The sequence below is a fragment of the Lates calcarifer genome, unplaced genomic scaffold (assembly GCF_001640805.2).
Source record: "Lates calcarifer isolate ASB-BC8 unplaced genomic scaffold, TLL_Latcal_v3 _unitig_5776_quiver_344, whole genome shotgun sequence".
NCBI classification, from domain to species: Eukaryota; Metazoa; Chordata; class Actinopteri; family Centropomidae; genus Lates; species Lates calcarifer.
In genome coordinates, this window is record NW_026117718.1 from 131,277 (window position 1) to 203,365 (window position 72,089).

Sequence of the window (72,089 nt, forward strand, 5' to 3'; positions counted from 1 at the left end):
CAATGCGTCTAAGAGGTGCTAATTACTGTAAGCAGTGTAAGCAGTGCAATTCGTCTTTACAATTCGTATGTCACTTTTTGAGTATCACATTGTGTTACTCAAAAAGTGAAGTTCCTATGATGACTAAGAAAGTGAGGCTTGGTGCTGATGCCCATCATTGGTTCTTCCAGTTTTGTTGCATTCCTGAAGAAGCATGAGGAAAGCCCTAACACGAGGTCTTCTTCATTTAAACTGAATGAACATGTCCTTTCTCTCTTCAACCATACCCTGATCAGCCATAAGATTATGACCACTGACAGGTGAAGAGAATAACATTGATTATTTGGTTACAACACAATATTCTCCTGAGAAACCTTGGGTTCTAGCATTTATCTCAATGTTACTTTGACACGTATCCACCAACTAAATATTGTTGGGGGCACACACCCCCCATGACAAAAGCACTCCCCAATGGCAGGGACCTCCTACAGCAGTACAGTGCTCCAACCACACCACAAAAACTTCTCAGAAATGGCCCTAGAAACACGACAAAGCCCAAAGCCCAAGGTGTTTGAAAACTCACCATATTTCATCATATTTCGTATATTCACCATATTGCTAGGCCCGCACATGTGTTATGGCTGGTCAGTGTTTACCTTCAGTGATCATATGATTACTGCATACTGTATGCAAGTCAGCATTTGCCCTAAGTCTGCAGGAAGACTTAAGTGCTAACATACTGTACATCACTGTGTGTGTACAAAAGTTTGGAAAAGGTTAAGCAGATAAGAAGCAACACCCCGAAAGCTTAAAGACAGAGAGAGCATACATCCGTCATGAGGAAGTCCATATATGTGAACATTTATATACATACATCATTAGTGTTAGATTTATAAAGCTGTGCATACACAGGGTTACATAGGCATGTAGGCACACCCTGCTGTCTGTAGACAAAAATTTGATTGTGCCACATCAGCAGTAGCTGAGTAGCTGTCATTGGACTGTGATCCATATATCCATCATATGTACCTGTAAACCATCATCAGTCAGGGTTAAAGGTCAGACCAATAGTCAGAGAAGTAGTTTACAGTGCTAATGTCTAAACAAACATATTTTACAAAGTACTTCACAGTGAAGGATAAAATGAAAAAGTCAGGAACATGAGAAAAGCCAAATTTCCTGAAGAAAATGTTGCTGTTGAGACATTTGAAAACAGCAGAGATACTGAAACACTTGAATCATCAGAGTACAAACGCTAAAAGCAGCTGAAATAAAACTTAAAATGGAAGAGCTAAAATGAGTCTGAGTTAGAGTGAAAGCACTGGATGAACTGCTCTCAGGTGTCAGTTTGTGGAAGCAGTGAGTGCAGTCCTGAGGTATGTGGATGCCATTTGAACAGTAAAGGTGCAGCTCCTGGCTCTCTCCAGTCCTCCCAGCCTGTATACAGACTGCTGCTGTCTGCCTAAATACAGCAGGATGTAGCTTCATCTATGACATGATTAATACAGCACGTTTTGCTATCAGGTATCATTGGTGTTGTTTATTGTCCCAGAGCAGATAATCAATCTGAAATACTGAAAACACCTGAGGAGATGACAGCATCATCATCAGGTGTCACACTGCACTTCAAAAAAACTAATCTCAGTCAGATGAAATATCTTGAATCAAAGTAATAGATACTTTTTCTTCACAAGCAGTTTTTATATTAGAGCATGGCACACTTTAAGTTTTTTGTTGCTGTTTTATCTTAATGCAATATTGTAACTTGTTACAGAGATTTTATTTCTGCTGCTGACTAACTTACACTGTAATTACCAGAATTATACAGCTGCTACAAAAAGCCAGTGCAAACAATAGATAATAAGAGCCATAAAATTAGGAAATGCGATTTAAAACCAGCAAAGTTATTCATTTAGTTTTTAAAATTCTGTAAAGTAAAATTTTCCTGTTCTGTGAGCAGATCAGTTTGCTTATTTAAAGAAATATTTCCCCCATTTTATTGCTATTTCTTGTTTTGGAGAGCTGAGTTTTTGCAGTGTGCTATGTAATAATTGAGAGGAGTTGAACTCTCAGTGAAAGTGTAAGTGATGATCTCTCACCTTGTTTTTCATCTTCACTTCATCGTAACACTGTCAGCCTCCACTCTGTGTGTTCATATGATTTCTACAGCTGACCCCACGATCCTTATTCATGTTCAATTCAGTCCAGCAGCAAATCACAAGAGAAGTTATCTCAAGGCACTTTTCATTAAAGAACAGGTCTAGACTGTACTCTTAAGATTATTAGCTTTACAGACCCAACCATTCCCACCATGAGTGTTATCACTTTAGTCTACTTTAGGCAGCAGTACACCATTCACAGTGTTATATACAATAATAATAATAATAATAATAATAATAATAATAATAATAATAATAATAATGGAAGACAATGTTGAAGTAATCCAAAGTATTTCAAGTACATTACTCACTTTGAGTAATACAAAATACGCTACATTTAAGGGAATTCATTCATTCATTCATTCATTATCTATACAGCTATACAGCTTATCTGTTGGGGGGCTGGAGCCTATCCCAGCTGACATTGGGTGAGAGGCAGGGTACACCCTGGTACGGATCGCCAGTCCATCACAGGGCTGACACATAGAGACAACCAACCATTCACACTCACATTCACACCTACATGTAATTTAGAGTCACCAGTTAACCTGCATGTCTTTGGACTGTTGGAGGAAGCTGGAGAACAGGAGAGAACCCACACAGGCCCAGGGAGAACATAGAAACTCCACACAGAGAAGCCGACTGGAGGCTTGAACCTGGACAGTGCTAACCACTGCAGCACCATGCCACCCACATTTAAGGGTATGTATTCTGTAGTAACCCTCCCTCAGCCTTCTCAAAATGGAGAATGAGACCACAAGGCTCCTTTTTTTCCATAGACAAAGGAGGGCTATTGAACTCTCCCAGGGTCATTCACCTTTTCATTCCCTCCAGCTCCAGCTACCATTGGTTACTGCAGACTTTGGTATGCTAACAAGTTTGATTAACCGTGAGGGATTAGTGACATCGGCTGCAGTAAATCCTCATCTATTTTATAATAAAACCCAGGAGTACTGTTTCACAGAGATGATTGACAGAAACCCTGAATGACAGACTGCATTCTGCAGACTCAGAAACAGAGTGCAGTGGAACAGAGGGTAGCCTGATATGATTTCATGACTTCATTTTCCTCTGCTCTGGAGAACCACTGTAGTGTTCTACTGTTGACTACAGGAAAGTGAAGTGTCAGACACTTCTGTGCTCCTCACTCACATCCATCACATCTCTTATCAGTGAGATAATGCATAAACCAAAAGGATGCTGAATTAATTCTCTTTATTTTACAGAACTTAAACCGCACCCAGACCCCATGCACCCCATCATATACATGTACAGTTTACAGAAACATTTATTGCACATGAAACAGTTTCAAATGGAGTTAAGTTCCTGTGAGTATCATGCTAGCCAACAGAGGAGGACATCATGGACAGAAACAGGAAAATGTGCCTCACAATCAGTTTTTACAATTTATTACTTTACTTTAATTAAGTCATTAATCCTGCAACAAACTGTCATAACTGTAATTCAGTGCACCACACACGTCCTTCATCACACACGTATCAACCACACACACACACACACACACACACACACACACACACACACACACACACGGTATGGTATATCTAGTATGGTATGGCAGGTCATTGAAATTACACATGTAAATACACTTCTCCTCCTCTCTGTATGATTCTCTACTGAGTCTGATGTAGAACCACAAACAGCTTTGTGATGATGTGAATGATGAAGTGTGTGCTGAGATATGAAGGTGAACACACAAAAGATTTACTGTGTTGTTTAGAGGGATGTGTCCATGGCTGTTGTTTGGGATAACCAACATTTCTGTTACTTTTCAACACAGAATGTTTAAGTTGCTGCCATTACTTTTAATATTGAATATTTAATATCATAACTGGAATACATCACTGAGTGTCCTGGAAAAGCTTCACACTCTAAGACCTGAGACAATCATGCTGACATCTGATTCTGACCAAGGTTTTTTTTTTTTTTTACATTTTTTTTTTTTTTTAAATAATAACTCAATGTTAGGACTTTGACAGGCAGACGTTTTCTTCTGGCTGCTACTGAAGAACTATATTTACACCTTTTAGAACAAACAGATCCATTTTTGTTGATGTCTGTAATGAGGATGTTTAAAGTATGTGTTGTAGAAAAGTAAGGCAAATGCCTGTTGTCCCAACTAAACAGACCAGTGATGGAATGACACATCCAAATGAATACAATATCTGTGCTGTCCACATCCATCACTAGATGGATGTTTCAGGTGAGTTTAACTGTGATCTCCATTGTTCCCAAGCTATGTTCACCGAAACAGTCTGGTCCTTGGACACTCTGATTAAGTGGTGAGTTTTTTGTTAATCCATAAATGTGGGTTTGTGATGATCCCAACAGTCCATGATTCCTGGTGCCTGGTGGCCCTGCAGCAGCATCCTTCCGTGATTGTGTTGGATTGAGTTTTCAGCTGGAGAGGACAGCAACATAAGGCAGCAGGCTGACACAGCAGGGAATGGACAAAAAATTAAATGAATGAAACAAGATGTCCAGGGTAGGCTCAGCTGCACACACAGGACATGCCATTCACATGTCCCATCTTTTTTCTCCTCTCCTTGTACTTTTTTGTCTTTGACTCACTGCTGGTGCCTAAAGTCGGGAAAATAAGCATGCCAAGCCTGCGGAGTCAAATCTTCATGCCAAGCTTGGCTTTCTGTGGAAAGAACACATCACAGAGGTAAAGTACATTTCACATGTCCAAATGGATGTGGCAAATTAGCATATGCTAGAAACACTGACAAGGGACAGCTGTTTTCAGTTTGTCTGCATATATTGTATCTGTCCCAAAAATCGAATCAACTAAACAATTAAATGAATATCTGAAACAGAAGAGAAGTAAAGTGAACATTTAGACTAATTACTTGTTTGGTCAGGAAATGTTTTTAGTAGATTCATACCTTATGACTACTTCAATGACAAGATTGAAGTGGTCAGAATGTCAAAACTGGTTTCATTCTCTGTCTCATTTTTATCACTTAGCCATGATCACTGTCTTTCCCTCGCATGATCCAAGTGGTATTAGTCACCTACACTGCAGACCAGTATTCAGGTCCTTTAGGAAAGGTAGTAATATACAACAATATAAAATTACTCCATCGCAAGAAAAAGTCCTGCATTATATTATATTATTGAATCATTATAATTTAGACACATTTCAAACAAGACAAGTGTGTATTGGCCACACATGGATAGCAATATCCAAAAATGTTCACAGTGAATTATTCTCAGATATGTTTAATACAAATATTCAGCTGATACTGTGTTGTGGAGAAAACTGAATTTAACCATGTGATGCATCACAACAAAACACATTTTTACTAACAAGAGATAGTTGCATATACAGTACGTAATGAGACAAGTTTGGTTAAAATAGCCAAGACTTTCAGATTATGAGCAGATACATTCACTGAGCACTTTATTAGGAACCCTACACTAACACTAGGTAGTTCCTCTCTTTGCTGTGGATTCCTCCAGATGTTGGAAACTTTCCTCTGAGATTCTGCTCCATGTTGACATGATGCATCACATCATTTCTGCTGATCTGTCAGCTGCACATTCATGCTGCTAATCTCTTCCTTAAGTATTTCAGACATTTTGTCAGGAAGCCATGAAAATTTTTAAAGCTTCTCTTCTGATCCTCAGGTCGCTGAAATCATAAAAATGCAGACCAAAGGTCAACTTACGATGCCGGAGGCATGTTTGGGTTTGACACTGTAGGAAGCCTTCTCCTTGGCCTGACGGAAGCACTCTTCTGCTGCTTTTAACCTGCACAACACACAATGTTACAAATACACACACTCAATTTTCTATATCACAAAGTTTACAGTGATCGGCCCCTTGGAAGTTTTGATGTAGGAGAAAGACAGAGATGTAAATACGACTAATATAGCACTGTTCTGGTCATATCAACCCTTTAAGGCACTTTAAATTGCAGGTCACATTCATTCATTCACACACACATTCATAAAGCTCAGCTCTGTTTCTACTAGATCCTCAACAGCATGTGACAGAATAGCATGTTATAATGTACCTCTCCTTGAGGATGATTTTGTTCTCCTTCTTCCACTGGTCCTTGAAGTCAGAGGAGAACTCGTGCCAGATGCAGAAGAAAGTGTTGGGTGAAACCTCCTTTTCTCCTGCCTTGGCCTTCACTGAGAAGAACACTGTGAGCTCCAGGAACCTGACAGGACACAAAGTAAACTTTACAATTCCCATTTTCTCCATGTGTACACAGAATATATGCCCCCAGAAATGAGCCAACTCTGTAGACTATGAGTAAATATGAGGACCAGAAGATCTCGAGCCATCGTTTATCATTAAATGACTGTGGTGGCGGCACGTTGCTGTAGGTGCCTGTGAGATAATGAAATATAATCCACTAAATCCAGTTTGAGTGACACATTAATGCATTTAAATGTGTTTAAATGAAATCATGTGCCAAAACTCACACACACACTACAGTTTATAATGCGCACAGACTCTCTGGAAAGCTATCACTGCAGAGATGGTTCGAGCTTTTCTTAGTGTTCACCAGGTAAACGGTAGAAATGCACTGTTCACGCTACCAGGAATGTACAGTGGTGGAAAAAAGTTTTCAGACACGTTTAAAATTAAATATTTGTGGAAAAATCTTTTTTGTGTTTCAAAAGGTGTGGCTGCATTAGACAGACACAAACAAGTACAACTGATATTTTTTGGTTTATTGTTTACAAGACTAACAGTGACAACTAACAGAGAATGAAATAACAGAGAATGTGTTCAAAACTGAACAAAAAATAAATAAACCACCACATCATCAAATTAATATTTAGTAGTCCTGCCATTAGCATGCAGTGGAGCTCTAATCCTGGCTGGCATGTTCCCCACGAGCCTTTCACACTGTTGAGGGGTAATCTTGTCCCATTCTTCTTGAATTACTGCTTTTAATTCTCCTAAATTCTTTGGTTTACGCAACACGAAACAGACCTTTTGATAATCCACCACAGATTTTCAATGGGGCTCATGTTCAGGGATTGAGCTGGCCACTCTAAGACCTGGATACAGTGCTCCTGCAGCCAAGTTCTCCTGACCCTGGTTGTGTGGCAAGGGGCATTATCTTGTTGAAACATCCAGTTTTGACCTCGACGGAACAGTGCACGTGCAGAAGGGAGCATGTGGGTTTCGAGAATGGCACAATACAGAGTTCAATGTGCCATCACAGACAGTGAGATAACTAACACCAGCAGCACTCATGCATCCCCAAACCATGATACTGCCTCCACCATGCTTGACAGTAGGTACTGTACATGCTGGAGATAAAGCTTCTAAAGCTGGAAGCTGGACTCATCTGACCACAGAATCTTCTTCCAATTCCTGGCTGTCCAGTTCTTGTGTGCTTGGGCCCAACGACGCCGGGCTAACCTCTGTCTCTCATTGATCAGGGGCTTCTTGACAGTCTTGTAGGACCTTAAGCCACGATCTAAAAGTCAGCCACGTACAGTGCGGGTGGAACACTGGACACCAGTTTGGTTTGACCACTGCTGCTGAAGCTCCTGTGATGTCATTCGGCGGTTTTCCCTGCACATGTGGATCAGGATGCGGTCATTTCTTGCTGAAGAAAACCCTTGGACGCCCAGATCTTGGTTTGTCTTCCAAGCTGTTGGTTCGTCTGTATTTCTGCAGAGTGTATCCAACTGCTAAAGGACTGCATCTGCACTTCCTGGCTATCTGGCGGCAGCTGTACCCTTCCTCACTGAGAATCTGTATCTTCAGGTGTGTTTCCTGCGTTAGGTTCCTTGTTTTAGCCATGTTTGTCTCTGAAGAACTTTCAAATGTGCTGGCTTTATATAGACACGAAGCACGGCAACAAAAATTGTGTCTTTTAATAAAAAGCACGACCTTCATTAGTGGCTCACTGATACCAAAATGACCCAATACTCAAAATTACATATGTATTTTTATGGAACCAGTCAATTTTTAATGGCTTTTTTAGGATTTGTTTAGTATTTTGGCTGTGACTGTACTAAAAGAAATTGCACTTGAAGACCTAAGTGTCTGAAAACTTTTCTCCACCACTGTATATTTACATCAGATAAAGTCACACTGTGTTGCAGAAAATGTTTTTTTGCCCAAGCCCTCTGTGTTGGCACCCCCACCACACTGGTGTCTTTCAAATGCTCAGGTCAGTCTGAACACAGCCTTTGTGTGTCAGCTTCAGTAAACCATCAGTCTAAATAAACATGGCCTCAAATATGAGTCTTTCTGATTCTATATGTACATCTGCTGATCAGATGTAGATATCCAGTGACTTCAGGAAGTATTGAGACTCTTAACACTCTTTATTGTGTTATAGATTTAAGTGTAAATGGTGAAAACATATTTTTAGAATTTTTTGTAAATTTATTTCTACCATACTAATCCTATTAACAAAAAAAATATTCTGAGCCTTTGTTGTGGAATTTGTCTGGTGATCAGGTGCTTGGTCTCGTTTGGTTTAATTATGCCTGAGATGTGTTTAGACCTTGATTGGAGTCCAGTTGGCAAATTGCATTGATTGGAGAAGCACACACCAACGTATAAGGTCCCACATCTCACACTGCATATCAGGACAAAAACCAAACCGTGAAGTCAGAGGAACACTCTGTAGACCTCAGTGATAAAACTGTGGTGAGGCAAAGCTCAGAGAAAGGTTAGAAAAGCATTTCTAAAGCTCTGAGTGTTCCCAGGAGCACAGTGGACAAATCCTTGTGAAATAGAAAAAAATTTGGAACCAGGACTATTCCTAGAGTTGGCTTTCCCACCAGACTGAGTAACCAGGTGAGAGGGGATTTGGTCAGGGAGGTGACTCTCTTGGATTTTGCCTTACAGTATTTAAAGGACTCTGAGAGCATAAGGAAAAAGATTGCAGAACTTCAAACACCATGTCTAGTGAACACCAGGCACTGCTCATCACCTGTATAATACCATCCCTATGGTGAAGCATGGTGGTGGCAGCATCAGCGGCAGGGACAGGGAGACTGGTCAGAACTGAGGGAGGAATTAATGCAGCCGAATACAGAGAGGTCTTCAGAGAAAACCTGCTCCAAAGTGACAATGCTGGAGGAGCTTAATTCCATTCCATGGATATTTGCCAGCAAAGTTATCAGCATAGTTTTCTCAATGCAATGCAAGGAAGGTAGGGAAAGGTCATGTAAGGCTCTGATACAAACATGTCCAAACTGTGCTGTTAATGGCAGGTAATGCACACCTTTTAGCTGATAAGAATATTTTCTGTGGGCACAGTGTAAGATTTCCTAAAACAACAGCACTGGTTAGGCACTGTCCAGAATACATTCCAGGTCAAAGTACATAGACGCAACCACATTCAGTTCTTGATAATCAGAATCAAGTGCCATATGACAACACACATTTTATTGCAGATGTTGACCTAGTCCTGAGGTCAGAGCCGCCCGAGCAGCAGCCATGTTGGCTTAGTCATCACTTCTGTTGTAATGTTGTTGTAAAACCAAAGGAATACAGACTGGTGGATTTAAGAAGTGCACTGACCACAGTGATATGTGTGGCACTCCTGCATACATCGTTGTACAGAAACACAGTTCTTGGTGAAATTTAGAAATACAACAAATAGAGGTTGTTCTTACAGTTTGTGAGTGCTGCTGAGTTGAGATTCCAGGGTCTCCAGCTCACTTTTAGCTAAGAAAGGAAGAAGAAAAAGATCAAAGGTCAAAACAAAAAGTCCTTAGGTTTTTTTCTTCCTGGTCTACTTCTGAGATATGTGACCCACTGGAACTGTGGATAAGCACCCATTTCCCTGAGCCTGCCATAGATATTGATATGATGTCACACATACAGTATATTAATTGCTTTTCCAGACTGTGGGAAAATTTTACAAATATTAAACCTTCTGAGAGTAATAATGGGTCTCAGGTATCCTCAGGTATTCCTTTCTTTTAGAATGGGAGTCTATGAGGACCAAACATTTATCACAAAGGATTTTTTTTTTTTGTTGCATTACTGAAACTGGCACTGGGATCAGCAGAGAGACTGACTCACTACACCTGCCTTATCTACATTCATGGTTTTTGTCACTTACCCTGTGTGAGAAAGTCCTCCATCTTGTTTTTGAATGGCTGCAAATTATCCTCATCTGAAACTTTACACACCTTCTCCACCTCTGATGTACAAGCTGACAGAATAATGAAGAAAACAGTGCAGTCAGATCACTTAAACACTTAAACTTAAAACTTAAACGGCATGAAAAATACAAGTAGGCAAAATACAATATAGCTCATGTTAGTTATCAGTGTAGTTGGATGCCCTGCGTTAATGCTGTGTATGTTTGTGGTGACAAACAGAAAAGATTTGGTAATAGTCATGTTTGTCTCCTGTCCCAGAGGTGTTTGAGAAGTTGTCCAACCCTATAGGCTGCCTGTTCCTACACTCAGATACGTCCCATAGGAGCGTACCAGTGGCAGAAAAGCTTTGTCGTCACGGTAATAGTAATAAACATGTGCTTAACGTTGTGAAATTATCTCAGTTTGGCTAGGTTTAGCAAAAGATGGCGGTTTGAGTTACTTTGTTGCTCTTTATACTGCGTCATCTTCTTTGTTCCTGTACTATGGCTACTAAAATATTATTATGGATCATGAAAAACTGCTGTGCTGACCTATGGGCTCGTTTTTTAAAGGATAGTCTCGGATTTATTGTTTAGAGATGGCACACATAAGTACAACTGGACATGTTGTAGCATGTCTTGTGATTGTTGTGATTGCAAGAAATGAAATGGATGAAGGACTGGGGATCATTACTTTAACCCTCAAATACTGTCATTTACAATCAGCAGCCATTTGATGAAACAAGCAGACTAACAATGGGTCTTCTTAAAGTTCCAGGTATCCATCTTTAGAATGGGGTCTGTAAAACTGAAACCACAGAGACTATTTATGATGTAAAATCTCTTTCTCTTTGTGTGTGTGTGTGTGTATGTGTGTGTGTGTGTGTGTGTGTGTGTGTGTTACCCCTGAGATCCTTCCTGAGTCGAGTCAGATCTTTCTGAAAGTCCTCAAACTTCATCTGTGAAGCCTGGAACAAATCGTGAGGCTCAGGAAGAGGATACACACATGTCTCCCTGCCAGCATCCTGGTGACAGAGACAAACACACACAGTAAACATGATCACATGAATAATTGGGATGATCACAAATGTTTTAGGATCACCACGTGTGTTGTTTTTTTTTCAGTCTGCTGGCTGCCAGTCTAATAATTATTATTACCAAAAGCTTTGCAGCAATGTGGTGCCAGAGTGATGTGAAAATGTAGAACAAAAGTTTTCATACATAATGTCAGTTGTAGCACAGTGGTCACAGAAGATGGATTCCTCATGGCTGTGGCTCAGGAGGTAGAGCAGTCGCCTACCAATCAGAAAGTCTGTGGTTCGATTCCCGGCCCCTGCCAGTCTGCATGCTGAAGTATCCTTGGGCAAGATACTGAACCCCAAATTGCCTCTGATGTGTATCATTGGTGTGTGAATGTGTATGTCTGTGCTAGAAAGCACTGTTTGTATAGAACAAGTGCTGTGTGAATGGGTGAATGTGATCTGTAGTGTGAAGCGCTTTGAGTGGTCAAAAAGACTAGAAAAGCGCTATATAAGTACAGTCCATTTACCATCAGACAAACTGTGTTTCTTAGATTTACTGTTTATTGTTGTAGATATGCACTTCTCTCTGCTCTGAATATGAGCTATGTTTGAGAGGAAGACTGATGAGAGAATCCATAGGGAGGGAGAAAAGTAAAGAAAAAAGGTAAAAGCTCACCTCATCAAAGTGCCTGAGGTAGTATGCCACCAGGTAAGACAGAAGACTTTTCACGCTGTCCTGCATGTGTAGAGAAAAGAAAGAAACAGGGAAATTCACAGGAGCGGAGAAGTTAGTTTCAAGAACATGAGCTCCTTAAAGCTATTTCTGTGTGGCCTTCCAGAATACACCACACACATCACAGTATGAAAACACTGACTGACTCAGGATGGACACTTTGAAAAAATCGATGCAGCAGGAACTGAGACACTGTCTTTTTTTATTCCACTCAAAACCTGGTGCCCACATGATGCAAACTGATCACTGACAATTCAGTCAGGGATTAAGGTGTGTAATGCTAGTAGGTTCTAATGTATCCTGAAGTCTGTAGGGGTGAGGAGGGGCTACAGAGGTCTGGTCAGCTCACTTCTTTCTAACTCCACACCCCCAGATGGTTTTACAGATGGTAGTCTTCAGACCCAGCCCACACTGACTCAAGTAAAATCACCTGAGGACATTTATCAGACTTCTCACAGCTCCTCTGAAGACACTAAAGACTTCATATAATCTGCTTTCACACATGCAGTGCCACTCCCAAATACCTGGAGACAGATGTGTAACATCAGAGGAGTTCTCTTCAATAACTCTGAGGAGCTTTGATTAACAAAGTTATTAACTGCCCTATGTAAGCAAAACCAACACCACAGTTTATAATGACACCTATCCCTTGGTGCTGTCCCTACAGTTTTTAGGAGTGAAATAATTCAAGATATACACAGCAATAGATACAGTATATTGCTGAATTAAGCAATATAAACCGAGAGGGTGTGCTTTAACGTCATTTGAGCATGACAGTGATGCAGTCAGGAAGTCTGCAAGCATCACTGAAGTGCTCAAATGACGTTAAAGCACACCCTTGAGTGTAACATTGCGATTATACAACTATTACCAACAAAGTAAAATGTATATGGTGGAGTAATATTTTTAGTGATGAGTAAGGCGTGCTGTCATGCTGATTTTGAGCACATTCTAAATGTCTTGTTGACCAATCAGATTGCTTGGTTGGAAATACTTGTTGTATAATTAGTCGTTAATGTCCAGAAGAAGACAACCAAAGCTTTGGCTGTACCTGACCTGATCTGAATTAGATTTTAATTTGATTTGTTTTCTTTTATTTACCCACTGCTTCTTCCATTTGCTTATTGTTTTCAGTTTGTTGTCTTTGAAAGCTGTTCTACATATAAAGGTAATTAGCATTTTTACTTCACTTTGTCTGTCACTGCACTGAGATTTGGCCCACAGGGTGCACCGGATTTACAGGATTTGTTTCTTTCTGGGACCACCTTAAAAAAAATAGCATTGTTCAAACATAACAGTTGGCTAACAGCTGACATGGTGAGATGTCACAGCTAATTTCTGCTATAGACTTATTCAAGTGCAGAGTGTGCATGTTTTGTGAGCACAGCTCAGCTCAGATAACTTGTGTCATAACAGCTCAGATAACTCATATGAAATGGTAGGTTTTTCCTGGATTGTTCCCTCAGACAGACTTTAGGTATAGCCAGTTTCCACAGGAACAGAGTTAGGATAGGAGTGACAGAGCACAATGACAGGAAAGATTACTGCGTCCACATCAGAGCTGCTGTACAGACTGACTGAGACATCTCTTAATCTGACAGTCAGTATTCATCTGAAGGCTTGACAAAAGCTGTGTGGAGCTGAGCTGATATAAAGCACACGGTGAGAGGGATTGGTTCCTAACTCTGTGAACAGCCTGGGCTCTTGATATACTCACACTGGGTATGTCCATGAATATAGGGTCAAGCTGTTTTACAAACTACCAATAACATAAATGCTATGTAGATATAAGCTATATTCTATAAACTGTATTGTCATGGTAACACACATTATTTAAATGGTACAAATACTGTATATTCACAACACAAGACTGCAAGGAGCAAGGTCTAGAATGGAAGAGCAGCTTCATATGTTTCACAGGTTTCACTGAATTGTGTTTCAGCTCTTTACTCACACTGCTCTTGACATCTTTGAGTTTGGGCAGGATGTCGAGGGTGAAGCCGTCAGCTTGGCCTCTGGTTCGATTCCCACCATTCATGAAGTTACCAAAGGCAAGAACCAGACCTAGAACCTGCTTCACGGACTCACTGTCCTGTAAGGCCTGCAGAGAACATTAAGAACAGACAGAGTGAGATAAAGGAAACACACAGACAAACAACAGAACAGACATACAACAGACATAAAAATGACTGAGACATTTTCTCTATCATGCTCACAGAGTCAGTGATGACAGGTCATCACATGATTCATCTGAATTTACGTTGAATTTACGCTGAAGGAAAACCAGCATACCCTTGCTTTTAAATCAGCTAAATTTTGATTGGACATGCTTCATGTGGTCAGTGACTCACCTTGCATACCCTCTGCAGTATGTCCAATTTCCTCGTTATAGAAGACATGCACTCAGTGAAGCTGGACTGGAAAAGGATGCAGAAAACTCTGCCAGAGAAGTTTGGGATCACAGAGAGCTGGTAGAGAAACCTGCAACAAATGACAAACACAAACTCTCACCCTCTCCTGTATGTTTTACTCTCTGTGATACACACCATTTGTCAGGAAATCTGCTCATTAATGTTGAAATGTCAGAGGAAGAACTCACTGCTCAGGTTTGTCGAGAGGTTTAGCATTCTCTTTGTCTTTAGACGACTTGATATGCTTTTCAATCTTGTCTAGCTCCTCCTGCTGTGCCCTCTGAGGGAGACACACAAGAGAGCAACTCCAGCTTTGTCCTGGTGCATTAAAACACTCTAATACACTATAACAAATTTACTGTTGCTGTGGCTCAGGAAGTAGAGCAGTCGCCCCCAGTGGTTCGATTCCCGGCTCCTCCAGTCCGCATGCCGAAGTATCCCTGGGCAAGATACTGAACCCCAATTTGCCCCCGATGTGTGAATGTGTGTGTATATGTTAGAGAGCACTTAACATGTATAGAACAAGTGCTGTATGAATGTGTGTGTGAATGGGGTGAATGTGATCTGTAGTGTGAAGCGCTTTGAGTGGTCGAAAAGACTAGAAAAGTGCTATATAAGTACAGTCCATTTATACTAACAGGAAGTAAAATTGGCACAGATTTCGTATTGACAATTGACAATGTTTTAGAACACATGTTCTATTTCAGTTTATTGCGATAGCTGGTGAACTTGCTATATGTGTTGCTCTTATTCTTAGTGATGTGTGCTTGAACGGAGTTATTGAGACGTCTTACCTTAAAGATCTCATAGTTCCCTACAATCCCACTAGGACTCTGCGCTCCCAGAATGCTGGTTTACTGGTGGTTCCCAGAGTTTCCAGGAGCAGAATGGGAGGCAGAGCCTTCAGTTATCAGGCTCCTCTACTGTGGAACCTTCTCCCAGTTTCGGTCCAGGAGGCAGAAACACCCGCTGTACCTTTAAGAGTCGGCTTAAAACTTTCCTCTTTGATAAAGCTTATAGTTAGGGTTGGCTCAGGCTTGAACCATCCCTTAGTTATGCTGCTATTGGCCTAGACTGTTGGGAGATCTCCCATGATGCACTGAGCTTCTCTCTTTCTCTCTCTCTCTCTCTCTCTCTCTCTCTCTCTCTCTCTCTCTCTCTCTCTCCTCTTCTGTCTCTTTCTGCAGGTATTTCTGCCTCTGGAGCTGTAGAGTCTGATCTGTGATGACAAGTCTCCTGCTGCTCCTACAGCTCCATTAATTGCATCCTGATTGAGTCAAAGAACCCACTTTTCTTTGCATAAGTAACGATTGCACGATCGTTTTTGTGTGTGAGCGGGCCAACATTAGCCTACCTGCTGGAACACTGCACCTAGTTGTCCACTTGGCTCTTACTGTTCCACCCTACAGCTGCAGGCATTATGTGGACCAGCAAGTTTTATACCTGGTCTGCACTCACCTGGATCTTCCTGTGGTTCCTGGGCATTTTCGGTATACAGCCGTCACCTGCCTGAACCTCCACCACTCCATTTCCTCCTTTCATTCAATGTCGCACTCTGCCTCACAGCAATCAAACCACCACGTCTCATTTCATTTCGGACATTAACATAGATATTCTTTGCTCCAATATCGACAATATTCCGATTCCGGACTATCCCTCCACCCCTGACGACCTCATAACTCACTACAATAATGGTTTAAACAGCATCCTCAACTCTCTTGCCCCAGTGAAAACAAGGTCTGTTTCCTTCACATCAACTGCTCCCTGGTATACACCTAAACTCCAGTCAATGAAAGCGAAAGGTCGACAACTTGAGCGGCTCCATAAAAAAACTGCTCTTACTGTTCACAAAGAAATGCACAAAACCCATATGTTACAATACAAGGACACAGTTGCTAAAACCAAATCAAACTTTTACTCTGGTCTTATCAGCTCTAATGAAGGAAACACCAAGTCACTGTTTGCACTGCTCAACAAAATTCTCCATCATCCTGACTCTCTACCCCCCATCTGTACTCAACTGACACCTGCAACTCTGTAATGATGTTCTTTAAGGAAAAAATCCGCAATATTCGCCAGCACCTACACTCAGACTCACTGCCATCTTCCCCACCTGGATTTCTCCCACACTCCCAGCCCTTCTCTTGTTTTCAACTCCCCGATGCCTCTGTAATCTCGGACCTCACCAGCAAATCCAATCCCTCCTCATGCCAGCTTGATCCCCTCCCCACAACCTCGGTCAAATCCTGCCTTTCCTCCCTTCTTCCCCTCATATCTACTATCATTCACTCTTCACTCACCACTGGAATTGTTCCTTCACTACTCAAAACTACAGTCATCACCCCAATACTCAAAAAACCTGGCTCAGATCCCAACAACTATAATAACTTTCACCCCATCTTGAACTTACCTTTCATCTTCAAAATTCTTGAAAAAATAGTCGCCTCCCAACTTCACCTGCGTTTAACTTCAAATAGCCTCTATGAACCTTTTTCTGCTCTCAACATAGAACAGAAACCGCCCTCATTAAAATCACCAATGACCTCCTCATTGCAACTGACACCGGTTTACTCTACCCCTCCTCAGTCACTACAGGTGTGTCCCAGGGCTCTGTCCTAGGGCTCCTTCTCTTTGTCACTTACCTTATCTTCCGTAAATTTAACATCCATTTCCACTGCTTCCCAGCTCTACTTCTCTAGCAAGCCAAACTCCTTTTCCACCTTCCTCCTCACCTCCTGTTTATTGGAAATAAAATCCTGGTTCACCTCAAACTTTCTGAAATTAAGCACACTGTTATTCCAATCTCATATTAATAACATCACCCGGTCTGCATACTTCCATCTACGCAATATAAATCGACTCCGCCCCTCCCTCACCCCCTATGCTGCTTCCATCCTTATCCACAGCCTCGTCACCTCCTGCATCGACTACTGCAACTCTCTCCTCTTTGGCCTCCCTCACAAGTCCCTCCATAAGCTTCAGCTGGTCCAGAACTCTGCCGCTCACATTATCACCACAACCCCCTCTTACCATCACATCACCCCCATCCTTCAGCAACTCCACTGGCTCCCAGTTAAACAGCGTATTGAATTCAAACTCCTCCTGCTTACATTCAAAGCCATCCACAACCTTGACCCCCCATATTTGTCTAACCTCCTACACATCACCACCCTGTCCCGTTCCCTCAGATGTTCCGTCTCCATTCATCTCTGTGTACCCTCTGCCTGTCTCAGCACCATGGGGAGCAGAGCGGCTAAAAACTCTGGAACTCCCTGCCACCAGCCCTCCGAAATGTTGACTCCTTTCCTGTTTTCAAATCCAGACTCAAAACCCATCTGTTTTGAGATCGCCTATTCACTTTAACCATCCTACTGAAACTTCACTGCCCTACATTTCTTTTAGATTGATTCTATCCATTGTTGTTTTATTGATTATTGTATACTATACAGCTTTATTGATTATTGTATATTGTAGAGTTTTATTGATTATTGTTTGTTGCACAGTTCTTTTGATTATTGTATGTTGTACAGTGTCCTTGAGTGTTCAGAAAGGCCCTTATAAATAAAATGTATTATTGTTACTATTATTATTATTATTATTATTGTTATTATTGTTATTATCTAGTCTACCGCCTGGTGACAGCTTCTTCTGATGTGAAATAGTTTTAATACAGTTCAACTGTAACTTACAGGTTTACAATTAAATTCACTATTCTCAGCATATCTGAAAGTAACAAACAGTGTTACTAGACAGACAATATAAATTGAGTGTAAGACTGTAGAGAGTTTGTGCTACTCACATTTTCATACAGGGCCTGTAGGGTCTCCAGGTCCACTACTGTGTTATCCAAATTCAGAATGGCTGAGAGGGACAGAGAGAGAGAGAGAATTGAAAGAAATGATGTGACCAGATATGATTGAAGACTGGAGTTAGCCCTCACAGTTGTATCCTCCACCCAGTCAATCAGCCATAACATTAAAACAAGTGACAGCTGAAGTGAATAACATTCATCATCTTGTTACAGCACAATGTTCTGCTGAGGAACCATGGGTCCTTAATTCATCTGGATGTTACTTTGACACATACCACCCACCTAAACATTGTTTTAGACCAAGCACACACCCCCACTGGCAACAACAATCCCAGTGTCCCACCATTCCCACCACACACAAAAACTGCTCAGAGATGTCTTGAGGAACACGACAAAGAGCCAAAGCTGTTGACCTGGCCTTCCAGACTCCCCAGATCCCAATCTGACCCAGCATCTGTGGGATGATCCAGAACAAGTCAGATCTATGGAGACCCCATCCTGCAGCCCATAGGAACCAAAGGATCTGCTGCCAATGTCCCGGTGCCAGACACTACAGGAGATCTTCAGAGATCCCCTATCCAAGCCCCAACAGGTCAGAGCTGTTTTGCCACTATGAGGGGGACCTCTTGTTTGTCATTATTATTCCTTTAGCTGTAATAATAATAATAATAATAATAATAATAATAATAATTATTATTATTATTATTATTATTATTATTATTATTACTACTACTATTACATTTTGACCTAGTCTGTGTATCTGCAATGTTGTCTTTCTCCTACCCCATTCCCCAACCCCCTCTCTTTCTGTCTAAACCCAACCGGTCGAGGCAGATGGCCGCTCACCTTGAGTCCGGTTCTGCTCGAGGTTTCTGCCTCTTAAAAGGAAGTTTTTCCTGCCACAGTCGCCTAGTGCTTGCTCATGGTGGGATCTGTTGGGTTTTTCTCTGTAAATCTTATAAGATAAAGAGTACGGTCTAGACCTGCTCTATATGTACAGTGCCTCAAGATAACTTCTGTTGTGAATTGGCGCTATATAAATAAAATTTGACTTGACTTGACTCGACTTGACCTATGCAACATTAGACAGGTCCCACAGGTACTAAATCAGATTGGGGAGTCTGGAGGCCAGGTCAACAGCTTTGGCTCTTTGTTGTGTTCCTCCAGACATTTCTGAGCAGTTTTTGTGGTGTGGTGGGAGCTTTATCCTGCTGGGGGAGGCCCCTGACATTAGGGAGTGCTGTTGCCATTGGAGGGGTGTGTGCTTGGTTTGTGACAATATTTAGGTGGGTGGTAAGTGACAAAGTAACGTCCAAATGAATGTCAGGAACAAGGTTCCTCAGCAGAACATTGTGTTTTAACGAGATGATAGATGTTATTCACTTCATCCACCAGTGGTCATTGTGTTATAGCTGATTGGTGTATGTCTGTCATATAAATATGCAGTGAAGACTTTAAAATGGTATACAATCAGTGTGAAGCTGAGCACCAAGATTAATGTCACCAATATCTGACCAAATCTGGTCAGAACTTCCCCTATGCTCTTGAGTTATGAGGTTGAATAAAAGCTAGAAAAGTGTAATTGCAGAACATTGTGATTTCATTTGAAGGTGACCTTTGACTTTTTGGATATAAACTGCCATCACTTCATAATTTTATCCTATTAGACATTTGTATCTGATTTTGTTGTGATTAGCCAATGAAGTCTTGTTTTTTTCTACCTCAGTCTTTGGGTCATGAATCAGTTTCATTCTTACTTCAAAAAGAAAATAAAAAACTTACACAGCAAAAGTGTATTTGACTTTCTTTACTGAAATAATCAGATGCAGATTTGACATGCATCAGATCTATGACAATTTACAGTAATCACGCTTGTTATTATTGTACTACAACTGTTTTGGACAAAATACCAAGTGGCAGAAACATTATGACCAGATGAACATCCACCCACTACATATCCATTCAGGTTAACAGTTATGTAGGTAAATATAAGGTTCCTTTCTATGATCTTAGCAGAATCAGTTTCCTTTTTTAGCAAAAGTAGGTTCTATCTGCAGAATAACTAAACTACTTGTTGAAATGGATCTTTTCCTCAGTGTTCCCAGTATAAATTATGATATCTCATGAAGAATAAGTATTTTGTATTACTGTGTGTAAATATCAAGCTATCACACTGACTGCAGCTGACAAAATGATGAACTCACCATGCTGAATGTCTTTCATATCAAGGTGCAGGGAGGACATGAGGATTCCTACTGCCTGAGAACGCTTGTTGTTTAGGAGCTTCACAACCTAAAAAGAAACCGATACAAGGTTAAATTCAAAACTGAGATGTAGTTTTACCATTGCAGCACATGCAATGTGTACAATGCTGTGCTGGTTTGCATTTGTGTCCAAGACTATTGAAGACCTGCGCTGCAGAACTGGGGAAACCACTACAACGGATCTTCAACCTTAGCCTGCAGCTAAGGAGAGTGCCCAAGAAGAACCAGCCCAGTGAGCTGAATGACTTTCGACCGGTGTCACTCACTTCACACCTAATGGAGACGTTGGAGCGGCTCTTCCTCAGCCTCCTCAGACCCCCGGTGCAACATGCCCAGGACTGCCTGCAGTTCATGTATCAGCAAGGTGTTGGTGTGGAGGATGCCATCCTCTACCTGCTACACCGAGCCCACTCCCATCTGGATAAGGGAAGCGGCACAGTGAGGTGGCACAGTGAGTAGTCTTGGACTGGAGCCCCCCAGGGCACAGTGCTGGCCCCTCTTCTCTTCACCCTGTACACCTCGGGCTTCTGTTACAACTCAGAGCTGTGTCACATACAGAAGTACGCCGATGACACAGCCATCGTTGGGTGCATCAGGGATGACAGAGAGGAGGAGTATCGGAGACTGGTGGGGGACTTTGCTGCATGGTGCCACACTAACCACCTACAGCTCTAAGAGAGCCTCAACACCTCTAAGATGAAGGAGCTGGTCATTGACTTTGGGAGGTCCAGACCAAGACCACGACCAGTCCTGTTAGAGGGAGCGGAGGTGAAGGCTGTGGACTCTTACAAATACCTCGGGCTGTGGTTGGACAATACACTGGACTGGACAACACACACCAGCCACCTGTATGGGAAGACACAAAGCAGGCTATACTTCCTAAGGAGACTGCGGTCTTTCAATGTCTGCAGCAAACTGCTGTGGATGTTCTACCAGTCTGTGGTTGCCAGCGTCCTCTTTTACACTGTGGTGTGCTGGGGGGGCAGCATATCCAAGAAGAACACATCCAGACTGGATAAACTGATCAGACGGGCCGGCTCTGTGGTCGGCATGAAGCTGGACTCTCTGGTAACGGTGGCAGAGATGAGGACACTGGACAAACTTCTGGATATTATGGACAATGCCAGCCACCCTCTGCACACCGTCATCAGCAACCAGAGGAGCCTGTTCAGCGAAAGACTGCTCCTGCCCAAGTGTAGGACCAACAGGCTTAAGAACTCCTTTGTCCACCATGCCACCACGCTCTACAACTCCTCACTTGGGGGGAGGAGGAGATAGAGTACAGAGGACAGAAGGGAAGGAGTGGTAGCCACTTACTGTGCAACAACTCATTCACTCACACACAGACCTGGACTCTTCTTTTGTGTGCAATAACCACATCCACCACCACAGTGCAATAATGTAATTTAACCACAGGCCATACAGTTCTCCATATTTATCTTATTTCATCCTTATTTTATTCTGTCTATACTTTGTATATTTAGCTAAGAGTTTACTGTTTATTATTTATCCTGTAAGAGTTTACTGTGCACTGTTTATTGTTTATTCTTTCATCCTATTTTGTATCTATAAGCTGCTGGAAAGTCAATTTCCCTGAGGGAGTCATCCCAAAGGGACCAATAAAGTCAAGTCTAAGTCTCTAAGTCTATTTGATTTTGCACGCAGCATTTCCACAAATATGGCACCAAAGATGATGCTGCTATGATCAGTCTGATAAAAGTTGGTACTGGAAGTAAAAGATGAGTAACATATACAATTGATGATAGCATGGTAACAATTTTAAAACTAGGACCTGAAGTCTGGGATGGAACAAAAATACTGAGTATCTGGTAGATGAAAGGTCAGGGGTCACCAAAATGGTTAGAAATCATTACATTTTGTATTTTGTCGCACATTATTTTACAAATCTTTACTCATTAATCATACAGTTTTAGTATGTCCAATATATGTTATATCATAGAAGTACTGAATATTGATGATATGCTTCACCTATTTTTCTTTTATGATATGTCTCATATGTCATTGACAAAACAACATATTTACTTAAGATATCCAGGAAATGGGGAGAGAGAGCAGGGGACTGACATGCAGCAAGGGTCTGGCTGGATCGGGAGTTGAGCCTAGGACTCACTGCTCACGGTGCTAAGGCCTATGTGATACACACCCGCACCATTCAGCTATCAGGTTGCCCTACATTTACATAATTCTATGGTAATCAACCTCTTATTGGTGTCTGATTAGCTAAGACACTCATAGGACTAGGGTTGTGGTTTGCTGTCTGCCAGCGAAGTGATAATTGTCACTTGTCATTGTTTAACATGTATGCTTCTCCTTGTGTAGTGGAGTTTATCAGGCTTTGTATTTACACAATAGAATTCAGTGACTGAGACAGATGAGAGAAAATTAAGACTGATCAGCAGTGCCCTGCACCTTAATACCACAGCTAGTAGGGATTGTGGGAGTGTCTGTCAAGCATTGTGGCAAAAGCAGCAGACACACAGACTGGATCTGTTTCCTGGTGGACTTTATCATTAGTCTGTTTGGAATTTGGACTGTGTATGAGTGTATCTGGGATCTATTCTTTGTCATTACTGCCTGCTTACTGGACTATGTTGAGCTGCGTTCTTTTAGATGTAGTCAAATACTGTAGGTTTTCCCCTTTGCCTATTACAAGCTGTTATTTGGAATGTAAATGTTGTAAAAAGTGCTGTTTATACTTGTGTAACTTTCCTTCATCAGACTACTGATGCTCATCATCTCCTTATTCTCTGTCACGTCATAATTGCTGCTGTTATTTGCTATATTCCTTCTATATTACATGTTTCATTCAGTTTGTTACTTTGTAGCCATTATTAATGGACCAGTTACACTAACTGCAATGACCGATAGGATGTTCTAATGTATGAAGTCATCAGAGAGCATCCTTTCCTCTCTTAGATTGAATAAATGCAACAGAGCCAATTTCTGAGTTTCTGTTCATATACATTGAAAATTAATATGTTTTAATAATCTGGACTTAATTATAACATTTAATCAGACTTTTTGAAGGTGTATGAATATTTATTTTGTTTTGCATTTGCATTTTTATTTACTTTATAAGATCTGTTATTTTGTGCTTTATCTATAGAACCACTTCCATACACATCAACAGGTTTGTAGCTGTCACCATCTGCTCATAGCTGTAAGTGACTTTGCCTTCAAATTAAAAATTGAGACTACATCCTGGATATCATCATATGTGTCCTGACAAACACACTGAGGAAAATGTCACTCTGAAAGATTAGCCATTAGAGCCTTCCATTTTACCTGGCTTCAACTAGGAGAGGATTAAAAGTCTTCTACCTCTGCCCCCTCTCTATCAAAGCCATATCAAACTTTTAATCTTTAAGAAGGAATAACAAGTTCAAAACCTGTAGTTAGTTGTTGCTGACTTTATAATTGTGCCAGTAGTCCTTATGCATATAGATAATAGACACAGACCTGTTTGGTCTTGGACTTGGTGATGGTGTCAGACAGTGGCTGCTTCTTCACTTTCACAGCTGTTTTGGAGAACAACTCTACAAACTCCTCAAAGTCCACGTCTGGCTCATCTATTGTGTCCCACACCAATGAAGAAGAAACGTCCCTGAGAAACACAAAACAGCACTTACATCTCAAAACCTAAAAATAGTGTAAACATTTTCAGCAGTGAATCATGATTATCCTCTTTGGTCTTACTGGTCTCAAACAGTGCTGCGAGTGTGCACAGATTTGTACAAAGGATGGATGTGATCCATTCAATACTCTGATAATAAACCCTGCAGTAAACTGACAGCGCCTGATCAACTCTGAACTTCTTTGTAAAATTAACTCTAGCTGTAGGATTCAGTTCAGTTCTGTGTATGACATCCTATTCTGCCTGTTCTTCTTCTACAGTAGGAAAATGATAATTGGTAAATGATAAATGGTTTTTTTTCCAGTGGTATTGAAGGTGGATGTGTTTCAGTCCTGACAGCTCCACATCACACATCTATGATGTTGATGGTTGGGTTGGATGAGCTTCTGTTCACCACTCTGACCTTGTGAGATACAACAAACTGTACGACTTACAAAAGTTGCTGATGGTGGTTGATAGAGGCTGTACAGCTTTTCATCACTCATCCATCCTAGATCATAGCCTCAGTCACACAGTCATGTTTTACCTACTGGTGAAGTTTCCAAATGTTCTTTCTGAATTTGCTCAGTATAATTACTGTCAGGTACCTTATGAGAAAACACAGTTTACTCTGGACAATCTGCATTTTTCGTCCCTCAGATCACACATGCTGTCAGCTGCCACAAACACAGTTTGTGGCAGCTGACAGAACATAGGCAGCTGACAGGAACGCAGTACCTGAGAACATGGCAAGAGGAGCTTGTTCATTGGTTGCTACATTGCTCCATGAATCGATTTTGATTGATTTGAGTTAAGGGTGAATCCATACAGAAAAGACATCGCATGAAATGATATGTGAAAAGCAAAAAGGTAGAGTGTGTAGGTAGTTAAGAGGCTCTGGATCACACTCACAGCTTTAAAACTAAGATTTCCAAGTTGAGGCTACTGAACAGCAGCACTAATATGAAGAACACATCAGTTTTAGACTCAAGATGAAGTAAATGCTAAAAATGCAGCATCATGTTGAGGCTGTCCTACAGTTGTTACTTTACTTTTTGGTGTGCAGTTGGATCCTGGTCCAGTAGAGTGGCTTCATGGGTCTGGGTGGCTCCACCAAAGCCTTCCTGGGTGGCTTCTCCTGAGTCAGACCCAGAGTGTACAGCCCCAATGGCAGAGGAGGAGGCAGGGAACCCAAAGCCCCTGGAAGAGCTGGAGGAATACAGATGGCTCCTGGTGGAGGAGGGGCAGGAGGAGGCCCACAGCCTGGAGGTGGTGGTGGAGGAGGTGGGCCTCCGAGTCCTGGTAATGGAGGAGGAGGAGGGGGAGGGGCTATGCCACCAGGGAGAGGGAGGGGTGGGGGTGGGGGTGGGAGAGGGCCACCAGAAAGGGGCGGAGGAGGAGGAGGGGGTGGAGCAAGGCCACCAGGGAGAGGAGGAGGTGGGGGTGGGACACAGCCACCAGGAAGGGGAGGAGGTGGTGGTGATGGTGGAGGGGCTGGCACTGATCCCACTGGTAAGGGTGGAGGAGGAGGTGGTGGGGGAGGGGCTGGCACTGATCCCACTGGTAAGGGTGGAGGAGGAGGTGGTGGTGGGGGGGTACCACAGTCTGTCCTGAATGAGGAGGTGCTGCCCCTCCTGGAAGGGGAGGCGGAGGCGGAGGAGGAGGTGGCTGCTGCTGACATGAACACTGGAAGCCGTCTCGCCCGGGTGGGGGCTCTAAGCTGTTTGCTCCGTCACTACAAGGCACTTTGAACTTAAAGCTGTCATCCATGGGTGACGTCTGCACCGACTTGGCCTCCAGGCAGCTCAGAGATGGAGCTGCCTCTGTCTGCAGGTGAGCGTCACACACAGCCCTCAGCAGGCCCTCCTCTCCTCCACACTCCTGATCTGTGGTGGAGGTGGTGGGTTTCATACTGCCCCTGTCCAGCAGAGGGGGCTGTCGCTCCAGCTCAGCGATCTTAGTCCTGAGGTCCTCTATGGTTTGTTCCAGCTGTTGAATGACATTAACGTGTTTCTCCTTCAGTTTTGCTGAGGAAAGGACCCGCTCCTCCTGCATGAGAGGAGAGACAACCAGGAGATGGACAAAAATGAAAGTAAAAATAAATGAGGAAAAGTAGAAGTGCCTCCTCAGAAAGACTCTAAGGTTAACTCTCACTGGGAGATGATATTCTGTAGGTCTGCCACTGACCACATGGGATCAATCAAAGCCACTGAGGATACATACACAGGCTGTGTGTGTGTGTGTCCTCTGAAGCCAGCTCTCACAGACCACATTATAATGTAAATGAGGAATATGTCCAGCATTAATATATTCCAGTGGTCCACCATAACTAAGAGGGAGTGTGACATACACACTGCAACAGAAAGAGACTACCATATGACTGTAGTGTTTGACTCAATGAGACTACTTCAGCGAGCTTGCACTCTTCACTTCATTTGCTGCTGTTTTCCCATCAAGCAGACTTTGGTTGAGAGAAATCAGAGAAAAATCCAAACTTCCAGGGTCTGTTCCAGAAGTAAGAAAATCTAATTCAAAACCCAACTGATATTTGTGCTACACTACACTCACCACTAAACAGAGCCTTTGTCATCAGCAGGTCATGTGACTCAGTTCTTATGTTTAGATAAATGGTAGTGTTGGTATGACAAACTGTGGTTAGTTCACATGTCTGAAACAAGAGCAGGACAAAAGCAACTGAACATTGTACAACTAGAAAGTAGATAAAATGACAGCATCAGTCAGTTTTATGAATATGGTCCAGTCCAAGCTACAGTGTTTCTTAGGAACTTTTAGTTGTTTCTGTCCTCATAAAGTAACTGTTGTTAAAACCATAGTCTTATATCGTCCGCTGTAGTGGAGCTGATGAACATGCTCTTTTTTTCAGACAGATGGATGAAAGAAATGCTGATTGAGAAGAAGAAATTTGTGGAACAGAGGTTAACCTGGACGTGACATCATGACTTCAGCTCTCTCTACTGCTTCACCTCCTGAATTACAAACACCATTAGCTCTCCTGTTTGTTACAAACTGTAATTGATGTCTAGCTGAATGGACGAGTACCAGAGAAAGGTTCAGTCTCTCAGGCAGCACTACACATGTGGCTGTTTTCTCCAGATCCCTTTACTTAGGTGATTGTGTGTTCTGAATACAAACATCACTGCTGATCAAAGCTCTGCTAAACTGGAGAACTTTTGAAACATCTGTTTGGCTCTATGTTCATCAATTAGGGCTTTTACTTCACCATCAAGATGCTAGACCCTTAAAGTATGATTAGGATTTCTTCTATATAACGTTTAATGTACCAGCAGTGGAGAATATCTTCTTAGACAGTGGACAGCACACACCAGTAAATTTTTAAATAAAATACATTATGCACACTGACTCAAACAAAGTCTTTCACTCCAAATTACAGTGTGTTCATGTCTGTAAATTCACATGCATTATACTCCCTGAAACTCAAAGTACTGTAGGGATCTCAAAGAGGAGAAGAAACACCTTTATCGTGCACTACAATTCTGTGGAAAATCATTTGGCATAACACGGTTTAGAATGAACTGTAATATAGTCTGTGCATCTGTCTGGGTTAAAGAAAGTTAAAGAGAGAGTTAAAGTGACTGACCGGACAGTCCTGGCTCTCCTTCTGTTGTTGCCTCAAACCCAACATGGCTGCATGGTGTTCTGGACAAACAGACACATCAGCAGGTCAGTAGAATACAGGCCAACACTTTTCACAAGGATCGAGACTCCAGTAGATGACCATAAACACATGAACTGACTGTACCAGTTGTATATATACTGGTTCTGCTCAGTACCAGTTTTTCCAAGGTTTATCAGATTCACAGTTTTTCTTTTTTATCTCTAGTTAGTCGGCCTACCAACAGCAGCCAGTTGTAAACTTGGCATCATCATTTTTTCACTACAGACCTAAACAAATAACAGTTTGAATCACATCTACTGGAATCTCTGCCTGAGCCAATCAGCTGCATGGTCTTCATTAAAACTGTGATATAACAGCACTAACACACCACCACAGTGTGATATACTGTATAATTACAATATTATCACTGATGAGTTGGTCCAAGGCACACAGTGAAGATTTTCAGATTAGAATAGATTTAGGGTGATATTAACAAACCCCAAATAAAATGGACACTGTATTTGAGAGAATACTATAGGAACGTCACAACATTTAATGCTTTTACAGAATGAAAATATTGACTAGGGATAGACCGATTATTGGCTGGGCCGATTCCCACCCACAGCACCATCTGATTGGTTACAGCAGAGCCACGGCACGGGTAACAGCCAATCAGCAGTGAAAGCTGTGCATGCACAGTGCTCACACAAACGGCGCAGAGGAGAAAAAGTTTTTCCGGGTGGAGAAGCAGGTGGGATATATGTTTCTTTATTTACTGTAGAAAACCTTAAGGAGCTATTTCTTTGTTTAAGTTTTCATTTAACTTTATAAGACATGCTGCTGAGCCTGGGAGCTCCCTGCACTTTTTGTTAGAATTTTAAAACAAAGGTGTCTATCTCTAATATTGACTAGCTTTATTATTGTACCTGTACATTTCCATACTTGTGTGTCAGGACACAGTGAACTGTTGTTGTCAAATGGAGGGGCCAACCAGCTACGAATAATACAGTATGACTGGCTGCAAATTATTACGAGTTCACCTCACAACATACAACAAAATACAACACATAAATTAGCACTGTACAATTTTTTAGTGGGTTTAATCAGGATGTTTAAATGCCGTGGCTGCTGGGAGTCGATGTTTCACTCACTGCTGTTGTGATACACTAACTAACAAAGAGTGAAACTAAAAAGGATACAATGAGAACATTCACTTGTGTAACAACAAATGTTGCAAGTTGAGGGTGCATACACATGGTGGTTATAAGAAATACTAATCTGATTTAGGTTTTTTTCTGTTTACTGCACTTCACATGAGGTTAACTGATGAATAAAAATTAATCATGGAGTTATTTTTGACAGCATCCTCACTTTACCTTTAGTGCCTAAAACTGCTAAACATTTGCACAGTACTGCATATCTGGGGAACCAGAAATGTAAAATCCATGTTGTCCCTGTGTAACGATGTGCACCTTTATATTAGAGTACAGTTACTAATGTGCACTGATCATATAACAGAATGAAATGTTTTATCTGCTCTTTGGGTTATATTAAAAAGGAAATGAGACAAAATGAGCATATATTAAAGGCTTTACTTGAGAGGCCTGTGTTAATAACACATAGTGCTCAGCTTTCAACATAAAGGTTTATTTCACATTATGACTTTACTAAACAGGCAGACTAATCTTCAACTGAGGCCTTACAACAATGGGAATGTGCTCGTATTTGCACATTCTCAGGGTTTGAGTCAGCACAAAAATACAGCCCACAGCTGCAGAAATGATTACTGACCTTGACTGTCCTCTACTAATGCCAAAGAAGGAAGATGGAGAAATCCCAATCAGAGGTGGATAGGAACAGGAAAAAAAAAAGCAAATGTTAGAGTCCTTACATAAAACTGAATGGAGATCAGGCATATTTTGTCTTTGACAGAGCTGTGTCAGTAGGCATTCAAGGCCTGACACACACAGTTACCTGCAAGGCTGATACTCACACAAAGAAGCTTACCTGTGATGTTAATTGTTTACAGTTGTTTTTAACTGTATGTTTTGCTATAGATTTGAGTTTGAAGAGTACATGACATTTATTACGGGACATAAAAGCAGTGTAGTAAGCTTTTTTAAAATCACATTCCTGATCATAAAACTGACCAAAACATGTCCAGAGTTAATAATCAGATCATCTGAGGATGGTCAAGTCACACTGATCCTTGGAAACTCCTGAATAACTCTGAAACTAACTGACTGTCCTAGAGCTTGTCTTCCTCCTGTTAAAGGATGATATCTTGACTGAATCTGTAAAGACCTAAAGGACTACCCATGATGCAACAATAATTAAACATTTACTAGTGTTATTGATAGTGTTAGTGCTATTAATGTACCACTGTTTGTCATTATTATTCTTTAGCTGTAATAATAATAATAATAATAATAATTATTATTATTATTATTATTATTATTATTATTATTACTACTACTACTACTACTACTACTACTATTTACATTTTGACTTAGTCTGTGTATCTGCAATGTTGTCTTTCTCCTACCCCATTCCCCCACCCCCCTCTCTTTCTGTCTAAACCCAACCAGTCGAGGCAGATGGCCGCCCACCTTGAGTCCAGTTCTGCTCGAGGTTTCTGCCTCTTAAAAGGAAGTTTTTCCTTGCCACAGTCGCCTAGTGCTTGCTCATGGTAGATCTGTTGGGTTTCTCTCTGTAAATTTTATAAGATAAAGAGTACGGTCTAGACCTGCTCTATATGTACAGTGCCTCGAGATAACTTCTGTTGTGAATTGGCGCTATATAAATAAAATTTGACTTGACTTGACTTGACATCACATGAATGTCAAAGAGCTGAAAACAAGGCAGGTATCCACCACCAGGACTCTAGGTATTATGGGACAGTGAAGACAGTTGCTTTCAGATGCAGCATAAAGTGGAATACAGTCCACTGAATGTCTAAGTTAATGACATCTATAAAAATATTCAAAGACACTCACATTATCTATTGTGTGGTTAAACAGTTACAGTAGCTCTGTGGAGGAGGGACTCAGAGAGAGTGGGATTCTGCTGGGACCTAACCCTCTGTAACAAACACCAATAGATTCAACAACACAGTTAAATCAACAACACCAAAAACAGGTGGAGGAGGTTTGTAGAGTTGCAGCGATGTGTAATGTGTAGCGGAGTAATAGTGAGGAGTGTCAGGTTCTTACGGATGCATTGTGCACCTGCATGTACACAAACAGGCATCCATCTATCCATCCATTATCTATACCACTTATCTGTTAAGGGTCGCGGGGGGGACTGGAGCCTATCCCAGCTGTCATTGGGCGAGAGGCAGGGTAGACCCTGTACGGATCGCCAGTCCATCACAGGACCAACATATACAGACAAACAACCACTCACATTCACACCTAGGGCCAATGAAACGCGTATGTCTTTGGACTGTGGGAGGAAGCCGGAGAACCCAGAGAGAACCCACACAGGCCCAGGGAGAACATGCAAACTCCACACAGGCTCAAACCTGGGCTCGAACCCTCTTGCTGTGAGGCGACAGTGCTAACCACTGCACCACTGTGCAGTGTCTATAACATCTTTGCAAGTAATCACTGACGCTAAGAATAAAAGCTACTAATTTGTCTCAGTGTATTATGAGTTGAATGATAATCTGCATATCAAGCATGTAGAGTTGTTCTTACCAGCCTCTGTGGATTTGAGCACAGTTCTATTGTCTGAACCAGGCCTGGCTGAGGGCCAGGGACCCTTGATCTGCCCATGTACCTTCCCATCCGGAGGATCCAGGGAGTGTGGTGGCTGGTTCACTGCTGCCCATGTATACAACTGGTCTTGCTGGGGAGATCATTATGATTAGAGTCAGTTAATGAATAGAATGAGACATTATATTGATTTTCAGAGGGTTCTGAACTAATAAACCTGAATATGGAAAATCCATAGAGGCAGGAAAACAAAAACATAATCAGGTGCACCAAGCTGTTTTTTGCTTCTATAATGTCCTGCTAATGCAGACATAAGAATACAGGCTTGTGGACTTGGATGAGAATAATAAAATAACAAATAACTGGATGCTGATCTGGGAAAGTGAAGGCAGGCTAAAGCTATGTACATTCATATTTACATTATGGAGGGATATTTAAAAAGCTCATGAAGTGTAAACTGTGAAAGAAGAATATACTGTACATCAAAGATGGGCTGCAACTACTTACATCAAAATTAGCTGATGGTGTGTTGGTGATGTGGGCAGTGCTGCCACCTAGCTGCTCTCTGAAGCAGTCAGTGAACGGCAGCAGGAGCCCCATGGCCAAGATCCTGGAGCAGAGCCTCTCAGCCTCCTCAGGCTCCTCCTGCTGCTGCTGCAGGAACAGCTTCTCCAGCAAGGTTCGACCTGGACGTGCAGCCATCAAAGACAGAAACAAGGCTGATGTAACATGTATACAGGTGAGAGGCTGGGAACCACAAGTACTTTATTCAATAGTAAAATCCATCACATAATCCAGACTCTGGATAGATATCATCATCAGTCATTTAATCCCCAGGTAAAACATTTCATTGTAAAGTTTTCCTGTTTGAATGCTTCAAAACTTGAGGACTGTGTCAAAATTAAAAACCCTCCTTCATATTCCACTACTACTTACATCAGTTAGACCTGCACAGAGAGTCCAGGTTTGCTGGTCTCATGTGCTGAGCAAAGGTGTTACCTTTACAACAGGATGGAGTGGACAACATCTAAGCAGGACAATAACAGGTGTGAGATACTAAAGCTACAGTTCCATGACTGTTGAGAAGGACATCCATGTTGTTTTGTGCTTTGTTGATGTTATAAGCTCCTTGGATGCACCATCAGACACAAATTTAACTTGGCCATTGTCGGGGTGGAGGGCAGGCCATCCCTCCACCTCCCAAAGTAAACTTTCAAATAAAAGAAAAAAATGTGACTGATGAACAACTAGTGTGTCCTCTGGAATGTGTGAAACATCATTGAGTCACATGTCAATGTATGTAAGGAGTTCAGTGAATGAAAAGAAAAATCATCTTCATATCACGTCCCTAAATTCTTGAATTCTGAATTCCAGTATTGTTTGAAATGAAATGGAAATACCAACAGTGTTTCCATTATCTAATGGTTTGAACTCATCTGACTGGCTGGGGAAGACAGATGCTCAGCTGGCTACAGGACTGGTTTCAACTGTGACACACCCTCAGACTATCTAATGCACTGACAAAACCCAAAGATGATGACATGAAAAAAGCTTAAAGAAGCTTCTTTACGCTGAGATAACTTGAAACGTATTCAGGAATTTGTGATAAAAGTAATTCAACTTTACACATGAAGATGCTAATCTACATACTACTGCCACATCATTACCATGCTGGCCACACTTGAAAATTCTTCCTTTTTTCATTAGGCCTTCCACTTCCAATATTGCAGTAGTTTGAGCTCAGTCCTTCCTTAAACACTTCCTGTTTACATCACACTGTAGTACAGCAGCCTCGGGACACTTTTCATATATAGCCTGAACCAACTCTTAACAATCAAACCTTATGTTAGACTGGAGTCTTAAAATCCATGTAAACCTATTATGTACTCCAGGAGCATGATTATGTGAATACCACCTTCAAAAATAAAAATTAAACACTGTACAACAGGCATTAAATAACTGTGCACGTGTTGCTCTGCAATTACCCCTCCAAAACACTAGTGGGCAGTGGGGCCTGCTGTGCGCCCTCTCCTGTGAAGGAGAGTCTGATGTGGTTGTGACACTCCATAGTTGTATAATGTTCAAAAAGCTGTGAGTGAGCTGCAGCAGCTCAGCAGGTAGTAGGCCCAGTCTGCACAGCAGGTTATCTCTTTATTCACAAACTCATGATGACTGATTAATATATTATGTATTTAAAGCAGCAGTGTGTAGGATTCATGGCATCTAGCAGAGAGAACGCCGATTGCAACCATCTGAACCTCCGTCCCCTCACCCCGCCCTTTCAACTACTACATCGACTACTCTGTCAAGTAAAGAGGTTCATTAATACATCTATATTTAGATATTATATTGTAGTCTGTAATGCTATAGGTAATAGCCAACATGTCATCTCTCCACTCCTCCTCTTCGTTTTCAGTAAACAGGCTGTGGCGTCAAAAATGTGAAAGGCCCTACATAGAGCCTCTATTTGGTTAAGTTTGGACTCCATGGCAGAGGACCTGCTTTCCATGTAGACATAAATGGCTCATTCTAAGTGACCAAAAACACAATGAACTTTAGTTTTATTTGATTAGACATTAATAAAAACATACTAATGTATATTATATTCCATTTCTGCCAATAGATCCCTGTAAATGTGACACACTGGTCCTTTAATCAATGTAATTACACTGAGTAATGCTGCCTTGCTAGCTAATAATAAACTTAACACTGATAATTGAAACAGAACAGTGAACTTGCTTCAGAGAGAGAGGCTGTCTGTTGTCATGGCTCTCTGTGTATTTACCTCATATGCACAAATTAGTTCAAATATGAGAACAAATTGTATCTTGTAGCTTCAATAGGGATTTTTTCCTCTCTTTTTTCTCTCTGACTTCTCTGGGGCTCTGTAAGTGAGGGCTGCTTGTTACACAATGGAAAACATAGTCATATGCAAACTGGCAAAAATTTAATGAGAGAACTGAGGACCATGGTTCTGCCATACAATCATGGCAGCCTCAACTTCCTGCCAGAGTCTCTCAGGCAGTGCTGCTAGCGTCAGAAGCTCTGCCCAAGGCAGACTGTTTCACCTAAATTTCATACTCTGCCACCAGTCTTTCATTTTCTGCCACCAAACTGCCTGCTGTGCCTGTGCTTTACACTTTCAAATACCTGTATGTCCTCAATTTACTCTGTCCAATGTTTTAAACACTATGACAATGACATACCTCATTCACCTAATGAGCAGGCCCCTGCTATTCTTTTTGTTCAGTTTTCAAAAGCTACAACAAACACACTTGAGTATTTTAATTCAAATCCAATAAATAAACAAAGTTGTATGTAATTGTAACATATATTCACTCAGGATCCTTGACAGATTACTGTTTGCCTTCATGTATCTCTTTTTCTATCCTGCACGTGGGTATAACAGGGAGACTGTGAACATGAGGGGAATGATGAGGCTGAAATGAAAGAAATGAAAAGAAAAGTTGAGGATGGCTGCAAAGATCATGGTCCTGAAGGAGAGAAAGTTTTGTTGACAACAGCAGCAGAAGAAGCTCACTGAACAACGGGAGACAACAGGAAGTTAAAGACTGCCCTCCAGAAGGCAAAAGAGGATACTGGACAGAGAGAGGAAAAGAAGTTACCTGCGGGGGAGGAAAAGTAAGGGAAAGATGAGTAGATTATCTCTCCACAAGAAAGCCTCTGTGCTCAGAAAGAGGAAATAGAGAGGCCTCTTTTGGGGAATGGAAAGAGTCCAGTAAACTGAAGGCCATGGAAGTGGAGTGGCAGAAAAAACTCAGCAAATTTGGAGAGCTCCTCACTGAGAAAGATGAACAGATCAGCAGGGCCAATGCAAAAAGGCAAGCCTGTGCTAACACTTATGTGGACACCTTGGTCCAGACGAATGATACACAGTTAGCTCAAAGAGGAAAGCTTCAAGAGGGAGCTTTCAGAGCAGATGGAGAGATTAGAGAAGGAGCTCTCTGAAAAGAAGATAGCTGCAGGAGGATCTGGAGATAGAGGTGGAAATCCAGCACCTCACAGAGAAAAAGATCCATCTTCAGGTACGCAGCTTCCTCAGCTAATCTTTCTAACAACTTCTTTTAGTCATTTGAAAGTACAAAAAAAATAGCTGTTGTTCCCTTTTCAGGGGCTCACAATGAAAACAGAGCAGACATGTCTCTGGAGCTGGAGCTTGCAAACATAAAACCAAACCCACACAACCAACCCCTAACCCCATCTGTCCTTCCCAGCCCCACCCCTACCCAGTACCATTCCTGTCCTCTTTATATATTTCTTCTAATAGTTCATTAAAATTCTTCTAATGCTATCTAAAAATGTTTCCCGTTATGCACAGTGAAACCCTTACAGATGGTCCAGAATGCAGCAGTGTGCCTGGTCTCTGATCAGCCTAAAAGGTCACGTGTCACACTGTCTACCCATAGCCACCTGCCTCTTCACCAGCTGACAGACAGATCAATAAACAGAAACAGGATTGGAACAACATCAGTTTCAGAGTTTGATTATCTGGTCTAGAATAAAAAAAAATATTATAGCCATATCATGCTGCTAACCATTTCGCCAGTTTTAAGCTACAACCTGCTCTGTGTAGCTGTGTGATGAGATCATACCAAGTGGATGGTGGGTAGAAACCTGTTTAGTCAAGGCTGATGAGCTTTTAATATGGACAGAGAGGTCATGACTGCCATTTCTGTTACATGTAGTGTCTTACTTTCTTGCCCACAGGAAACAGTGATCATTGAAACTGAGACTGCTCTGTACTCACCTGTAAAGACGTCCTGAAAGCCACAGGTAGAAACCTGCCCACAGGACGATCTGGTGGTAGCACAAATGGGCTGACTGCCTCCTCCTTTGTAGCTTGCCAGATATTCTCCTGAACCACTAGATCCTCCTCCATCCTCCTCTCTGCTCCTCAGCCTCCTCTCCAGCTCCTCCGTCCAATCAGCTGAGCGACTCAGAGGCCCAGCAAGACTTCGAGAGCGCTGCCGACGGACCTGGTGACCCTCAGCCATCATCCTGTCAACATTTACATTACTAGTTCATTTACATTGACAGTGGATTGAGTGGAGCGTACAGTTAATCTTGTGTAAAATGGCAAGTTCCCTGTCAAAGCAGAGTGAGTCGAAAGATAAGTGCTGTATCTGTCCCTGCCTTTCAGACAGTTTTCATGTGGTATGGAAGACTTAAAGCCTGTTTCATTTCTCAGTCACAAACCATCCTGTATACTTTGATTGCTGTCATTGTTATAGTATTATTAGTAATGCAGCTGAAATGGCAACTGCACTGCTTCACCACATAATAATGTAACTTTGCCAACAACAAAAGCAGGCATCATGTTCATGAACTGAATACCAAGTTGAGTCCGATACTATATGGAAATGAATGGAAATGAATGGCTCTGTGGAAGTTAGGGGGAGAAAAGGCTAAAACAGAAAAACTAATTGTATAGTCTTTTAAAGGTCTCCTTCAGACACATTTTAAAGTATATAAAAATACTCTGCTGTGATTAATATTTTGTTCAATATGGTTTTCCTGAACATGAAAAAACCCTGGAAGCATATCTGTACTTACTTGCTCATTGATAAATTCTGAGCCTGTGCCCTGCCCACCACCTGCTTGTACCAAGTTGACCAATGACTGAGCAGTGCACATTAAAATGGCTAGTGTTAAAGGAAACAATGGAGAGATTCAGACATATATGTTTGAACCTCAATCAGTGCCAGACTCAGAGGAGCTGTGCATATGAATCAGAATGGTAAGTGTAGTTAGCATCTTTCATTTGTCCATGTTGTCTTAGCTTGTTGCTGGTACTGGCTGACACAGTGTTAGTGGGTGCGCTAATACAAACTCTCTGTACAGTCTCTGCACTGACAGGTCCACTCTGTGCTGGACATTTCAGGTGCAGTTGTGAGGTGGAAACACTGGCTGCTTATTTCTCTCATTACGTGTCTTTTATCTTAGAGAAAAACACCGTCAGGGGAGATCTTTAAACACCATTGTACTGTTGTGGATTTTTGTTGTTGTTGTTTGAGAAATCTCATTTAACTTTTAGATATTACTTGAGCTAGCTGGTGTAGGTAAAATAGTAGTCTAAGTACCTCCAACTGTGACACTAGTTGATGACATACAGTAGATCCATTTATTGGATAACTGATGGGTAACTTAATGCCAGTCATAGGTTAGCAACAGAAACCAGGCACTGCAGAACTGTTGAGCTTTACATTTCTCATCCTGAACTGCGGTGAATGAGTAAACTGTCAGTACTGGTTTATTACAATTTAGATCTGTTTTTCACAGCTTGGGCTTCTATCATAATAATAACACTATACTTACCAAAGTCATTACCCAGGACCTGTGACCTTACAATATGGTGACATCACTACAACATGTGACAGATCAGTCAGGTTGTAAGTAAAGCTGCTGTTGAAACCACTGGATATAGGTGTCAACCTGACAGTGATGAAATGTTGGTTATATTCCCTCATAGTAGTAGTAATTTGCTCACTTTCATTTTCTTGTCAGAATGAGTTTAGTTAACCCTTGCCTTTGTTTACAACCTGTCTGATCAATTTTTATCATTTGATTAACAATTTGATTAACATCATGCTTATTAATACCAAAACTATGAAAATAAGAAGTATCGTTTAATAATAAATCTAAGTGAATCCAGTCTATCTGCAGCCGTGATGTGATACATCATCTGATCAAAGTTCAAATCAAATCCAAATGTATCTGAAGTGCTGTCAGCCACATTCGACTGTCAGTTCAGAGGTAAAACAGAATCAAAGATTTATAAATAATTAGCATGCAGTAACACTGTGGGTACCTGTGGAGGTGATGGTGGGCTCTGCGTGGGGACAGGGGGCTGTGGGAGGGGGACAGGGCTGGGGAGTGTCCTGGGGAGCTGAGCTGTCTGGTGGTGGTCTTTATGTAGGAGGGGAAAATAGGAGGGTAGGGTTTCACCACAGGGCTAGAGGAGGTGGAGGAATGGGTGGACCTGAGGAGTCTTTTAGCCAGTGTGGGGCTCTCCTGGGGAGGCAGTGGGGTGAAGCAGATGCTGCTCCTCCTACATTGCTGGGTGGAGGGAGAGGCGCTGGTGCTGGCGGCAGCAGAATGGTTGAGCTCAGAGCCAGCACTCAGGCAGTCCTCAAGGGACTCTGCACTAGTACCTGAGCCTAACTGACCCTCACCTTCTTCAAACACGGTCCCTGTCCTCAGTCCCTCAGTGTCCTCAGGACCTCTGTTGTGGCCAACTGTGGGTGGAAGACTGAGATCCACCTCCACCTCAGGCTCCCTCTGCTCCTGAGGGGATTCACCTCCTTCTTCCTGCTCCTCCCCTGGGGGTTTCCCAGCACTGTCAAATGTATGACCGGGGAAGCTGTTACCACTGGTTACCATGGTGACTGGGCTGACTGCTACCCCCTCTACAGTAGCCATGGTGATGGCTGTATGAGGGGGCTGCTGTGCCCAAGCATGCTGGCCTTTTGTGCCTGTGGCAACACAAAGAGAGGCTTCTCTCTCTCCCTCCCTTTGCTCCTTCCCATTTAGCTCCAGATGCTCCTCCCTCTCCTCCGCCCTCCTCTCGTGCACCTCTGTGTGGACGGGGCGGTTTAGTGTTGGTGGCTGGTCCTTGTGCTTGACAGAGCCAGACAGAGTTCCTGTCTCTAAGAATGATAGGGCATCAGACCCCAGCTCTAGTTCTGGGGTCAGGTCAAGTACCTCAGGAGGAGTTAATTTAACCACTCCATTACTCTGCTTCTGCCTCCCCTCTCCTCCTCCCCAACTTTGATCCTTTTCTCCCCCTCCCTGCGCTTCCACAATGGAGCCAAACACCCCCTGCTGCTGCTGGCGCTGCAGCTTTATAGTGAGCTGGATGTCTGCTAGGAGATCCTCATGGTCAGCAGCTGAGTGGAAGCTGTAAATGTCCGTGTCTGACCCCGAGCTCCCTCCCTTCTGCCCTCCATCCTCTGCAGGAGAGGTTGCTGCTGTCGAGGCTTTCTGCTGCATCTCCTGCTTCTGCTTTCCTCCTCCTCCTCCACCTCCAATCTTTTTCCCTTGCTCCACTTTCTTTTTCTTCTCAGAGAAAGCAGCCTCATTGTCAGAGTGTCCGAGCTCATCTGCAGACAGATCAGGTGTTTTTGTGCTGTCCAGTTCGTCATGTTGAGATGCTAGAATGTCCTCCTTTGAGCCTGTTACTGATGAACATGTGTCTCCTTTCCCTTTCACGTTGCTCTTTCTCTTGCGGATGGAGAAAACAGAGGGCTTGGACTCTGATTTGTTTTTTTTCTTGCCTGGTCCTGTGCCATGAATCCCCGCTCCTCCTCCGCTGCTGCCTGCTCCTTTACCTCCATGCTTACCATGGAGTTTCTTTCCTCCCTTTTTTGTCACATCCCCTCCTCCCTCTCTCCATCCTTCATCCAGTGAAGGGTAGCTTCCATTACCCGATGCTGCTGCAGCTTTCCTTTGCTTAGCCTCCTGGTTGCCCATGTTGATGGAGAGCGTCCGATGGCTGTCTGCTCTCAGGTCATGCCTGGCAAGAGCGTTTTGTATCTGGGGGAGTTTTAAGATGTCTGTGCCTGTGGAAGGTAGGATCGTGTTGGCCTAATCTGTGGATGCACGTCTGGTGGAGGAGGAGCTGCTGCTGCTGATGGTTTTTTCAAAATCTCTGTTGTGCAGAGATCTTCCTCGTTGTTTTCCGGTGACGAAAGCTGGTGTGGCAGTGATGTTGGCACTGACGCAGGAGAGACATACAGCTCCCTCTTCCTCCTCCCCTTTCTCTCCCTGTCTTACCCTCCCCCTTTTCCTCCTCTCCATCTGCTGAAAGGAGTGACGTAGGCACTGCATGCTCAGTGGAGCTGTGACAGGGAGGCAGACTGGGAGAGATGGAGAGCAACTGGGATGGGGACACAAAGCCAGGTCTGCTGGAGAAACTGGCAAGAGAAGCTGAGAGGAATAAAAATGCTGCTAACTGTACACTATGTCAGTGGTCAGGTGGACTGGAAGTGGAGGTGGAAATGCACACCCCCTCTCATGTGGTCTGTCAGTGCAGCTGAGCGCACAATTCTTCACTGCATTTCCCATGATTCCTGGTTGGCTGCCTACATTGTCCATAGTGCTAAGTGTGGGAGGGACTCCAATAAAAAGGCCTGTCATGTGGCAAGATGCTGGTTCTGGAAAACCCAGGACATCCTCCATCCTCTGTTTTTAACAGAAACACACAAGTAGGAATTATTCTTAATAAAGATAAAGGTGAATCATTTGTTTAATCATCAAATATCCCACTCACCCATGGTTTCAGATGCTCACTGTTCATAGATTTTTCGTAGTCCACTCACCAATACAGCAGCTGGTCATGTGATGTTCTTTAGCAGATAGAATTTTCCCAGTTGTCATGAAAATGTATATGTTTTGTTTTTTTTACCATATTGATTTCTCATCCATGTTGACTTTTACGTTATGGTAGATCATTTTAAATTGATCTTCACCTTACTTTTATGTTACACCATATGACAGCGTAATATGCTTGTTAACAGTTGTCTCTGACAGAGAGGATCTTTGCTTGATTTGTTTACAGAGTGCTGTGAGAGCTGGCAGGATGACCAGTACTAATTCACTATTCAGGTCACCTCTTAACACTTGTTTGCTTGGGAGGGATCTAGCTCTTGTTCCTAGGCCCTTTTTGTATCATTATATATATTATATATTGTTGGAACAAAAGCAAGCCAGCTGAATTTAACCTAATGTAGTAGAAAGAAAAGAAAAAGGGAGGGTGAAACCATCACCATCACTTTTTTGTTTTCAGAATGCCTGGCAGAGAGCTTGTGACATTACTACCAACATCTTCTCAGCCTCAGTTCTCACCTGCAGGGGGCTCAGACCTTATGTTCCTCATAAAGAAAAATGCTGCGTTCCATTTACATCAGAGGTCGGAACTCAGAACAGGGAGTGACGTTACCTACAAGGTAACAGTATTCCAGTTGAGAAGTCAGAAAAACATGGACGCTCACAGAGCCATGTAGTTTGTTCTTTTGGAGTGCAAGTTCCAAACAAATCTGCTCCTCCTGAAGAGCACCTCAGTCTTTAATGTTAGATTTTAACACTTGCGAACATTCTTAAAAAGTTGTCCAAATTTAATTGTTGGAGGAAAAAGAAACATTAAGCCATGAACGTAGAGATCACATTTCTCCTGTGTTAGCCTCTCTACATTGGCTCCCAGTCAAATCCAGAGTAGAATTCAAAATCCTCCTCCTCACATACAAAGCCCTTAATGGTCAGGCTCCATCTTACCTTAAAGATCTCATAGTCCCCTACAATCCCACCAGGACTCTGTGCTCCCAGAATGCTGGTTTACTGGTGGTTCCCAGAGTTTCCAGGAGTAGAATGGGAGGCAGAACCTTCAGTTATCAGGCTCCTCTACTGTGGAACCTTCTCCCAGTTTCGGTCCGGGAGGCAGACACCCTCTGTACCTTTAAGAGTCGGCTTAAAACTTTCCTCTTTGATAAAGCTTATAGTTAGGGTTGGCTCAGGCTTGAACCATCCCTTAGTTATGCTGCTATAGGCCTAGACTGCCGGGAGATCTCCCATGATGCACTGAGCTCCTTTCTCTCTCTCTCTCTCTCTCTCTCTCTCTCTCTCTTTCTCTTCTCTCTCCCTCCATCTCTCCACTCAATATGGATTCATATCCCATGTTACATGTTACTAACTCAATATGTCCCCTTTCCTGTAGTATTGTGCTCTTCCGTCTCTCTCTCCTCTTCTGTCTCTCTCTGCAGGTATTTCTGCCTCTGGAGCTGTAGAGTCTGATCTGTGATGACAAGTCTCCTGCTGCTCCTACAACTCCACTCAACACCTGCTGCTAGAATTAGAAATGACTTATCACTGCTATTAGTTGTATTGCTGTGTTAGCAGTTAATACTTTAATTATCACTACTATCATTACTACTGCTGTATTACTGGCCTCATCTTACATCTGATATGGAACCTGTGTTATGCTATGTTCTTCTTTCGCTATTCTCTACCCCCTCTCCCCCCCTCTCCCCCTCTCTCTCTCCTTCTTAACCCAACCAGTCGAGGCAGATGGCCGCCCACCCTGAGTCTGGTTCTGCTCGAGGTTTCTGCCTCTTAAAGGAAGTTTTTCCTTGCCACTGTCTCCTAGTGCTGCTCATGGTGGGATTTGTTGGGTCTCTCTCTGTAAATACCTATTTTAAAGAGTACGGTCTAGACCTGCTCTATATGAAAAGTGCCTTGAGATGACTAACCATTGTCACTGCTAACCACTGTTAGCAATACCAGTTGATAACAACGCTCTACATGGTGTTTTGCCCATACAAACAGCATAGCAGCATGTCCACAGATGAACAGTACTATCTGTATGACCGACTTAATGTGGCGCTATAAGACAGAAGAACTGCTATAAACAGTGAAATCATCAGAGTGTTTGTAGAGTCTTAAAAATCATCTCATATTGATTGTTACATGGTTTCAATCAGATATATTGGTTGCTGTAGTATTTTTAGTATGCTCTTATATGATGTACACTGGAAATGGTTGAAATTATTGCAATTTTTGCACCCTACCTACTGCTGTGAACTTTAACCTACTTTTGTTGATAACCTTGGTTGAACTCCGCTGTTTGGTAACGTTGTAACCAGATGATTCAGCATTACATATGTATGAGCTGATGGCTCAGAAATATTGTTCTCAGATAATTCAGCACAGGGTATGTACCAGCAGGCCTAGATCTGACAAACTTAAAAGACATTCTCTCTCTGTAAAACCTGGCAAACTCAAGTCGGTTGGCACTTGACCCACCCCGGGGTTGCTCTGTTTATTGAATGTTACAGCTTATGATATTTCAATAAACTATTTTTGAAGCAGACTTTGCCTCTCTCCAGTGGCCTTATTTGAGCATTTTTCTTTACTCTGCTGATACACTAGAAGACAGTAAAGATGAAGTTGTGAGGATTAGGACCTGGTTTTTGTTCTGGCCTAAGTCTGAGGTCCTGTGACCCCACATGTTCACTACTATTGATACAAGTAGCAGCCATCTGAAATTGTTATATTGGGGTTGATGGGGTATCTCTGACTTTCCAAGATGGAACTCCGAATTCAGGGGGCGTTCCAGTTGAAATTTGTTTGTTTGCTTGTGTTTACAACTGGAATGCACCAGTTGTAAACACATAAAATCTGCTATCATGAAAATATTTTATCAACTAACAATGGACATTAGATCTAAACTATAAAAAGGTTGTTAGCACTCATAGATAAGTACATACAGTACATATAAGTATTTATACATGTGTGTGAGTAGTGATGACTTTTTTGCTCTTTTTATGCCTTTTGGCTCCTGACCCATTATACTCTGAAGAGATCTGGAATGAGCATGCCAGTTATTTTGTTTGTAAGGTCTCAACATCTTTTACATCCAGACTAACACTACTGTATAACCCTTTCATTCAAAAATATAGTTGTGGATAGTTGAAAATGCTGATGATCGATCAGTTACATGTAAACAGACATTTGTCAGGTAACTGCAGGGCACTGAAACACTCTGAAATAGATTTTTCAACTTAACTACCATATGATTAAATATTCCAGAAAGACCAAGAGTGACAATGTTAGGCTGTAATTCATGATGGTAATATGGACCTTGCAACTGCATTCTATTCCTACACAAATTATAATCCAATATGCTGAATCTAGGAAATAACATTACTGTGTAAATACTGACCTAGGGTGACAGAAGACTTTAAGAGCCTAAACTGTAGATCACATCCATATAAACTCTTTCCTCTTACTGTATTTCACTGCTGGTAGATCCTTAATCAAAGAAAATGATTTTAGATATTCACCTAGTTGCACACAAAAGGCCTCAACACTGATGTCCAGGGACAGATCAACAAGTATGAAAATGATGTACAATATTGTGTGATATTTACCTCTCTGTAAGTCTCTCTAAATAATAAAATTAACCTCGGTGTGACGGAATCATTTTCTACAAATCACATTGTTAAGAAAAGGCAAATATTATATGAGTTATTGTTATTAAAGAAACACGTCAACCATTTTAAATATGAACAACTCCACTGACTATATTTAGGGGTTTTTGTTTTGTTTAGTTTTGTTTTGTTTTTTGTTTTTTTTGGAAATCATGACTGTCGTGTACCACAGTTGAACAATTTAACAACAGTTTATCTTGAAGCCACTGGATGATGCTGTTGCACTGTTTTTACAGTGACCATGATTCAGAGATGCAGTAATGAAATGCAAAATATCAAAACCTTTGTCTCTTTATTTATTTATATTTTCAGCAATCATGGGTAAATATATTGAAGGTTATCCATTTAATGTTATTGTTCTTGAACTCATATAAACATGTGACCACTGATTTAGAGTTGAGTTGCACACAACACTCATATTAATAAAAACTCACTTTAATAAACACTCAAGTGTTATGTATTCACTATTTAACACTTAGAAATATTTACATATTATTGTTATTCGTGGAAACAGCTGTTGTGGATCAGAAAGAACTGAATCTGTAGTGTTTGATGTGGCCTGGCACATGGGACCAGTTAGTGAGGGTGTGAACAACACGGAGGAAACCTCAACAGTACAATGAAGCTGAAAGGACCTCATTTCATTTGTTTTCATATTGCGTGAGAGTTCTCTATAAATCTAATTGGAAACTGGATAGAATGTATCTGTGAATATATAAAACTTCTTTCTTCTTTCCAGGATAGCTATTACAGATATTCAGAAAACAGTCATTGCTGGACACACAGAGGGAGAACACTGTTCATGGGCCTGTGGAAACAGATGAGAGGCAGACAGATTTGAGTTATTTAGCCAATCCCTCACCCTGAACACAACTCACCCAGAATAAGTCTTGTTTATATACTTTTCTGAATATGCTGTTTACTTTTCCCACAGTGCAACACAGAGTGAAAAGGAATCAGTTAATTAAAGTTGGACAATGTTGCAACAGTTCCAGCAACAGACCAGAGAACAACATTATGTTGTTGCTTTTGTATTAATGAATCCTTGGGGAAATTTTACTTGCTGTTTCTGAAGTTTCAAAATGGACAAATGTAATTCTTGATATGCATGTTCACATGCTGCATGTTACTCTTTGTAATCATCTCCTTCCATGCAAGCTACCTACATTGTAATATGGGTTTGGATTAGATGGTAGATGATATGTCAAACTTCACTGATCTTCTCCCCTTCCACTGGCAACTCACACTGTACTTTGGTCTACATTTTCCATAACTCTGTTGTTGCTCTGAACGCAGTCCTTCCAGTGTGCAAGGTGATTTAGCAAGATGACGTGTAATGGTGTTAGGTTATTTTCCAACTGTAAACTGGACATGTGTCTTCCCATTACTACACCATTCTATAGTATTTCCCCAGATAAGCAGATGCTTTCATGGGATAAGGTCAGTGTCACACAGTGTCACATTTCTGTGAGCAGCTTCATACAAACACCACAATAGTGATTATTGAATACATAATTATTTCCTGACTCAACCAAAGTATCAACAAGAGTCTGCTATATCTGCATTTTTATTTATTATTATTATTATTATTATTATATTATTATTATGATTACTTATTTATATAGATTATATATATTTTATATTAAACAATTTATGTATTTATTTTTTAAATAATATTTTGCATATACCAAATGTTATGCTAAAATTTTAAATTAAATTGTGAGATATGGGCTCACTTGCCATGAGCCAAAGGGGGATGTCCATAATGAAAATGGTTTATCTCTGCAATAATGAAAATGTTCAGTAAAATTCATGTGAATCTGTCCATTACATTTTGATTGAGTTGATAATTGTTATACACAAAGTCATGGGGCCATCAAAAACTGTAGTTCACACACTGAGAATCATGAATATTCACAAGATAGAAATCCAGCTATTCATTTTTGAGATAGAAAATCACTGGTGTCAAAGTTGTAGTTTTCCTGTGATCCTGTGCTGAACACAACATCAGTTGGTCACAGAAATTATTAGGAATTATCCTCAAAGGGCTATGAATATCCATCTCAAATGTGACCAGCTAGCTGTCAAGATACAGTTTCTTGGTCAGACTGACAAACCAGCCTTAGACCCCTCTGCTTGGTAAAAATTCACTTAAGGCTAGAACAAGTTTGGGTGAGCAAAATTCAGGTCAGGATTATTCCCTGCAAGATGAGGCATATATGCTGCACTCCAACTCTGAAAATGGATCAGGAAGGGTATCTTTAAATAAAGTTCCATCCAATAATTTGCCCTGTATTCTACATTGGATCTTTCTTCCGAAAAGCCACAGCCTTCCTTTGGTGAAAATGAGACTTGTTCTTCTTTTGATTCCACTGACACATCAGAATATCTCTGAAAGTTGTACGAAAGGTTTTGTTGCACAAAGCATAGCACATGGGGTTAACTGTGCTGTTTACGTAACACAACCAGTATCCCAGTGCCCAAAGAGTCTCAGGGATACAGTCCTGACAGAAAGTGTTGACCAACACCATGATGTTATATGGTAACCATGTCATAATGAAGGCAAACAAGATAGCACTGAGTGTCCGTGCTGCTTTCTTCTCATTTGCCTTTTTTTCATTCTTGCGCTTACTAATCTCTGTCTTGGCCTTAGAGGCAAAGCGTTTGGCCATTGCTGCATCTTTCATGGTGATGGCTGCAGGTGACTGGTCAGGGTTTGATTGTGACTCTCTTTGACTTTTGCTGGATGACGATGGCTCTTTGTCTCTCTTCACCTTCCCAGATTTCTTACCATCTAGATAGATAGATAGATAGATAGATAGATAGCATAACATTATGTATATTTATGTAATTTATGTATCATGCAAACAAGGTCTTAGAAGGTTTACGTCCAACCTTTCGGAAGCCTTGATGGGTCTGCACTGTCAGCTTCCTCCTCCGAGCCTGACTGGCCCCCGGGAGCACCAGCTTCATTGTTGTTAAAACTATCACAGCTGCTCTGCTCTGCCTCACCCAGTGTAGTTGACGTGGTGTTGACAGACCTCTTGGATGCATGGCGACCTGGCAGCAGTGATGAAAACTGAAAGCAGAAAGTCCCACACCTCCCTCCGCATCCTGTTCCCCCTGGTATGTTGGCATTGTTGTTCTTCTCTGAAGCTGGCTGATTTAGTTCGTAGCTGCTGCAGCTTTGGGAACTCATCTGGCGCAGCATGCCTGATGAATTCTTTTGGCTGTTAGTTGCACCTTCTCCTCCAGCAGCTCTTCCACTACCACTACTTTGATTTTGACCCTGACTTGGACTGTTGCTTGCCCCAGATCCCTTGAGACCTTGTATATCTTTAGCTCTCTTCTCTGTCTCCTGATAGATCTTCCAAAACAGGATTGCCATTATAGTCACAGGCAAATAGAATGCAGCGATAGCAGTGCAGAATGTAATGATGGGCTCAGACAAGAACTGAATGTAGCACTCGTTTGGCTGGACTGTCCGCTCTCCTACAATATACTGCCAGAACAGAATAGCTGGGGCCCACAGAATGAAAGAGATTGACCAGGCTAATCCAATCATGGTCATGGCCCGCTTGGTTGTACGCTTGGCGCGGTAGGTCAAGGGTCTGGTTACAGAGAAATACCTAAGACAAAGAAAGAAAGTAGGCAACTGTAAACATAGAGAGTAACTATCACATATATCAGCATGATGCCATTATGCCACATGGAAATGAATGCTTTTTGTGATTAGAGTACTCTGATCCATTCAATATTAGAGCACTCTACATTCATCAGGAAACAAACTTCATACAGACTAATCCTCTACTTGATGTCAGTGTCCACAGGTGTCCTATTTCATTTTGCAGAAAAAAAAAATCATCATATAAATTTTCCATGCAGGTAGCAACAACAATACAAGACGATATCTGGCAGAGACGTTTATCATCAGATAATATAAGACATCATGCTCTGCTACCTGTCAAAGCTGATGACAAGAAGGTTCATGACTGAGGCGTTACTGGCCACATAGTCAATTGCAAGCCACAAGTCACAAACCACTGGCCCCAGAGCCCACTGATCCATGATGATGTAGGTTGTATATAGGTTCATTGACAGTGTACCAATGGTCAGGTCAGCAAATGCCAGGCTAAGGAGGTAGTAGTTGTTCACTGTCTTCAGTGCCTTATTGATCTTGAATGACACCAACACTAAGATGTTGCCAACAACAGTGACAAGAGAAAGTGATCCAGTGAGGAAGACAATTATGATGACCTGAAGATAAAGAGGTGGGAAGAGAGAGAACCAGAGGATAATTAAGTACATTTCCATGTGTATGACACTCTTACTGTTCATGCCCTGGAAATCAAGTGAGGACAATGCTGGCTTTCAAAAAACTGAGCTGCATGACATTGTATAATTTTGGAGGCTACCTTAATAGAACATTGTTTCTTGAAACTGAAAATGCCTCTGAGCAGTAAATGTTATTGTATTGGGATGGTGGCAGAGGTGTAAATATTAGCCTTATCAAACTGAAATTATCTGGACTGCTAGATACAGTGACTTTTTGGGATTTGGACTTCAAAACTGGAACACAGTTATGCATAAGAATATCAGCTGCAGACCTTTACCAGCTGTGAAAGCTTCTAGTGAATGCTAGCACAAACAGAGGTTTGTATTTCATTTTTTTTTTTAATTCAACCATTTGAAAAAAGATCAGGTTCTGTTCTGGAGTGCGTTTAACCTAGAGTGTAGACATGTTTCATCACAGGTGACACATTCATGTGACAAAATATAGTGAGTCAGATGATCAATTATAAAATGTATTTTAATGGTTGTTGATGGTTTATTCATCGTTATAGTGTAGAGTATAGCTAAGCACTGATGCAGTAAGAAAAGATTTACCAGTAACAACAGTGACTGTTGGCTTTGGTAAAAGCACAGGTGATTGTTACCTGCCAGATAGTATGTCCTCCCAGTGGGTCAAAGCCCTCTGCTGGCAGTATTAATGTCCTGTTGAAGGATGAATCAGTGAAGTTTCGTCCTTGTCTTGAGACATGACTGACATTATGCTGCCACTCACCAACACTGTCAGATAATATGGCCAACTCCTGGTAAGAGCCACCTAAAGAAGTGGAGAAACATGCATTTAAAAAAGCCACAACCCAGATCACATCCCTCTACAGATTTCTTAGGATACAAATTTGAAACCAGACTGGTCTCTCATACTGTTGCTAAGGAAGTGGATAGGAGTAGAGCTGGAGGTCAGGTTCATGATGACCAATGAACATCTGGAAGAAGAAACAGAAAATAGATTGACATCTGTACAAATCAATGCAATACAATATACATGTATGTATATGTTGAATTACTAACTACCAGCCAGTACAGGTTGTGATACTGACTTGTTATTAGCACCAAGCTACAACTGTATGTGTTCATTATCCTGCTGTATAGGATGAACAGCAGGATGAACACAAAAACAAAATGTAACACAAAATGAAGTTGTATTGTGATGTTCATCAAATGTATCAGTTGTCTTTTAATTCAGGCTCAGGCTCATAATGCAAAAATTAAAAGCAGGGCACAGTCACTGACTGTCCATTAAGAGGAAGCAGTGACTGACATGTTGCCGAACTAATAGCTTTTAATTCTTAATTTTTGGTCTGGTTCTGCTGGAGGTTTCTGCCTCTTAAATGAAGTTTTTTGTCTCCACTGCTGCCTAGTGCTGCTCATGGTGGGAATTGTTGAGTAAATATTACACAGAGTATCTAGACCTCCTCTAGAGTCTCACTGTCCACACCAGCATCTCCTTAGCCTGTCAGCTGAAGCAGATATTTTGTTCCATCATCTGTTCAGTCACCAATGATGTCAATCTCTCTTGCTCACAAAATACTACTGACAAACATAAAGTGCAGTCACAGCACTATAATGATGTAGATTTTCTTTTTTGCTTGAAGCACTGGCTCAGCAGGTCTATAGTAACTCCCAATGCATCAGAACCTATGTCCTTGTGTGTTTTCTTTCATGATAAAAATATATTGTTGGTCCCAAAAACTCAGTGTGTGGTTTCATATGCAGCCCATCCAAGACAACATAGTTATCACATTAATGGTGCTGCACAAAGTGGAAAATATTCAGAGTGCAGAGTTAAATCCTCAGCTCCCACTGCATTGCTGATTCTGGCATAGATTAGCATAGCCTGTAAAGAATAGATGACATTACTAATACAGGCTGTACTAATTAAAGCCAGAACCATCATATCTCCTCAGAAAATGTCTTCTCTGTGACGTATGATGTTAGGGAAGGCTTAGAGCTGCACTCCTACACAAATTGATAAAGCAATTCAAGTAAACACGTTATCATCAACAAAATGAAATACACATGTAACAATTCCAGTCAATCCCATCAGTGTTATAACTGGGTCATCCGGCCTCTTTTCTGTCACTTCCATGTGAAACTTCTACAGAATGAAATGTACTTGAAAAGTTTTGAGAAAAAGGGAAAGTCAGTGAATAATGGAGTGGACGAAACCTTCTTTCTGGAAAGACCAGAAAGGTGGGATAACTAAATATAACAAGTGGTGTGGGTTCTTCTTTGTAATTTATAATTTGAAAAACTGAAAATTTCAGTTCACTAATGCCAAACATTAGCTTTCACACAAACTAATGAAAATGATGTCAAACTCTGACAGAAATGTGCCAAAAACAACTGCTCCATCATCTTAAGGAACGGGTTACATTCTTCATTTGTAACAGTCCATTGAACAATTTCTGCATACATGGAAAATAAATGAATACTGGCCTTGATGGAAATTAACTGATTGTTTCTTCTAAACTTCTCTGCCATCAAAGCTGCAGGAGATGTGTTATCATTCAGCAGATGAACACGAAAAATGTAAGCAGTATGCAGGTAGGAAATGCCATTATCAGATACTGAAACATTAACAATCAGTTTGACATAATAATAACTGTGTGATATTCCTATAATGTCAAGGGCAGTGCTTTCCATTCATCATTAATTAGCCAGTTGGTGTGGACCAAAAAATATTGAATAATGCAAAGACTACCACAGGAAGAACATATAAAAGTGAGAGATTTACTTAATTAACTATTCTTAATTAGTTATTGATGTTAAAACCTCAGTTCCTTTTAGCTAAAGACCCTAACTCACTGTCTGTATTCTGTCTGTAGGGTTAGGGTTGTGCCTGGAAGAATGAAAAGAAATGTACTTACAAGTCCAGTCTGGTTCCCAGTGTTGAGTATGATATTCCACTGGGAAGCTCAGTTCTGCTCATGCAGCATGCTTCTCTCTGCTGTGTCTCAGACTGCTCAGTTGGTGTGTACTGGAACCTCCAGCTGCTCCGCCTTTGACAACTGAAGTGGAACCTCTCTGAGATCTGACATAGGTGATTGTTTTTTTATGAAAGGCGCAAGGGGACAACACAGATAATTAACAATATATAATTAAGTATATATGTATACACACACACACACACACACACACACAGCAGGTCATAGCTCGGTCATTAAACTATTCAGTGAGCGTTCCTGCTGTATGGATGGAAGCACTGTCATCCTGGAACAGACCACTCCATCAAGATATAAATGTTTCATCATGGTGAAGGTGATCATCCACAACAACTTTGTATTGATTTACAGTGACCCTTCCCTCTACGTAGACCCAAATCATGCTGCAGAGCCACTGGACCTGTAGGAGTCGAGCATTCAGGCCTGTGCTGTTCTGTCAGTGTACACCACATAGGCCCTTGTGGAGAATATAGTATGACTAATCTGACTTTTCTCCACATCCCTGTGGACCTGTGCCAGTGGTTTCTGCACCTCTGAGCTCCATCTTTGTAATGCTGGGTCTCTCTTTATAAATATAATACTATAAAGAATCTAGAACTGCTCTATATGCCTTGAGATACCTGCTGTTGTGATTCAATACTACATGAATAAGATTTAACTTGACTTGACTAAAGAGGGCTTTATGCACTGCAACCCTACTATCATATCCCTCTCTATGTAACTGTTGATGGACTGTTGTTGCTGACATAGTCTGATCATGTCCTAGATTCAGACAGGTTTTATATGAAGACAGGTTCTACTCTAAAATGATATGATTGGGTTTGCTTGGGGTTACTTTTGCAATGTTTTGTGTTTCAACTAATATTCCTCTGAAACCTGTCCATACTGATATTGAATTAACTTTCAGCTGCTATTATATTGATGTTTGCCATTTCAAGCCTCAGCACAGTTGTGGCTTGCTTGTTGGGATTCAATTTAAAGGACTCATGATTCCTGTGATTGAAAAAAAATGAGACTTAGGCTATAAATTACTTACTACCGTGGCATCACTCAACTCTGGGATGTGACACTGTCTATACCTACTCAGTGTTTTGGGAGATCTGTGATAGCCTGTAGCTGCAGCTGAACTATAACGTTAAATAACTTAAAAGTTATTACAACAACACTGACCACTGAATTCTATTCAAAAACAGCTGTAGTACTGTTATTTAACCTTCAAAGAAAACAATGCTTGTGCTGATGTCCATGATTGGCGATGGACTCACAGCGTGCATGTCCACATTAGCCATACTGTGTATTTTGGCTCACAATCTGGTTGCATAATGCCCCCACTACATTTTCCATTAATCAGCCTCTCAACTGTTTATTGAAATGTCACTCTAGTGTGCATGGCAAATGATAACATAATTGTGAGTGTTGCCAACTAAGTATTGCTGTTTGTGGTTATGTGTAAGTTTTGTGTTTACATACTGTGCTTTTATATTATAGTACATTGCCTTATCTAAAATTTTACCATACATACAACAGACTAACATACAACAGACCAAGTGACAGTGTTAAATTCTGGTTCCATATGATCACTTTGTCTTGGGTCCAGTGCCACGTTCATAACAACAGGTGTTTTGAACTCAGTATAAATCAGCAACTTTGCAAACTAACTACAGTATACATATATGTTACAGGGGTGTGCTCTTTAGCTTGGCTTTTGCAAACTACGTGTGGCTCATGTCAAGCTTGGCAATAGTCACAAATAAAAGAGCTTCACCCTCAGAGGTTTTGCACTACTTTTTACTTTTATAATATTAAATTCTATTTACTATTTAACAGTGTTGTTTATTTATTTATCCTGAATATAACTGATGGAAAGCAGTGAACAAATAGACAGAAATGTAAGTAGCAACAATGAACATTATGCAAAACTGTAGCACTACATGACTTAAAAACAGATATGCCACATGAATATGCCATTCAATATAAAAAGCAGCCATTTTGAATTGGCCATCTTGCCTTTGTTTCCCACAGACTCACACGACTGTGTATATTTCCTCTCACTAGATTAGATATTGTGTGTTGTCATTTCATATTGGTATTTGACTAATAAACAGAATATTGATTTTTTTGTTCATGTGTTTCATGTTGTAAAAAGAGTGAATATTTCCAAAACTCCATCCTACAGAGCTCCAAATCAAATCAGTCCAAAGCACTGATAGGGTCATTCCTAAATGCTAGTTAGTATACTTTATGAGACTAACTCAGTGAATAGGCCATCTATATTTCTATATAGTGCCAGCTAGCCAGTGCTATCTGGGATTTATAGTATCAGTGGTGTGTGTGCTATATACCTGCCAGTTCTGTATGCACAAACTCTACACACTGGTCTTTTAAAATCACATTTTTTCATCCAACTTTAAAACATTTTCATTAACAGATACTTTCCTACATTTTTTAAATAAAAGTTAAATATAGAGACCTGAACATTATGCAAGAACTCCGTGCTTCAGAAAGCTTTTATCATTTGTTGAAACTGTGTCAGAGGTGAGTTGCTTAAACTTGTGTTGAAATCTGTTCTGTTATGTGCAGGTGTAGATAACAGATGTAACAGATATAGACTTCACAAATGTTGAATTATGAATATTCACAAGTTAATAAAGTTTTATTTTCAAAATCATGCATAATCCATTCATTACTCATAGTCTCAGTTCCTCTTTACACATTTATGTCACAGAAGTAGCATTTGTCTACTCTACATGATGCCCCACTGTGTGGCAATCTAAACATGCCCCCTCTGTGGTAAATATGGAAAATATGTATTTATTTTTACATGAGCAAAATACCACTTAGTAATGGCATTAATCAGTCAGGTGTGGTATTGCAGTTAAAAAACAGAACAAAACATAGGCATGACATCAGCATTGTATAATGAGTGCAATGCTATATACATACCACCAACACTAGTTGGTTGCAACTGTAACCAGTAAAGTCATCAGTGCTCAATGTAAAACCCATATGTATCCTCACCCAACATTAAAGGTGCAATCAGTAAAGATGGCTTCTGCTAAGCCCCATGTCTGAGGAAATTATAAAATGGACCTGCTTTACAGTACTTCAGACATAATGTTATATACAAACTGACTTAGGTGAGAAAACTCACAGGTTCACTTACAACACCTCGCATTCAAATGTCACCCGTGTTTTTCACAGTGGGAGTTTTTATTAGCAGATGTGTGTTATTAGCTGTAGAAAGCTGACATTTGTTACACAGCAAAAACAAATGTCAGGTAGCTGGTTTATATGGCTAACTGCATCACACTGTAGGTTACTTATTACAGAGACCCAGCATGTTCACTGTTTAATAAAGAAGACATTATGAAATCCATGATATAAATAGGTGCAGAAAAAAAAATATAAACATGAAATCAAGACACACAGAGTCAGTTATGTGACTGGCTGTTTGTATTGTCTGAATGAGCACACAGCCAATCACAAAGGTGCCTCTGCCCCTGGGTGAAATAACAGTTTTTAAAATGTACAGATTAATTCATTCTTATTCATATTTTCATTTTGTCTGTATTTATTCATATGAACACTTATTTCACAATGTACTACTGACTTTAAAATCAAACATTTTGGGTCTTCATATCGCAGGTTACTAGTCTGAGAAATATGATCCTAATTTATCACTATTTAAATATTTCAGATTCTGAAGCTCAATTCACTTTTTACATGCTTCACTAATGATTACTGGTGTTTTGGAGAAACCAAACCAAGTGCAGAGTGTATGCTGAGCCTGGGGAAGTTTCTCAGACTTACGTAACAGGAGCACCTCTGCCTGTTTGAAAGCTTCAAGTAGAAAGCTCAGAGCTGAAACACAGAGTGGCAGGAAATGTTCAGCCAAACCTACATGAATGTGAAGGTGGTTTTGTGCAATGAGCCAATTAAATATTACTGCACCTTTAACGTTAAGTGGTGAACTAACTTAACAGAACAACCTCCGTTTTATTTCCTTACAGTTATTTGTTAAGTAAATCAAATAAAGAAATAGCTAATAAAAGAATAAATACACAACTTTATTTAAATCTGAGAAGAAGTTAAGCAAGCTTGTTGTTTTGCCTTTGTTTGCAATTTACAATGGTCAGTCATCTCCCATACTCTCCCTGAAGGGCTATTGCTTGAGCTTAAAACCAAATGAGACTTAAACAAACCCGTTACTCATAGCATATTAAAACAGAGATGGTTAAGTAAGAGAAAAGCAGGAGCCACTTTCTTTTTTCAAAGGGATGCGATTGTGGCAAATGAGTTGAAGAGTTACAATGAAGCCCACAACACTTAAATACAATATCACAGAAATCTTAATTCATCTTAAATAACCCTATTTAACAATTTATGGGTGACACAGATTTAGTGTCAATGTTATACTTGTTCATTAAACCTGCATAATAAACATGCAATGGCATTTTTTTTCTGAGATAGTTTATTCATACAAGAGAGTAACTGTTTGCTGAGTTGCATAAGGTCATCAAAAGAAAAGAAATGAAAAAATCAATCCTTATTTGAAATTTCTCAGACATGTTTGTGGAACATCATTCACCAGCTCTGAGTATTCATTCAATCAACACAAAGGTCCTGTGACTGAGGGATTAATTAGTAAAAGTTAATGAATAAACAAAAACTTTTTTTAAAGAACCATACTCCAATAATAACTATGCATTAAATAAATTTATTTAAAATGATCTAATTTCTGATATTATCATTCATTTGGCCTTGACTTTGCTTTTTTTGTACACTTTTCCCAATCTTTTCTATGAAAGATTTGCACTTTTCTTCCACTTTAACTGCCAGTTAATTTCCTGCTTTACAGTGAGGGTGTAACAATTAAAACATAAAATAGAAACAAGTGAGCATACAATCAAATGTATTGAAATGGTTATTAGATTTCTGTATCTTGACGCTCCTATATTGTATTATAATATCTCCTATATAGCATGAAACAAAATGTATACAGTATGTGTGTCTGCAGCAGTGTGTACTTAAACAAAGCTAACATAACAAGATGACTTCATCTTTAAAATTGGTGGCACACTGGCATTATAAATGATGAGTACTGGTATGTGTCATGAAGACCATTTATGCTGTTGAAACAGCCATCACATACATGAAACTTGTTCTACGGCTAACAAGCTTTGCAACACACACTCAGGCGTCAGTTTACTAGTCCAACTAGTTAAAACTAATACAGTCTGATCCATCAGCTCTGCAATAAATCCTGCCATAGGCTACTGATGGTCTGTTTATTCCAAGAGATATTTCTGTTTCTCCACCCCATTCATATTACTGAGGGTAGATTAAATACTAAAAATACCTCAGTACAACACATTACAGTTCAACAGCAGCACAAACTCCATCCTCCAAAATGATCAGACAATTGAATCAACACCTCTCTGAAACAGTTTCAGGACAAACTGTGGGTTAGAACCTTCATGAAGGAAGATTTATTACAGGACCGCTGGATCAGACTGACGTTGGGTGTTTTCATTCCTGGAAGTCCAGACCAAGGTCAGAAACAAGGTTCATGTTTTTGTTGCATTCTATATATCTGATCTAGGTGCACAAAACTCTGCTTGACATATCTATGTCCTGCTGTCATCACTAACATGTACTGCCTCTGCCTATACTTTATTGATTGGTTTATAGATGGTGTGCATATGATGTCAGCATGTTGTCAGTTCATCCTCTCAGGCTTTTTTTTTTTTTTTTTGCATTTTTTCAAGTTGACTTTTGATTTTGTTGTTGGATCAAATCACAATTGAATATTTTGGTCCAAACCAAAGATTTGGCTTTGTGGACCTAATTGACTAGATTGAATATATATAGAGCCCCGCCAAAGAATTCAGTGCTTTTGTTAAAAGGAGGATACCACCTGCATTTGACAAGTGGTAAACTACTGTAGGCCTGTCTCTTATCATAACACCAGCACTGGTGAACTCTACAAGGCAACGTAAAGGTCATCTGACAGGGCTGTATAATAAAACGGTCAACTGAATCAGTGGTACAATTGTTGCAAAACTGTGCCTCTTCATTTGTAATTCACAGAGCTATGAAGCAAGTGCAAAAGAAATTTCAAATGAGGATATTTCTACTCAGGTCTGCACCAAAGCTGCTTAAGAATCTGAGGCATGCCAGTTATTTAATGTCTCAAATGTACCGAAGACATTTCTCTCTCTTTCCCTCTTCCTTTTCTTTCCTCTGGTGCTCCCATATTTGTCTTCTGTCATAAAGACCCCATCACCCAGCTCCACGTTAGCCTTAGTTCTTTACATTGTATTTATGTGAAGCGATCCAACAGTCTTCTCTCCTCCTCCAGCATGCATAGCTCGTTCCTGGCTTAGTAAGGCACTGAATCCTTCAGTCTCCCCTCCCCCTTCTTTCATCCATTCATTTATCATCTATCTTCAGCCTGCCCTTACTCTACATTCCCACTGCAAGAAACATGACTGAGAGTTTCTCCACTCCACTCCTTTATCTTGGCTAACAGGCATGCACAAACTTTGAATGCAGCTTTAAACAGATAAATACCTTTTTTGCTGCTTTTCTTATTGCTTTTCATAAAACTACATCATTTGACAAATGTATTGAGCAAGCCCTAGTTTAGAAGCATTTAAAAAGTCTTAAGTCCCACCAGTGGCATCCAGAGACTGTGATGTCTCTTACACACCACAGTGCTGGAGAGATGGACAGAAAAAAATAGTTGACTGTTAAAACCAGTAGCAGGGCTAAAGAGGTTTGTTTGGATGGTGACCAAAATTTTTACTTGTCCACATATATTAATCTAGGGAAGAGTGTTGGACTGGAGTTTCCACAGACATCAATAATGGATTCAACCATTTTACAAGCATAGTTTGGGGAAAATGTATTTATTTCTCTAATTTTTAAAGCAAAAAATGCAGATAGCTGATGGAGGATTGTGACTTGTAGGTGTCCATACTTTGGCTGAGTTTCCAGGTCGACTGGAATTAAATGGACTTGCTGATCATGTTTCTAGCAAATATGAACACTTAAGGAGCCCTTCACACACAGTGTTGGCATGTACAGGGTGTGGACTCAGTGTTAACATCTGTAATCTATACTTAAATTCAGTCCAGTGCAATAGCCCAGTTTGTGAAGATCAGATTGTCCAGATTTTGTTGACACTGTGTTACAGGTGTTGATTCAACTCTGTGGTAGTTCTGGAGGATGTAGTTTTGACAATGAGGATTTGTCTTAATCTCTGACCATGGAAGCTTCTAAAAGGTCAGACTTATTGCAGAGCTGTTGTGTTGAATCACAGCAGGTTGTAGAGATGTTTTGTGTCCACCCCCACCTACATGCAACGTGCACTGTACACATGAAAAGTCATCGTCAGTTAAATTTTTGCTCTCTGTGTATCCATTACTGTCCTTCAGGAGGTATTCTTATCTTTCATCCGCTCTATCCTCCTCTATCCATCTGTGAGTCCTTCCTTTTTCCCTTGTATTTTTTGCTTGTTACTGTGACTGTGACTGAATAAGATAAAGCAAAGAAGTCATCATCTGAGCCTAAAACCAAAAACCTAATGTACAACATATACTTTTATAATTTCTCTGTACAAAGTCTTAGAAGCATTCCAAACAAAGTGTGCTGGAAGTGGGGGCAGAGTCTGGATGAGGAACGGCTGGGAGGAAGGCGTTGGGTGGAGCCTGTAAAGGAGGCTAGAGATGGAGTTCGTCCTCTACTGGGAAGTGGAGCAGAGTGTGGAACCTGTCGTTTGGTGGAGACCACAGAGAGCGGTATGAAAGGTTTGAAGGGTAAGCAGAGGGAAGAGTCTGTTGCTCCATGAACAGATCAGTTGAGCTGATCCTCATACTGTTTCCGGAAACAGTCACCAGCAGGGAAAAACTCCCAGCAACGCTCCTGGTACATCTTCCATACATATGATTCCTTAGAGACAGATGAGAGGTAGAAAGGGTTTATATTACATATGACATTTTTAATCGCTTTGACTCATTTACATTGTCCACTACTGAGGTTAGTAACAGCAGTGGAAAAATGAACCACGAACAACCTCAGTATGCTTCCAAAGATTTCATTCAACAACATGTGAGGCCTAAGTGTTTCTGCCTGTTCTAAGGGGACAACAGCTAAAACAGTTGGAACAGTCTCTCCTCAAAGATCCAGTTTCCATTTGTCATTATTAATGTTTTGTATCTAGATAAAATCCAGATGACATTTAAGACACTTAAACCCAGTCACATCTCTGCACCTCTGCTGGTCAGGTCATAGATCTGGTTACAATTATTTCTCAGCTATATTTCTCAGTTGTACATGTGAATAAGCTGTGTATAAACAATGTGTCTAAATAACTTCTACTGATGGGTAAAGAAATGATTTTAAATTCTCAGTGATCATTCAAGAATTTAAACTTGAAACTGACAACTTATCTTAATTACAAATATCCAATTACACTTACTAATAAAAGGAACATTCATTCATATGATTTTACAGCTGTAAGCACAAAGGCTGTTGTAGTGAAAGTAGCATTCCCAACTAAAGAACAAGTTTCTAAGGCCTAACAACCTATATTATTATTTAAGCCAAAGAATATGTTTTTACTGTGCAGTGGAAAAGTGGGAAAGTTAGAGGGACCAAAGGGAAAGAAGCTGGTTTACCTGGCCTGTGTGCTCTGTTTCATCTTTGTTGATGAGATACATCACAAAGAATCTGTAACACACAAACAAACACACACACACATTAGAAAAACAGATCCACCAACATTATGACATAAACCCACATGCACAAACACACACCAACAGTGATATAACTGATATTAGATCAAATGTAACCCTTACTGTGCTGTCATACACATTAGATGAGCTGAGTCTTTAGAGGACAGTTCTCAGCTCAGTATACTGAACCTAAAACAGCCAAACTAGTGTTTAAATGATTTCTGGTGTGTCACCACTCAAGAAACTGACCAATGAGAAGCCAGCACCTGCTGAGTCATTACATAAGGCAGACATAATCCCCAACTACAATCATGATGGTAAAACAGTCAGCTATACGTGTTTGTAATTCTGCCTTTGTTAAAAGAATCCAGGCCCTAATCATAACTCATTAGTCAACACTGTTAGAGGTCCAGGCACACACATATACTCACTGAGCACTTTGTTAGGAACATCATACTAACACTGGGTAGTTCCTCTCTTTGCTCTGAGATTCTGCTCCATGTTGACATGATGCATCACATCATTTCTGCTGATTCTGATGTTCTGATGTGAACTTTAACTGTAGCTCCAGGCCTGAAACTGCTGAATTTTATGTACAGGTGTATATTAACATATTAAAACTCCAGATGTACTCACAGGTAGTTGGCTAAGTTGTGCTCCTGTAGTGTGTGCGTTTCAAAGCCATGTGGCACTGTGTCAAAGTAGTCATTTCCTATTCCACAGATAAAACATTTGGTCTAGAAGAGAAACATGGAAAATGTTAAGTCGCTGTCATCACACAAAACAGTCACATGGGTTTTTATCTGTGATCCATACTGGGCAAATTGTCAATAGCATCCTTCATCTGGATATCATACAAATGTGAGGGATCTGTGTGTGGGGGGTTGTAACAAAATCTGGCACTGTGTATATCCATACATTTTTATTTGATACCTGTATAAAATGCTCTGCTGTATATACTATGTGGTAACGAGTTTGTGTATGCGCATGTTTGTGTGTGTTTTCACCTCCATATCTTCTTTCACTTGTTCCTGCTGGTCCCTCAGCTCTCCAAATGCATCAATGATCAACCCTAGAATTTCACAGATAACAGATGGTGTACAAGTTAAACCATCAAGTCCACAATCATTTGGTGTTCCAGTCAACATGGTTTGTGTTACCACTGCACTGCAACCAGCTGGAAATCATAAATCTTGCTATGACAATATATCTTGCTATATATTTAGTCTTTAAGTCCTTCCTGTATTATCACAGCAGTTATCACAGTCTTGTATTTCATTTGTTTGTATGATGCATTAGCACTGTCGCCTCACAGCAAGAAGGTTCCGGGTTGGAACCCAAATACCATCTTTGAGCCATGTGCACTTTGGTTTGTCAATGTGGAATACAGCGCCAAAATATATTATAGCAGGGAAAAAATGGTATATTATGGTATAATTGATATTAACAATGGCTGCATTCCATTTAGTTGTTCAAAGGCCATTATGCATACTGGTCCACTGGCACTAGTAACTACAACGCAAAAGAAACAAACCACTGTCAGTGCTTTTCCTGCTGTGACCAGTCAGTGTGTGCTGTCAAAGGGCAATAAGACAACCAGATTTTTTAAAGATCCACTCTAGGCATGTTTGAAGATATATGCTCATCTGTTGGATACAAGATGTCTTATCGCTAAGAGACCATTCTTGATTCTTGAAGTGCAATGTAGACTTCAAGTTTTTACATCACACTTGCATAAGTTGCCTACTGGACCAGGATTGGCTTCCTTGACCTCCCATTTTGATCCTGAGTTATGGTGTTGGATAATGACCAGAAAAACCTTTACATTAAGACATTAAGATGTTTCAGTGAAGCTGACCTAAAATATCATCAGCACCAAAGTGAATGTTTGTGTCAAATTTGAAGAAATTCCCTGGAAATAGTATGTGAACCCTCAGCTAACAAAATTAACAAAAGCTGAGTGAAGTCAAGAGTGAATAAACCTGGATTCAATTAAACCAGATTAGAGGTGTGTGTAAAAGCTACTATGACTTATAAAAACACTTGTTAGCTGAAGACCAGCAGCACAATGAGCCTAAACAACAAAGTAAATCTGCTACAGACTTCAGACAAAGAAAATCCACCTTGTGGAGTCAGAGTCCAGACCTGAACTCAACAGGGCTGCAGTGGACTGAGCTCAGAGACGTTCACACCACACATCCTGAGAATCTGTCTGAGCTGAAGCAGCTCTGTAGGAAGAACGGTCCAAACTTCCTCCTGAACATTGTACCAATCTGATCCATAGAGACTGGAAAAGCTGGACTGAGGTTACTGCGACCAAAGGAGGTTCAACCACTAAATACTTAAATACCGGGTTGACTGACTTTCTCCACCAGCACTGTGTTGTTTAATGATGTGTGTTCAAGAGCTATTGAAGTTTATAACTGTGTCTGTGTTATCAGTTTTAACATTGTGTTTATCTGTAGTTGGACTTAGATGAAGGTCAGGTCACATTTAATGACCAGTTAATACAGAACACCAGGTCATTGCACAGGGTTCACTGACTTTGTCTTGTCACTGTGAGGTCTCAGAGACCTTTCTGATGTTAAAAAAAACAAACAAACAAACAAACCAAAAAAACACAAATTTCAGTGTGTGTGTGTGTGGGGCTCTTACCCTGGATGATAGCCAGGAGGATTACAATGACAAAGAAGAAGAAGGTGATGTCAAAGATGATGCGATAGATCTCATACTCGTCACCTGCTGGGTCTTCAATCTGGTCTCCAATCCCTCCACCTGCTCTCACACCCACATACATGTGAAACATGTAGCACTGGGAGAGAGGGAGAAACACACACAGGAAGTGGTGTTGAATGGTGTTGGTGGGGGATGGGGGGTGGGGTTGCAATTAAATGTAAAACTTTCTTTTCTTGCAATAAATGACAGTGTGATGAGTGATATTGGGCTATAGAGTAGAAATATATAAAATATAAATAAACTCATTTGACTTGACTAGTTTCAGAAAATAATGAAGGTAAATTGAGGTAAAGTGATTGGTGAGCACTAATGACTAAAGTTAGTGGGTGTTTTTCTGTGCAGACATTTTGCCTTTGCACATATAAGTTTGAAAAAGCTCATAATCGTTAACAAAACAAACAAAATCCCACAGATAATTCAAAACAGTTTTGATTGTGTTGAATTTGAGTCAGTCGATACACACTGACTTTAACATTGACAATGCTTCTGTTCTGTGCAGAAAGTTTCCACTAAAAACATCTGTTATCTAACCAACAGAATTTGAGCAACAATGTAATGAGAGTAAGAGAGAGGGACAAAGACTTAAAATGCAGACATCCTGTAGAGAGGGAGCAAGATGCAGGACCTGACCAAAGGAAGCGGGAAAGGAGAAGACAGGAAAACCTCAGCGCACAGAGAGAAAGATGAAGGCTACGAGGGAAACAAGTGAACAGAAAAGGAGCGATGGGCTCAGATTCTCTCACCGTGCTGTGAATGTTACTGTAAGGGAGGAGAGGAAAGAGCAAAAACCTCCCCAGGGCAGTGGCCATTCCTCAGTCTATCCCTCCATCCCATTAAGCCTGTGTCACCTTCATGTAGACCAGCCAGAGCTGCCACCTCTGGCCCCTTAATAGGAAATAGAAGAACTCCATGGAATGCTATGGGTGGCTGACTACAGGGGATTAGAGTGTGTGTGTCCTGAAATTTCCGGGTGACAGAAGGCCCCCCTCCCAACCCCAGAAAACACACACCATAGAGCCCTTTTATAGTATTTCTTTCAGATGGCTTGGCAGCAGGAAACAGCATCATCACAGCTGTAATTCATTCTGTCTTTACCGGTGTCCTCTCCAACCATTACAGCCTTTGTACAAATGTAAAGGGTAACACCACTAAAGTGTAAAAAGAACTGTATCATGGCCTGTATCATGAACTGAGCAGTGAACTTTGGCTTAAACTCCATTATCACAGTCCTGCATCATAAAGCTCGTCCACTTTTTAACCAGGATGAATCTTAAGTTCACCTGCACCAATATCAGGAAACAAGTTTCATTTTAGATTCCAGAATCAGCATCCTGGGTCTAATGAAGCCAGATACTGGTCCCCAGAGAGAGCCTTACATTGAACTTGTATGATGAATGCCTCAGGTTAGCAGCATAAAATTAATCTCTGTGGTTGTGTGGACTGTTGCTATTCCTGTAAAACTAACAGATGCCTGAAAAAGAAACTGACAAAAAAAGACTGTGTAATCTTAGAGTAGCTCAGCTGGACTGTAGACAAAGCCTGAGGGTGAGCACTGTCAGACTAAAAGCTCTGACCCATGACTTTCTGTCCATAAATGGAGCTGGACCGTCTTGACTGAAAGGCTCCACTGGATACTTCCTCCTCTCAGTGAGACAGGGTTTACAGACATTACCAGCCAGAACAGCAGTGAGCCACTGCCCACAGCAACCACACTGAATATCTGAAGACTCAAACCAGAGTCTTAATGCCTACTTACCTGCTTTTATCTCCTCTGAGCTTGATTATTGCAGTGCACACTGTGTGGGTATCAGCCAGGGCTCCCTCCACTGTCTCCAATTGGTACAAAATGCTGCTGCTTGACTCATTACTGGGACAAAGAGGTGTTTCTACATCACCCCTTTGCTTTCCTTCCTTCACTGGCTTACTGTTAGATTTTGAATTGATTATAGAATTTCATTGCTGACTTTTAAGGGCTTAATGGCCTGGCTCCTGAACACCTGGTATGTGCCCTCTCAGCTGCTGGTTACTCTCAGGTTACAGTTTGTGATCAGAAGTGACCAGGTTTTGCTTTTAGAGCCCTGACACTGTTGAGTCTCAGGTCTCTCGCTTCTTTTAAATTTCATCTTAAACATTTTCTCTCTGTGGAAGCTTTTGGAAATGTCTGACACTCCAGTGTTATAAGTTTATTGTTGTGTATTTATTCCATCTACATGGTTTCATATAAACAGGGCATATATTTAAGGTCACCTCCACATCCATTCACTTAACAGGACTGTTGCCCACTGCTCCATCCACCACCACACCCTTCATCCCTACATGAATGACACTCATTACAGTCGTATCTGTCATGCTCACATGTAACACTAACCAACAGAGTCCACCTTTGCTGTGTTTAGGTTCTTCGGGTGGGTGGGGGTCGTAGGGGGGTTGTATTTCTCTTCCCACATGTTAAGAGTGTTCTCATACTCACTGTCAGCATGTCATCACACTTCATGTCTGGCAGTTCTCCATCTTCACTCTTGTTGTAGAACTTCCTGAAGAAGTTGAAGGCCACTACTGTGTAAAGGTACACCACCACTGCTAACAGGCCAACTGTTAACACCAGCTGGGAGACAGGAGCACAGGCAAGGTTTAGGTGTTGTACACCACAGTCTAAATGAAAATGACCAGTGCAACATTCAACACTTTGGGAGAAAAAGTGTTTTTTTTTTTCTTATAAAGCCTTTTCTGTCCACCTTAAATTAAGACATGTAAGATAATTCAATAATAATGTGTTACATGTTCTTCACCTCTGTATCTTTTTGAAAACTAGAAAATGAAATGTACTGACAATTTCTTCACTGATGTCTCATTTGGGTTTAGTGATGAAAAATGGCATGGTAATCTTTTCTGGTTTAGTGATTCTTTGTTGAAAACCACTTGTGTGTCTGTTGTCTAAAAGTACTAAGCATATGATATTTCATAAGACACAATTGTACAAGTACAACACAAATGTTCAAGATTATTAATAAATCACAATTATCATGATTCATGAGAATTTCCAAAACATGTGATCAGGTTGGCCTGTGATGGAGACAAATTCCTGGCATGAATTCTTGTTTCATGACTGTTGTCATAGTACATGGTCATCCTGTGTTAGTGATGTGAGAGGAAAATGGTGATTCAAGAAGTTCTCAAAGTTACACAGCTTAGTACAATGTGGGGACTCTGGCAACAGTTAAACTATCAGAATTTTTCTGTGTGTTCACATGTTCTCTCTGTTCCTGTGTGGGTTCTCTCCAGGCTCTATGGCTTCCTCCCACATGTTAATGCAGATTAATTGATGACTCTCGAATTGTTGGGTTGCTGAGTGTAGACTAATGAGCAAAATGGCAATCTCATCCATTTACAGTTAAATCTACAACATAATAAAATGTGTAAAGAGTGAAGGGCTCTGTTTACCTGTTTGCCATTGTGTGTGACTGAGGACAGGATGGTACGCAGTGTCTTAAAACCCATGGCGATGTCGAGGAGATGGGCAGCAAAGAAGAAGTTGTTATAGTGACCCAGGATGGACATGGTCATATACCAGGCCAGATACAGGAAGGACTGTAGGGAGGTGGGGGGTTAGTCAAGGTACTGTAGTGAGAAAGGTATCCACATTAACATTGAAACAGGTTTTGCTGTAATTATTCCTCCTGTTCATACTGACCAATAATAGATCCAAAATTCTGTCTCTGTGTTATTGTCCCACCACCTCAGCTGAACAAGGAAACTCTGTCTATGCAAATACGAATAAGGAATTTGTGTAGGAAAGACAAATGTCTTAGGTGCATCCAGAGACTGCACTTCTGGATGTTACTCACTTCTCTGGCTCAGCCCTACATTAACTTTAAAACTACTTAAGGGGAAGCAAACAGGACAAACTGTTTGATGAAAGCCTTTGATTTTACTATGATGGTATTTAAATTCTTTTTTTTTTTTTTTAATCTTGGAATTTTGGAAATCCTGTTATTTCTGCACAGGAAATTCTACAGTGACTCCACATGATGGAGCCAGACATGGTGGATTTGTGTTTCAAAAAGCTTACATTGTCTGTAAATACAACCCCCAGCTTCCAGATCTGGTACTTGACATCAATGGAGTTCAGCCTGTTAACAGAAGAAACAGAGGCTTACACAGGAAGATCAAGTGTGATGCCTTTTTGTCTAAGAACCTTCCTGCCTCCAAGGCAGCACTTACCAAAAATCCTGCTTATACAATCTGATACATCAACTCAAATTTTCAATACTTGTGTGAAAGACTAGCCTGTGGGCTTTTGTCATATGTACAATGCATTCAGTAAGTATTCAGACCCCTTCACTTTTTTCACATTTTATTATGATGCAGCCTTATGCTAAAGCCAAAAAAATTTCCCTCCTCACCAGTCTACACTCAATACCCCATAAGTACAAAGTGATGTTACAATCAAGGTGTAGAAACATCTCAGACACGATCCAGAGAAAGGAACATAAGCTAAACTTCAAGTGTCATAGTGAAGGGTCTGAATACTTATGTCAATGTGATATTATGTTTTTTCCATTTTTAATACATTTGCAAAACATTCTAAAATTCAGTTTTGGCTTTGTCATTATGGGGTAATGAGTATAGATTAATGAGAGATTTTTTTATGTTAACAAAAGGCTGCAACACAATAAAATGCGCAAAAAAGATAAGGGGTCTGAATACTTTCTGAATGCACTGTAGACTAAATAATGTAGAATTTTCATGTGTCTGGATGACAGCCAGTGAATGCCTTATGCTATCTGAGCACTGAACAGCATTAAACATTTGAGCCTTTTTAAGTGAAAGAGCACTTTTAAAATACTTGCATGTGAATGCACTTTGACTAGAGTCTGTCCTCTCAGTATGGGACAAACTTTGGGCAGCCCACCATAAAATAGTGTAGCCAGTGTTTAACATTGCTGCAGCTGCTAGTAAAATGATGTCTGCTCCTTGATCCATTACTCAGATAAAATTAGTTAACTTGAATAACCAGCTTCCATGTTACTTTTTAAATTCATACAGAAACATTATTGTCAAATCACACTGAATACAACCTCATAACACACACACACACACACACACACACACACACACACACACACACACACACACACACACACAGTCCTACTCACACAGCAGCCAGTGAACTGTCTCTCCTGGGTTTTCTCTTTTTGTGAGCATCGCTGAAGTCCAGTGCAGCTTTGTCCATTCCTAGCAGCTCACTGATTCGGTCATGGCCATAAAACTCCCCATATTTATCCATCACCTGAGGAAGAATTTATTAGTAATTTTTTTAGATTAAACCCAGCTTTTCAGAAACAGATGACAAGATGTTATTCTCCTTTCCAGGACTTACACACTTTGACACAAGAAACTGTCCTCAGCTTCTGGCTGACAGTATATCCACTGTCTTGTACTTTTTATTGAGGCCAGCCTCAGTATAGATTTAGGCTGATTCATATCCATTTAACCCTCAACGATGGCACTGTTCACTACAATATCTAAAGATGTGAAAGGTTCACAGATCAAATTGAAAGTATCCTGAACTATCAGATGCATCAGACTTGCCCTGATAAATTTAAACCTGTTGGATTTTTGGGAGAAAACTTGGACAGTACAGTTTAACCTAATACTTTAATAACCACAGAGAGTCAAATCACTAAAAAGAAGGAAACAGAAACAGAATTTATAGGTTCAGTGCTCATTTAAATGACATAAATGACCTCAAAAAATATAAGATGTCTTCAGGGATTTAACTGTACAGACAGCGTAAAGAGGAGGAGAAAAAGATGGAACAAGGGAGAGACTGTGTGTGTGTGTGTGTGTGTGTGTGTGTGTGTGTGTGTGTGTGTGTGTGTGTGTGAGGGAGTTAGAGTAAGTCTGTGTCAGAAAAAGGTAAATGCGGTGTACAGCTCCCTCTGTCGAGAGTCTGGACATCACACACATCACTACATGATGTTGTAGTGTGCAATGTTCATTTACTTTGTAATCGGATGTTATTGATTAGATTAATAATATTTCTTCATGGGTGTAATGGATCTGTGTCTAAACTGGACAGGACCTTAGGACTCCTATAGTCTAAACCAAAATGATATTATAACAAATGAAGGTAATATCAGTATAAACAGTCAAAAATCTCCAGAAACCTAAGTTCACTGTAAGGAGAGCTCAAACCTGTGCTGTTCCACAGCTGAAATGGCTCCATGAATAAACTTGCTTTACTTACATTACCTTAGTAATGCGCCTTCTAATAACTGAGACTTTATCAGGTCTATAAAAACAGTCACACCTACCTTCCTCTTCACAAACTTATCCCAGTAGTTGTTGGGGAAAGATCTGAAAATCAGAGAACAAAAGCCTCATGAGTTACATCATCTTTAAAGGTATATTACAAAAGCATAACTGTAAAGAAATGTAACAAGAAACATCAAACTGGATTGGCAAATATCATCTCCCATCCTGAAATGTTTTTCCCTGTGCAATGCAGTCACTGCTGACACTAATGGTCAGTCACTTCACACCTGGAATATCAGAACATGTGGGAGGTAGACTCTCCACCGTACAGGTGCCCCGTCCAGCTGGTCATTGGTGTAGCACCACTAACAAGAATGAAAACCCTCTCCACCGACACAGAAGACCAGGAGCTGAACTAAAGATTGCATCTCATATTCTACCACTGGTTCTTCACACTGTGTTACTGGGTCTACTCACTGTGTGTTAATGACCAGTCTGTCCCACTGTCCTTTAATGTCATCTTCAGATGGTTGTTCTGTGATATACAAGCCGTCAAATTCCAGCTTCCTGGCCACCTCCTTCTCACGCTTAAAGATCACCAGTGGCACCTACATCACACACACACACGTACATGCACAATTGGGGACATTGAGAGATATCAGAAAAATGTTAGATTCAATACAAAAGAAGGATCTAATGACTGTATGTGATTTTGATTGAGCTGACAGAGGTTTTCAGAATTCTGCTGTATGGAAATGCTCAGTATCCTGCCTTGAGACAGTAGTATCCAATGATACAGAAGAAAGAGATGACAGTGTGCAGGACAGCCAGGATGCGTAGCATGGGCTCCATGTATCCACTGCTCTCCTCCAGGACAAAACGCACTGTGACAGGCTTCAGGTGCTCCCCAGTCTCATCCACAACATCCTCATTTGTCTCCACAGTTTCTCCACCCAATGGATCCCACTGAACACTGCTCTCTGGTTGGCTGCTGGTGTACATCACTTCCTGCTCGTCAGCCACAGATGAGGATGTCGACACCTGGTATGGACAGTTTATTAGTCCTTAAGCCAGGTTTGTAAGAATGAAAAAGAGCGGACAGTCAACATGTGACCCCTGTGATGTAACTGATAACAACACGATGATGCTTTTTAGCTCTGGTTTGGTCTCCACGCTGCTGCTTTCACCAGCTGCTCTCTGACTGTGTGTGTCTGCTGAGCAGGTACAGGACAGTGGGTTTACAGAACCAGAGCTTTGTCATTTGAACAAACAACTTCATCTTTTCTGAATGTGCTGAGAAGATCTGTGAAGAATTAATGTTTCCATTTCTTACCAAAAGTGCTAGTTACTGATAACAGTACAGTTATCCCCAGTACACTGTTCCATTACCTTATAGAATAAGAGGATGAAGTTGATTGCAAAGGCAACAAACAGGGCCAACATCCTCATGTTATAGAAGTTCCTGGCAAAGTAGTTCTGCAGGGAAACAGAAGGAGGGGTTAGACTTCAACCTCCTACAAATCATTTGCTTTAAAATTGTGCTGTCCACATCATCGCGTGAACACATCATCCCAATCCTTTCAGTTATGTCACTGCATTAATATCAGAGCCCTCCTCTTCATTTACACTGTATATAACCAGCATTGGTCTAAACTCCTTGACTACAAAGTTCATGACCAGGATTGTAAAATCAGATGAGAAAGACAGAGAAAGATCCTGTACCAGCAGTTTCCTCTGGTAGGCGATGATCTTCTTCAAGAATGCAGACTCCTGCAGATCTGGTTCGTCACACTTTGAGGTGTGATGCCGTCTAATTTTTGGCTTCATCTTCTGTTGTTTCTCTTGTTCCTCTACATGTCCAGCCCTGAAATCACAACATAATAAACATGTGTACACAGACAACAATACAGTGCTACTTCACTGTGTTTTTCAGAGAGCTAAGTAAATGGACTGGCAAGTGTTACACACTGCAAACAAATGTCCATTGCTCTGAAACCCTCTAAATGGATTTACACACCAAGTAATGATTTTTAAAATAACAGTCTATAGATGAAGCTAAATCAAAAATGTGTTTTTCTAACTAATATTCCCACTGAATATTATATTTCTTCAAGAATAAATAAATAAAATAAAACAGAATAAATGATACAGTTGTAAATGTTGGTCTTGGTTGTAAAGACAAGTATTTGGTGTAACTCTCTATTCATTTTGTTTGTGGACCTCTGACTAAACATACCTTCCAAACTTCTTTGCTTTTTCTTGAGCTTTCAACTACATCTCACAATCTTCCTGAGTTTTCTCAGTTATCATGGAGAGAACTTGTCACATGACCTGAGTAAGGCCCTCATCTACTGAAATTGAATGACTGAAAAAAAATATTGCCATGTAAGCAAGATTCAGAAAACAGTCAGTGTTGCCTTCTGACAAATCAGTGGATCAAACTACATGTTAGAGCCTGACTCTGGACAGAACACAGCTACTTCACAGTCAGCTATGTGTTTTTCACTGCTCTGTTGTGGTGGGGTGACTGACTCTCCTCAGAGCAGGTCTATGTTGGCTCTGATCACAACTGAAATAACCAACAGTTCTATAAA

The 72,089-nt window shown here is 40.9% G+C and overlaps 3 protein-coding genes across 10 annotated transcripts in view; all 3 read right to left on the reverse strand.

Annotated features, from left to right (window-relative positions):
- Window positions 1-3,338: 3,338 nt before the first annotated feature.
- Window positions 3,339-40,239, reverse strand: fmn2b (formin 2b). The gene is given in 21 exon segments (XM_018666509.2): window positions 3,339-4,803; window positions 5,834-5,915; window positions 6,181-6,330; window positions 9,770-9,821; window positions 10,222-10,314; window positions 11,147-11,267; window positions 11,941-12,000; window positions 13,952-14,098; window positions 14,349-14,478; window positions 14,597-14,688; window positions 18,208-18,269; window positions 20,424-20,511; window positions 23,964-24,108; window positions 25,170-25,708; window positions 25,711-26,166; window positions 27,737-27,795; window positions 29,546-29,560; window positions 31,453-31,603; window positions 31,978-32,156; window positions 36,239-36,489; window positions 38,300-40,239. Coding segments are annotated over 21 exon segments (4,560 nt in total). The 5' UTR covers window positions 39,961-40,239; the 3' UTR covers window positions 3,339-4,776.
- Window positions 40,240-46,756: 6,517 nt separating this feature from the next.
- On the reverse strand, window positions 46,757-49,728 carry chrm3b (cholinergic receptor, muscarinic 3b). The gene is made up of 5 exons (XM_051069058.1): window positions 49,683-49,728; window positions 49,409-49,578; window positions 48,433-48,728; window positions 47,436-48,100; window positions 46,757-47,265 (listed from the first exon to the last, which is right to left on the reverse strand). Exons 1-5 carry the CDS (start codon window positions 49,726-49,728, stop codon window positions 46,769-46,771), a joined length of 1,674 nt encoding a protein of 557 aa, XP_050925015.1. The 3' UTR covers window positions 46,757-46,768.
- A 4,669-nt stretch (window positions 49,729-54,397) lies between these two features.
- Window positions 54,398-72,089, reverse strand: part of ryr2a (ryanodine receptor 2a (cardiac)) — a 194,731-nt gene continuing 177,039 nt past the window's right edge. For all 8 annotated transcript variants that reach the window (XM_051069064.1, XM_051069060.1, XM_051069062.1 and 5 more), the window contains 14 exons: window positions 71,218-71,359; window positions 70,885-70,971; window positions 70,267-70,536; window positions 69,973-70,103; window positions 69,555-69,597; window positions 68,394-68,527; window positions 67,307-67,367; window positions 66,679-66,825; window positions 65,708-65,842; window positions 63,157-63,313; window positions 61,509-61,573; window positions 61,138-61,238; window positions 60,445-60,496; window positions 54,398-59,716 (listed from right to left, as the gene is read on the reverse strand). In XM_051069064.1, the coding sequence (XP_050925021.1) occupies window positions 59,621-59,716; window positions 60,445-60,496; window positions 61,138-61,238; window positions 61,509-61,573; window positions 63,157-63,313; window positions 65,708-65,842; window positions 66,679-66,825; window positions 67,307-67,367; window positions 68,394-68,527; window positions 69,555-69,597; window positions 69,973-70,103; window positions 70,267-70,536; window positions 70,885-70,971; window positions 71,218-71,359 (1,621 nt within the window). In that variant the 3' untranslated portion in view covers window positions 54,398-59,620. The remainder of the gene's footprint in view (window positions 59,717-60,444; window positions 60,497-61,137; window positions 61,239-61,508; window positions 61,574-63,156; window positions 63,314-65,707; window positions 65,843-66,678; window positions 66,826-67,306; window positions 67,368-68,393; window positions 68,528-69,554; window positions 69,598-69,972; window positions 70,104-70,266; window positions 70,537-70,884; window positions 70,972-71,217; window positions 71,360-72,089) is intronic.

Coding starts and splice junctions, on each gene's coding strand:
- chrm3b (XM_051069058.1), bottom strand. CDS start 49,728: ATGAACCTGACCTCCAGCTCTACTCCTATCCACTTCCTTAGCAACA. Junction 49,579..49,682: donor TATCCACTTCCTTAGCAACA/GTATGAGAGACC, acceptor CCACTTCTTTAG/GTGGCTCTTACCAGGAGTTG. Junction 47,266..47,435: donor TTTTAACAACAATGAAGCTG/GTGCTCCCGGGG, acceptor CTATCTATCTAG/ATGGTAAGAAATCTGGGAAG.